Genomic DNA, 72,089 nt, shown 5'->3' on the forward strand with positions numbered 1-72,089 from the left:
GATGTCCCTACTGCAGAGGAACTAATAAAGAAACCTTAAAGCGACAGAGGTCAATATGAGAAAAGCATCAGGAACTAGTGAAAAGGTCAGTTAGAGATGAATCAACTTGGGATGTAACACATTTGTATATGGAAGCAATGCTAGGAATCTCTCTGTATAGCTACCCTTATCTCAACTAGCAAAAACTCTTTGTCTTTCTTATTATTCTTATGTATTCTCTTCAAAAAAATTAGAGATAAGGGCAGAACAGATTCTGCTTGGAATAGAGGGGGGGTGGGAGAGAGAGAGGGGGTGGGGGAGGAGAAATGGCCCAAACAATGTATACACATATGAATAAACAAATAAAAAAAACAAAATATGCAAGAAAATCATACAAAATGCCCTAAATGCATAAAGCACATACAATGAAAGAAATTTCTAATTAAACTGACTAATTTCATGGCTTATATTTAGTATTTTAGAACAAACTAATTTATAGCATCTTACTTTTGATGTTTTATTTATAGAACTGCAAGCTCATTTTGAACATAGAATTCATATGACTAGTCAGTTTGTTCAGTCAAACACTTTAGTAATAGCAACAGCAAAACAACTTTTTAAACCAAAATGAACTTTGAATCTAAAATTCTGTAAGAATTTAAATGGCTTCCTCTTTTTAAAAGTGCTAAAAGTGAAGTATAAATGTCAGCCTATACTTGCTAACTTATTATATAATATAGCATAATGCAGAGAATCTTCAATAATTTCATGAGGCATGAGAAAAATAGTAGAAAAGAGTCAATTTAGAGAAAAGAAAGATACATAAGATGATTATTTTGAATCATTGTTGTAGATTCCTCCCCAAAGTTAACAATGTGTATGTGTAGATGCAAAGAGGTCAGTAAGGATCAATATTAACATTCATTCAAAGTCAATATATTTGATCTACTACTAGAATTGTTTCTCTCTTCTCTCACAGCATTTATTATTTTCCATGTCTATATTACTGGGGATCATAAACAGGGTGTTTTGCATGCTACCAAAGTGATTTATTACTGAGCTAGACCCACAGCGCTCCCATGGAAATTTTCAGTTTCATTCACAGAAGTATGCAATTAACCTATACATATTAGTGATATCATAAAGGGCATTTCAGACACATATAAAAAAATCAATGTAGATTTCATAGAGTAAATCATAGATGGTTCTAATTATTGAAGACATGCTCTACAATTCAGAAAGTGAGCTAGGTGTGATCCTGAACATTCAGGCAAAACTTTATTTAATAACATTCTACATAAACTATCCTTTAGAAAATGGAGTAAGAATTTAGATATTTTCAACAAAGCAATAGGAATAGAGTCAGAGTTTCTGAAAATGTGAATGACATTTAAAAATATGAGAGACCTGATAATCTGTAGACATCTATTTCTTTAGATTTACAGGGTAATTATCTTTAAAGATGATTCCCATTTAGTCTTTAGTGGTAGTTCTAATATATATTTAGATATAAATTTAACATATTACTTACAAGTTTTCTGACATCATCTCTCTGTTTTCAGTCCAGAAAAGGACACATTTTAGGAAAATTGTTTTTTTTTTATTTCCTTTATTCATATGTGCATACAATGATTGGGTCATTACTGCCCCCTTCCCTCAGCCCTGTCCCTTTCCCCCAACCCCCTCCCACTGGCCCCCACCCCCTCACTTCCAAGCATATACTGTTTTGTCCTTATCTCTAATTTTGTTGAAGACAGAGTATAAACATTAATAAGGAGGACCAAGGGTTTGCTAGTTAAGGTGAGGATAGCTATATAGGGAGATTCCTAGTTTTTATTCCATGTACATATGTGTTACTTTTTAAATTGATTCTTCTCGAACTAACATTTTCTGTAGTTCCTAGTCCTCATCTCCTATTAGCCTCTGTTGCTTTAAAGTTTCTGCATTAGTTCCTTTGCATTGCAGACATCAAATGCTATCTTTTTTTTTCTTTTTTGGGGGTTACCTACCTATCCTAATACCTACCTTGTGTGCACTCACCTGAATATGTAATCAAAGTCCTATCCTTTTGTTGTGTTTGCCCTTGATCTGAAGTCCTCATATGAGGGAGAACATACGATTTTTGATCTTCTGGGCCTGGCTAACCTCACTCAGGATGATGTTCTCCAGTTCCATCCATTTACTTGTGAATGATAAGATTTCATTCTTCTTCATGGCTGTGTAAAATTCCATTGTATATAGATACCACATTTTCTTAATCCATTCATTAGTAGTGAGACATCTAGGCTGTTTCCATAACTTGGCTATTGTGAATAGTACTGCAATAAACATGGGTATGCAAGTACCTCTGGAGTAATCTGTGTCCCATTCCTTTGGGTATATCCCCAAGAGTGGTATTGCTGGATCATATGGTAGATCTATGTTTAGATTTTTAAGTAGCCTCCAAATTTTTTCCAGAGTGGTTGTACTAGTTTACATTCCCACCAGCAGTGTATAAGGGTTTCTTTTTCCTCACATCCTCACCAACACCTGTTGTTGGTGGTGTTCCTAATGATGGCTATTCTAACTGGGGTGAGGCGGAATCTTAGTGTAGTTTTGATTTGCATTTCCTTTATGGTTAGAGATGGTGAGCATTTTTTCATGTGTGTTTTGGCCATTTGAATTTCTTCTTTTGAGAAAGTTCTATTAATTTCACTTGCCCCTTTCTTTATTGGTTCATTAATTTTGGGAGAATTTAGTTTTTTTTAACCTATTATAAATGGAATTGTTTTCATATATTCTTTCTCATTTTGTTCATTATTAGTGTATAGAAAAGCTAATGATTTTTGTAAGTTGGTTTTGTATCCTGCCACCTTGCTATAGCTGTTAATGGTGTCTAGGAGTTTTTGGGTAGAGTTTTTTGGGTCTTTAAGGTATAGGATCTTATCATCTGGAAATAGGGATATTTTGACAGTTTCTTTACCTAGTTGTATTCCTTTTATTTCTTCTTCTTGCCTTATTGTTCTGACTAGGAATCCAGTACTATGTTGAATAAGAGTTGGGATAGTGGGCATCCTTGTCTCATTCCCGATTTTAGTGGGAATGATTTCAGTTTTTCCCCATTGAGTATAATGTTGGCTGTAGTTTTGTCATATATAGCTTTTATAATGTTTAAGTACATTCCTTCTATTCCTAGTTTTCTTAGAGCTTTTATCATGAAATGGTGTTGGATCTTATCAAAGGCCTTTCCTACATCTATTGAGATGATCAAGTGATTTTTGTCTTTGCTTCTGTTAATGTGGTGTATTACATTTGTTCATTTGCATATGTTGAACCACCCCTACATTCCTGGGATGAAGCCAAATTGGTCTTGGTGAATGATCTTTTTGATGTGTTGTTGGATTTGGCTTGTCATTATTTTATTGAGGATTTTTGCATCAATGTTCATTAAGGAGATTAGCCTATAGTTCTCCTTTTTGTAGGTGTCTTTGCCTGGTTTTGGGATGAGTGTAATACTGGCTTCTTAAAATGTATTAGGCAGTTTTCCTTCCCTTTCTATTTCATGGAACAGTTAAAGGAGGTTCGGTATTAGTTCTTCTTTAAATTTCTGATAGAATTCAGCAGTAAATCCATCAGATTCTGGACTTTTCTTTCTTGGGAGACTATTGCTGCTTCAATTTCATTTTGTGTTATAGATTTACTCATGTGATTAATGTCCTCTTGGTTCAATTTTGAATGATCATAAATATCTAGAAATCTGTCCATTTCTTCAAGATTTTAATATGTATTAGAATATAGGTTCTCAACATAGTCTGTGATGACTTCCTGTACTACCATGGTGTTTGTTGTTATCTCACCTTTTGCATCCCTAATTTTACTGATTGAGTTTTTTCTCTCCTCATTTTAGTTAGGTTTTTGAGGGTTCTGTCAGTCTTGTTTATTTTTTCAAAGAACCAACTTTTTGTTTCATTAACTCTTTGTATGGTTTTTTTGTTTCTATTTCATTTATTTCAGCTCTTATTTTTATTATTTATCTCCTTCTGTTTGTTTTGGGATTTGCTTGTTCTTGTTTTTCTAGGAGTTTGAGATGTAACATTAAGTCACTTATTTGAGATCTTTCTGTCTTTTTAATATATGCACTCATGGCTATAAACTTTCCTCTCAGGACTGCCTTTGCTGTGTCTCATAGGTTCTGGTAGGTTGTGTTTTCATTTTCATTAACTTCCAGGAACCTTTTAATGTCCTCCTTTATTTCATCGATGACCCATTGGTCTTTGAGCGATGTGTTGTTCAGTTTCCAGCCGCTTGCATGTTTTTTGTTAATATTTTTGTTGTGGAGTTCTAGTTTTAATGCATTGTGATCAGATAGAATGCATGGCATTATTTCTATTTTCTTATATTTGCTGAGGCTTGCTTTGTGCCCTAGGATATGATCTATTTTGGAGAAGGTTCTGTGGGCTGCTGAGAAAAATTTATATTTTGTAGAAGTTGGATGAAATGTTCTGAAGATATCAACTAGGTCCATTTGCTCTATGGTATGTTTTAGATCTAGGATTTCTTTATTGATTTTTTGTTTTAATGACCTATCTTTTGGTGATGGGGGATATTAAAGTCTCCCACTACCACTGTGTTGGAGTTTATATATGTTTTTAGGTTCTTCAGGCTATGTTTGATGAAATTGGGTGTGTTGATGGGTGCATATAGGTTAATAACTGTTATTTCCTTTTGATTTATTTCCCCTTTTATTAGTTTGGAATGTCCTTCTTTGTCTCATTTTATCAGTGTAAGTTTGAGGTCTATTTTGTCCAACATAAGTATTGCTACTCCTGCCTATTTTGGGGGACAATTGGCTTATTATATCTTCTTCCAGCCTTTCACCCTAAGCCTATGCTTATTTTTATGGATGAGATGGGCCTCCTGTAATCAACAAATTGTTGGATCTTCCTTTTTAATCCAGTTTGTCAAACGGTGTCTTTTAACGTTGAGTGTTAGTATTGATAGGTATGTGGTGATTCCTGTCATTTAGTTGTCTCAGTTGTTTAAGGGTCTGATTGCATGTAGCTTAATCAATGTAACTTTCTATTCTCTTGCCTTTTCTTCTCCTGTGGTTTGATACTGCCTGTCCTTTCATGGTTATGTTGGCTTTCACTTTCTGTGTATAGAATCCCTTGAAGAATCTTTTGAAGAGGTGGCTTTGTGGTCATATATTGTTTTAGTTTCTGCTCATCATGGAAGACTTTTATTGCTCCATCTATTTTGAATGATAATTTTGCTGGGTAGAGAATCCTAGGGTTGAAGTTATTTTCATCAATGCCTGGAAAACCTCACCCTATTCTCTTCTTGCTTTTAATGTTTCTGTTGAGAAAAATGCCATGATTTTGATGGGTTCACCTTTGTAAGTTACTTGTTTTTTCTCTCTTACAGCCCTCAGTATTCTTTCTCTATACTCTGTGCTTGCTGTTTTAATGATAATATGTCATGGAGTAGTTCTATTTTGGTCAAGTCTGTTTGGAGTCCTGGAGGCTTCCTGTACCTGAATGGGCATAGTTTTCTCTAGATTTAGGAAATTTTCTGTTATTATTTTGTTAAATATATTATGAATCCCTTTTGTTTGCTCCTCTTCTCCTTCTTCAATGCCTATGATTCTCAGGTTTGGACTTTTTATGGAGTTGTTGAATTCTTACATGTTCCTTTCACAGGTCTTGAGTTGTCTAACTAGTAGGTCTTCAGTTTTTCCTTAATTACCATTTCATCTTCGAGTTCTGAGATTCTTTCTTCTACTTGTTCTAGTCTGCTGGATTGGCCTTCCATTTGTTTTGCATTTCTGTTTCATTCTTTTTTCTGAGGTTTTCCATATTCTGGGTCACTTCCTCTTTAATATTGTCTATTTTTGTCCTGAGTTCATTTATCTCCCTATTTATGGTGTTCTTTGTTTCACTTTGGTGTTCATACAGAGCTTCTATAGTTCCTTTTATTTGTTCTTGTGTTTTCTCAAATTCTCTATTTTTGTTGTCTTGGAATTTCTTTAGTGTCTCCTGTACATTTTAGTGGACCATATCCAGTATCATCTCTATAAAGTTCTCATTGATTACTTGCAGGATTTCTTCTTCCCTGGTGTTCTTGTGGGCTTCATTGGATTCTTTGTCATAGTTTATCTTTGATTCATTGGAGTCTGGATCTGGGCTTCTGCTTTTTTCATTTCCCTCTGGTTCCTGTACTAATTTATTATTGGGGGGAAAATGGTTTCCATCTTTTTTCTGTCTTCCTATCATTCCACTTGCTGCTGTTACTGTCCTTGTACTGTGTGTAATTTAGTATTGTCTAGCCTGTAATAGTAGCAATGATGGTATCTAGAGTGGAAGAGTAAGAGGAGAAAGAAAGGAAAAAGATAAGGAAAAAAGAAAGGGGAAGGAAAAAAGATATAGAGCCAAAGAAATAAAAAAGGAGTGATAGTGTGTTAATCAGCAGTGAGCTAAACAGCCATTAAAGAGACAGAGAAAGAGGGAAAAAAAAAACTCGGGTTCAAATGCAATATAGTTTCAGCCTTAATAGTTCGGTATCTGGTGTTACTTCTTCAGCATCTAGTTGGTGTTTGAGTAGTAGTTCTGTCATTGTCTCATCAAAGGAAAAAAAAGAAGAAAAGGTATCTAAAACTATAAAAGAATAAAAGTTTAAGGTTCAAAAACCACACCAGTAGTTGTGGTGTTGTTCCTTCAGCATCCAGTGTTGGTGTAGGTATTTAATTGTTAACCTTGCCAGGTGATTGGATCTGGAGACAGCTTGGTGAACCTTTATCTGCTCTGTTTGAGGGTGTGGCTCACCTGGCACCTACTGTCAACTGGCTGCTGCTGTGGGCTTTATTTATTACAGTTCTCAGTAATGAGTCATCACACTCACCTAGTCCAGCTGGCTTTGTTTGTTGAAGATTCTGCTGGATGCCTGCCCCTTTTCTTTTCTCCAGTGTATGACCCTACTAGCCTGTTGCAATTGCAGTCCTTGTTTATTTACAGTTCATGTGGAAGTGCCTTTCCCCCACTCTCTTGTGGAGCACACTGGGGGGAGTTATGCCACATCTGCTTTCTCTGGCAGGCTTGTTTATTTAGAGTTCGTGTGGGGAAGTGCCCATCCCCCTCTCTCTGGCAGAGTGTGCTACTTGTCAGTTGGAAGCCTTCCCCTCTCCAAGCTCCCTGTGGGGGCCTCCACCCCTGCCTTCTTCTGCAGGTTTGTTTATTTAGAGTTTGTGTGGGGAAGTGCTCCTCCCCCATTCTCAGGCAGAGAGTGCCACATGGGGAAGTGCCTCTCACCCTTACTCCAGAGCTCAGGGCACCCACCATCTTTGTTATGTGTCCTTTTTTTTCAGTTGCTTATTATTCAGTTTTTTTTTTCAGGGCAGCAGTCAGTTTGTCCAGGGGGCTATGCTGATTTTTCTCCAAGGTGGCTGTGGGAGAACCATGTGCCACTTATTACTTACCTATGGGTCTGCCAAGCAGGTTAGGAGGCCGGTGCCTGGCAGTGCGGGAGCCTTCCTGGTTTCTCCATATTCCATGATGTGGGGGAGCTATGTGCTGTGCTGGGGGTGCAGAGGTGTTAAAGTTTTGCCTCTTCTTGGTGATTTTTCCTGTCTGGTGTGTCTCCAGCATCTTAGGAAAATTTTTCCTTTAAGGAACACATGCTATATGCTTCCTCCCTCTAGTTGCTATCTTGGAAAACCCCAGGAAAATTATTTTAGGTTTGCTTTAGGGACCTTAAAAATTTGGCACTGAAATTATTTGGAAACAATCAACCAAAGGGTAGTGTCCGAAATTTGTATAGTTCTCAAGTATAAGTGCATAAAATTATACTTTTTCTTCTTTAAGGATCCTCCTCAGAATTCTAAAATACATTGTTGTGAATATTGGAGGTCACAGCAGGAGGGCATAGGTGCTGAAACTTTAAGAAAAGAAACATATGAAAAAAGTATAAAGAGCTTCCTTAAACAGACAGGAAATTCTCAAAGGAGAATTTCTGTCTTTTATGAAAAGAAAAAATTAATAGAAAATATATGCTCTCAATTAACATCTTATATTTTACTAATACTTATCTCCACAGAAAAGCTAAGGATGACTGAGGACAACTATTCCTTGACACCTGAATTCATCCTCACAGGATTTACAGATCATCCAGAACTGAAGACCCTGCTGTTTGTGATCTTCTCTGCCATCTATCTGATCACCATGATGGGGAATCTTGGTTTGGTAGCCTTGATTTACAAGGAACATCATCTTCACACACCAATGTACATCTTTCTGGGAAACCTGGCTCTGATGGATGCCTGCTGTTCCTGTGCCATCACTCCCAAGATGTTAGAAAACTTCTTTTCTGAGGACAGAACAATTTCCCTCTATGAATGCATGGTACAATTTTATTTTCTCTGTCTTGCTGAAACTACAGCTGCTTTCTCCTGGCAGCAATGGCCTATGACCGCTATGTGGCCATATGCAGCCCACTGCAGTGCCGCACCATGATGTCCAAGAAACTCTGCATTCAGATGACCACAGGGGCTTACATAGCTGGAATCCTGCATTCCATTATTGGAGTTGGGTTGTTGCTTAGATTAACTTTCTGTGGGTTTCATCAAATCAATCCCTTCTTTTGTGATGTCCTTCTGTTATATAGACTATCTTGTGTTGATCCTTTTATCAATGAATTGATGTTATTCTTCACAGCAGGGTCAATTCAAATCTTTACTGTTACGATTGTCCTAATGTTGTATATCTATATCCTTTTCACTATATTTACAATGAAATCTAAAGAGGAAACATGCAAAGCCTTATATACCTATGCATCCCACTTTGTACTTGTGTCAATACTCTATGGTTCTGGTCTCCTCATGTATGCTCAACCAAGTTCAGTTAATGAAGGGGATAAAAATACATCCATTTCTACTTTTTATACTGTAGTAATTCCTTTATTAAATCCTTTTATTTATACACTAAGAAATCAGGAAGTAATAACTGTTGTGAAAAGATTAATGAAAATAAGAAAATTTTCTTACTTTCAGAAATAAGAATCACGTCTTTTGTGAAAAATGATTGCACCTTGATTTTATCTTTTTTGTAAATGTGCAGGTACAGAGAAAATGAGGAAATGCCACATGACAGTGTATGATGGCATGAGTCAAAACAGTTTTGAAAGGAGAGTTTCTACTATAACATACTTGAGAATCTATGGTAACAGGATTCATCAGAAAGAATTACACTGTCAGAATGTTAATTGGTCCCAATTTTTGACAAATTGAACAAATGCTAGGAATAAAAATTAGTGTAACTAAAACTCATCTTCCTTCCTTTAATATCATTGGCAAATTGCTATCTCAAGCTAACTCAAACCTTCTTAAGACCCTAAGTTCATTTAGTTTGTGCAGGTTATATTTGTATGGTGTGGTACTGCATCTTAGAGATTATAACTAAAAAATGAAAAGAATTAATATAAAAATAATAAATGCATTATATATTAACTAACATAACTATATTAAAACAGTTTGTAGGAGATATTCACCAAATACCTAAATATGATAACCATTGTTTGAGTGTTGATAATATAAAATCAAATGTGAGATGGTTGATAGTGGGACAAGATATGACTGCATTTTACTACCTACCAATTAAAAACTTATATTTTCCATTAGCATGTGCCACTCTCTTTTCTTCAGCTGTGCTTGAGGTGCTATCTTATCACTTCACATGTGAATTCTTGAAGTTTGTCTCATTCTAAGCATGTTCCAATGAGTGAATTATCAGATCAGTTTTCTGAAATACACAATCATGTTATTCTGCTGTCAGGAAGACTCCAGTGTCTGCTACGTCTAAATAAATTTAGATTCCTGAGTGTAGCACTGAAGTTTCCCAGTAGCCTGGTCCACTCACACCTCCCACACTCACCAAGACCTCTGCAACAGTTTGCCATCTTGTTCACCCCATATTTCTCACTCACAATGACACAGTTATTTCCATAAACATTGACTTCAGTCATGTTCATTTCTGTTTTGTTTCAAGTATCAAAAATTTTTTTCTATTTTAAAATCTTGTCACATACCAAGTCCTCAAAAATTAATCTTTTTTTTTTTTTTTTTTTTGAGGATAGTAGGGATAGGATTCAGCCTGCCACTTACTAGGCAAGCGCTCTGCCACTTGAGTTACTCCATTAGCCCTTGTTTTGTTTTGGATTTTTTTGAGATAGGGTCTCCTAAACTATTTGCCCTTTTTGGCTTTGAACCAGAATCCTCCTGATCTCTGCCTCCTAGGTAGCTAAGATTACAGGCATGAGCACTTGTGTCTGGCTTTAAACACATCTTAAGTAACACCATTAATTGAAGGTAAACTGTATGTTTGATTTGACTTGATTTTCAACTGAGTGTATTATACCACATGACTATACAATCAATTAAATTAATTTGATACTCTGTAAGAATTTTTACAAATGCCACAATGCACCTCAAAACACACCACACCTTCTAGTTTCCTCTACAAATACTAATTATTTTTTATAAACTACATTATTTCTACTTCTTTCAGTAAGGGATCAAACCACTCAGAGACTATTTTTTGTCTGCTTTACATAATAATAATATTATTATGTAATAATGAAGTGAATGATAAAAATGATAAAGTTAGCCAAAAAAAATCGACAACATCATCTTCAAACAGATTTAGTGAAGGTCATTGGCTCTAACCTCATTGTCTCACAGGACATCTTTAATGGATTTCAAGTGGTTTGAGTTTTTTAGGACTAAATGTCTCCACAGAAATACATTGATGTCAGTGCAGGGAATTCCCTTTAGGATTTCTGGGAACACTAACTTTGCAGTGTAAGAGACATAAATACTAACACTGACTTATAGGTAATCTCTGATATTTTCATTCTCAAATACTTTAGGAAACAAAGTACATGGATATTTTAAAATTCTGAGGCCTTCAATATCAAGCAAACCATGTACTTTCAAAAATCTCTTCATAGTGAAATCTAGGTAAAAGTAGTATTCTAGCTTATTTTTACTTTTAATTTTAACAAAGTTATTATTTATTCACTTAATTATTTTCTATTTTCAGGATTCCTAAATTTTAACTCTTATCTTTTAGCTCACAGCATACAAGATTGTTTGCTGTGTGGACATAGGATGAGTTGTCATGATGTAACTCACTTGATTTTCTGATTAAATATAAAATTTCAAAATATACAGGTACAGTAAGAAATACGTTCTGTTAAATAATACAAGTATACACATTGAAAACAGTTTTTAACTTAATTGACTTACTGTCTGGCTTATATTTAATATTTTAGAGTGAACAAGTTTCTACTGTCTTTTTTCTGATGTGTTATAGAAATACAAACCCATTTTGAACATAGAGTTAATATGATTAAACTTCTCAATCAATATGTCCCAAAGGATCACTTAATAATTAAAGGGAAACAATCTTTTAAAACAAAAAATATGAATTTAAAAATATTTTTAGGATTCAACTGTTTTTCTGATTCATAAGTGTTAAATACTGCAGTATAAAGGTCAAGTTGCTTTTCATAGCTTACCAACTAATATGGCATACTTCAGAAAATCTTATATAATTTTCTGAAGAAATAGGAAAATAGTAGAAAGGAGTAAATTTAAACTTTAAAAGATACCTAAATATTTGAAGATGATTATTTTAAAATTTTCCTTATGGCCTTTTATGCAGCATTAACAGTCTCAATGTTCAGATGCAAAGAGGTCACTAATGATCACTTCTAAAATACTGAAAACAAAGTCATCCATTCCAGGTCAATAGCATTGATGTTCTGTTAGAATTAATTCTGCCTTCTTCCACAGAACATATTATTATTTTATGTTTAATATTATCATCATTATTATTTCCTTGTGTGTGTGCATACATGTTACTCTGGGCTGAACCCAGAGTCTTGCTCATGCTACTGAACTACACCTATAGTCCTCCCATAGAATTTTACAGTTCCTTTCATGGAAGTATGTACCACATAACCTCAAATGTTTGCAATATGATAAGGAAATAGTTCAAGCACATGTTTAAAAAAATAAAGCAATGTAAATTTTACAGATGAAATTATAGATTGCCCTGGGTCAGAAGATATGCTCCATAGTTCATAAAATGAGATCAATGAGATCTGGAACATTCAGGTAAAACTTTATCAGGCAACATTGTATATAAACTACATATTACAAAAAGACAGATGATTTACATATTTTTTAAAAAATGGAAATTATGGCAGATTAGTGTTTGGGAAAATGGGTGCAATGCAGGGAAAGGGGATAAGACATGGGACAATCTGTGTGGTTATTTATGTCATAATCTTTCCTGTGTAATTTGCATTCAAGATGAGTAGCCCTGTCCTCAGTCCTTAGCTGTTGTTGTGCAATTTCTAAGATACAAGTTTAACATATCTGTACTATGCTTTATTAAACTATTCACACTTTAGGGAGAGTACAAAAAACTGTTCTCACAGTAGATTAAAAAATGAGAAAAATATTGATTTGAATATTTTAGGATTCTTAAAAAGAGATGCCAAAATTACTTAGGAACATTAAATCACATATGGATACCCTAAATGTGTATGGGGTCCTTGCATAATTACATAAAGTCATCCATTTCCACTTTAAGCATCCTCCCTGAAATGATCAAAATGCCATTGTGAATTCTGATAATAACAGCTCAAGATCAGAGACCCTGACAATTTAAGAAAATATATGCCCCTAAGAAGTTTGGAAATTGTATTTCACAGACATCATGGAATGTTTAAAGAACAAACTTGCTTAACACAAGAAACAATGATGGAAATAATGTATTCTCAATTAAAGTATTGTATCTCTCTGATTCTTGTCTCAACAGGTAAGGTAAGGATGACAGAGGACAACTACTCCCTGACCACTGAATTTGTCCTCATAGGATTTGCAGATCATCCAGACCTGAAAACCCTGCTGTTTGTGGTCTTCTCTGCCATCTATTTGATCACCATGGTGGGGAATCTTGGTTTGGTAGCCTTGATTTACAAGGAACATCATCTTCACACACCAATGTACATCTTTCTGGGAAACCTGGCTCTGATGGATGCCTGCTGTTCCTGTGCCATCACTCCCAAGATGTTAGAAAACTTCTTTTCTGAGGACAGAACAATTTCCCTCTATGAATGCATGGTACAATTTTATTTTCTCTGTCTTGCTGAAACTACAGACTGCTTTCTTCTGGCAGCAATGGCCTATGACCGCTATGTGGCCATATGCATCCCACTGCAGTACCACACCATGATGTCCAAGAAATTCTGCATTCAGATGACCACAGGAGCCTATGTAGCTGGAAACCTGCATCCCCTGATTGAAGTAGGGCTATTATTAAGGTTAACTTTCTGTGAGTCTCATCAAATCAATCACTTTTTCTGTGATGTACTTCCATTATATAGACTCTCCTGTGTTGACCCTTATATTAATGAATTGATATTACTAATCTTGGCAGGATCAATTCAAGTCTTTACAATTACTATAGTCTTGATATCATATTTCTATATCCTTTTCACCATATTCACTATGAAATCTAAAGAGGGAAGAGGTAAAGCCTTATCTACCTGTGCCTCCCACTTTCTCTCTGTGTCAATATTCTATGGATCTCTTCTCTTCATGTATGCTCAACCAAGTTCAGTGAATGAAGGGGATAAAGATATCCCTGTTGCTATTTTTTATACAGTAATAATTCCATTATTAAATCCTTTCATTTATAGTTTAAGAAATAAGGAAGTAATAAATGTTGTGAAAAGATTAATGATGAATAGAAAATTTTGTAACATTCTTAACCAAGTATCATCTCCTTTGGAAAAGTAATTTGAACTTGATAATATATTTTTTCTAAATATACAGGTGCAGAAAAAGTAGAAAAATGCTTCATTATAGTCAAAATATTAAATTTTCAATTATGGTGATATTTGACTCAAATTTGTTTTGATATGACTAGGATCCATTAGGAGTAAAGAATTATTTATTATTTATTAATTAATCACAATTTTCAACATATCCAACAAGTGCTAGGAATTGAAGTCATTGCAGATTATGCCATCACCCATTTAATATCATTGCCACATTTTTTGATCCCACAGAAAAATTTTAAAAATCTCAGACACATTCCATGTTCTCAATTACTAATCTTTTCTGAAGCAAATGACATGTATTAGTTGGATTTTCTGCTTGATTTCAGTTCTGTCAGGAGATTATGTTTGAATATGTATTCATCCAGAATATATATTCTCTAAGAATATTTTTATATTGGTTGTTAGTTGTTTTCCTCAAATTCTCTTGAAATGAAGTTTCTGTATTGGTGTTTTCAGTTTGTAGTTTATCATTATGTTCTTCATAATGAAATCCTTGAGAACTTAAATATTTCACATAGTTTGCTTATCTGTCCATCACTTATCACTCTGCAGTTATGGACTATTCCCATTAAAACACATCTGTGGTTTTTTTCTTTGTTGGTATCATTACTTGTTTTGTTGTTCATTAGGAGTAATAAAAACTGCACTGATTCCAATGAAAAGTATTGATATTTTCATAGTGTTAACAAAAGATGGAGATGTTTATACAAAAATGAGGTAGAAAAGAATGAAAATTCTAAATATCAATGTAAAAATATTTATTCACCAAATAAATGTACAAATGTAAAGTAAAAATAATTCATTGAAAATTTGCTAGATTCTAAGCTAGACTTTTCAGACATATTATCTACAATTAATGCTATTTTGTGTTTTTCTTGAATAAAAACCTCATATATTGATACATTGAGTGGCTTACCCAAGATCATCACAGTAAGTCCAACTGATCTGGAGTTTGAATCAGAATGGCTTTTCTTACACTTGCTTGAGGATTCAGAAAATGGAGGTTGTAATGTTTCTGCAATTTAGTTTTTAAATAATATTGGAAGTAAACTGGACACAAAAAGTTGGAAAAGCTGATAGTTGAATCAAAACAGAAATAAGCAGTGGGTGCGCAAAGTAGGAGTGAACAACGTAGCAGAGGGAATAAGATGGCAAACTGTTTCATGGATCTTGATGACTGTGAGAAGTACAGAGCATCATATTACTAAAACCTTAAATACAGTCCTCAGAAATCTGGATTTATTTAGAGGCATCAGACATTGGAATTCTCTTGCAGCAGGGTAATATTTTTTATATTTTAGAAAACTGATCTGGCAATTAATTGATTGAAAAGAACATGGAATGGGACAAACTTCAATAATTCAGATATTAGGTGATTAGAGTAGAACTTGAGAACAGTTAAAGAAAGGAGAGGGGTACACATATATAAAGAAAAAGTAGTAAATTATAATTGGTACATTATAAAAACTAAGTCCTATCTTCCTCCCATATCAGCCATTTCACATCTGATTATATTTTTCTTTTTGGAATCCAATGATTATTTCCTTCAAAGTGCTTTTAATATAATTATGTTAAGTTAACATATAATGTGTTCAATATTTTCACTTTTAAACTATCAAGTATTTTAAATATTACAGTTTTAATCCATACTATGGTAAATAGTGATAGATAATACCTCCATAAACAAAAAATACTTAAGGTCTTAACTATGTTTTAAGATTACAATACATCAAGGGACCAAAACTTGTGAGAAGCTCTAAATCACATGGCTAGTACACACCCTCTATTGACATTTTTATTTGTCTTAACTGCATTCATTGATTATCTTTCATTTTCTAATAATACTGTGATTTTTGTTATTAGTATTGCATCACCCACCCCAAATCTTAGCAGCACTGATTCCCAGATATCTTCAGGTAAGAGAGTATATAAATTTTTAGAGGTACTGAAACAATAGTGGTGAATCATTAGGTGATTAATAATTTTGTTTGTTTAGAATTCTGGACTTGAAATGAACCTTTTTGTTGAACTCTTTAAAGCCATCCTTCCATTACATGCTATTAAGCTTTATCACTTTTGAAAAGTTGCATGTTTTTCCTGGACCCCATTCTATTATTGTTTCTCTGAAAACTGTCAGGAGCTTTTCTCAGTCCTATGACTTATTGAATTACAGAAAGAAAATTTTGGGTATATTTTTCATTTATTCTTCTGGTCAGTGGTGGATACTTTCTTACTTTCCTCCATCCCTGCTCAGCACTTTGACCTTTACTTTTCCATTTATTTCACTTTCCTGCCCTTTGTTTTCTTTCTATTCCTTCTCTTCCCTTTTCATTCCTTCCCTTTTCTTCTCTTATTCATCTCCCTTCCATTCCCTTTCACTTTCCTTCTACATTCTCTAAATCCTTCTTTCCTTTACTTCCTCCCTTCTTGCTCTCTTCCCAAATTCCCTCCTTTCCTTTCTTACTTCTCATTAAATATTTAAACTTTTACTTCTTTGGTAAGATAAAACTTTAGAGTACAAAATAAATGCAACTCCCAGAAAAAAATGCAGATCTAATTAGCAATTTGTGGAAAAATTAGTAGTTTTTACTAATATAGAAACATCATTAATGTTTTTAATTATCATTGAAACTCATAGATTTTAGAATATTTTCTCAGCTTAAGAAAGATATAATTATTATCTCTTAACTAGCAGGAACTCAATTCAAGAGCTTCAATTTGTTCCTGAGCATTTTTCATAAAATCCCATCAGTTTCTCACAGATTTCCTTATCGCACTTATGAAATCTACACAACTGTTTTTGCAATTCCTGCTTCAGAATGAAAATTATACATTTTCCCAAGAGGTCCCTTAAGTAATCATTTTGAGTAGATTCCAACCTATATTTTATTTATTTTAATAATACAAACATAAGTAAATTATGCACAAACTATACACATTTCTTATTTCTTCATTTTTTTCTTACTCATAAGGTCATGAGCCTTAATATTTTTTAACTTTACATCATAACCACTTATCTTTCCTTAGCAGTATGTAGTAATGTTTCATTCACTTTTTGTTTTTTATATACTATCTTATAAATTTATTTAGCTTGTCTGTTATAAATAATTATTTGCATTCTTGACAGTATAATATCTGATGCATCCTTATTGATCTCTTTATTTGTAAGCATTTCTAATTACTATTTTAGCTACATATCTTCTATCAACTATAAAGCTAGATTTTCTTATATAAACAAACTTAAAGATCTTGTAATACATAAGTTAACAAAATTTACAATAATTTCTTAGATTTTTTTTCTGGTCTATATCCTACTATTTGATTTGAAATTTAACAACCATATCATGTTATATATACTTATTGTTTATTTAACATGCTCTATTACATACTTTTAAAAATTGTTCAGGAATTTTGGATGGTTTGTTCTTTCACTTTAGTTGCTCTATTTATATCAATATCTTGATTGTACACTCAGTCTCCCTTATCTGCATTTAGGCTGCTATTTTGGGTTTGTCTGCTTTAAATAATATTATTTGACTGGTAGTAATGCTTATTTGAAAGTCATGGCACTTCATCTGCTTCAGCTCTCTCATCTCTGTTGTGTCTTCCTGTTTCTATTGCTTTTTATTAGATTTAGTGTATTTAATGACATTAGCTATTGTGGAGTTACAAAGATAACGGCATTTCATGTACACTTTATCCAAGTAGCCCTAATGTGAATGTCTTACATAATGATGGTCCACATACCAAAATTAAGAAGTCAGCATTGATGCAATATTATTAACTAAACTACAGACTTTATTCTTTATTTCAGCAGTTTCATAATTAATGTGATATTACAATTTCCTGATCAAATTCAATGTACCAATTTGCATTAAGTTGTCCACTCTCCTTAGTATCCTCTAATGTTTGACAGTTTATTGGTCTTTCCTTGTCATTCAGGACCTTGACACTTCAGAAGATGTCTGTCCAGATAGTTTTTATAATATTCTTCAATTTTAATTCATCTGACATTTACTCATGATTACAGTTTTCTTAGGGAATTTAGGGAGGAAGGCTACAGAATTATGGTGTCCTCTCATGGCACATCATGACTTAATACTGGTGATGTTAAGGTTGGTCACTTGACTAAGTTGAGACGTGCTAGGTTTCACTACTGAGAAGTTTGCTATTTTCCCCTTCCCACTGATATTCATTAGAAACAAGGTATTAAGTCTAGATAGCACATGAGGGGAGAGTACTTAAGCACTAACTCATAAAGGAAGCAATATCAAAGGTTTTTTCAAACAATTTTAATATCACACCAGCAATATTAAATCCTTTGGAGACATTATTAGACTATACAAACTATTAGTTTTTTGGAAAATTTGGATGTTATCTTGCCTACATCAATTATTACTGTTGTGTTCAAATGGTGATGGTCCCTGCGCTATGTAATAATTGGTAAGTACCACTTAGTAGGTATAAAATCCTTGCTTCATACTTTTTTTCCTTGAGTTTATTGAAAATATTGCTTCCTGTGTTGCTGTTGAGAAGCCAAGTGCCATACTGATTTCAAATTAGGTTGTCCTTCTACAGGAAGGTGTAGCTAATATTTCTATTCTAAAATCTAATACTTTAAGGAAAATAAACCTGAGATCACTTTTTACAACAGTTATTCATGTTTTTCTCTGATATTGCTTCTACATCTGCTAAGTTAGCATTTCATCTTGTCTACCACTGTTCTAACATATGAATTTTTATACATTTGTGGTATATGGAAATTCTTTTTTCAATATAAAGCCTTCAGCTAATGTGTTGTATTGGAATAACTGTCTCTTTCCTTGTCTATGAAGAATTTTTACTAAGTGAAATGTTTGATTCTCATTTCTATTTTGTTTTATTCATTTTGATGGATATAGTTTATCATGTTCCTGTTTATTTTGAAATGTCTTTTTATCAACCATGATACGAGTTTCTACTAGGCAAAATGAAAAAATATCAGAGTTTACTAAATTATTAGTTTAGAATCTGTTGGTACATTGATTTGCTCTTTATTTAGTAGGTAGTTTAGTGTGAAGAATGGTAGTTGTGTATTCTGATCATGTGGTTTTCTTTTGTTTTTGCAGCAACTTCTTTAACTAAGGTCTCTGGAAAGCAGACTCTGTGACACAGATGTATGTATAATTGTATTGGAGAACACCTTCATGCTCAATAATTATCAAGAAAATGAAGAAAGTATCACTGATCAGGATAATTTGAATATAGTTACCAGACAGAGTTTAGCCATTCCTGTGAGAAAGTCATGATTCTGAACACTGTTTCAGAACTGTATTAAGACAAGGGAGCATTGAATTTATTAATCTTGTAGAGTAGTTATTGTTTGAAGGTTATTGAAGATGACCATAAGACAGTTCTATTCAACTCACACAATTTTCTGGACAGGGATTAATTTATACCTGTCACCTGCCAGTACACTAACCACTTAAGGAATAAGGTGTTACCTCAGCTGTAAGTAAAATATCCATAATCATTTTGTTCATAAGTTGAGATCTTTGAAATCTGTAAGTTATGGGAATAGACACTCCAGGACTATGGAATCTTTTCCTCAAGAATCTTACAAGATGAAAGTTAGTCTTCACAGCTGAGCTGGAGTCAAAATCACTATAGTAGGGATCTCCTGACATCTCTTCCTTTCCTTCATATTTTCCAAACACTTCTTCTGCACATGTATTAGGTGAGTAACATAGTGAAATGATCCAGAAGACTATTCATGAGGAATCTTAGTATGTGAATTTTCAGCCATGAGTTTTGAACTTGTCAAATTCAAGAAGGGAGTATCAGATGATGCCTATATGTCTAATGATGCAGAAAATAATCTTTATTGTCCCCATTGTATAAGAGTAGTTCATCTATGATAGACAATCAAAGTCAGTACCTTCATTAAGCCTGTGACTCTTCCTAGTCTGGTGTTCTCTATGCAATAGGAGTCCAAATTGATTATGTGGGTGGTATAGATTTCAGCTTAATGAGAATCTTTCCGCATGCTTTGGAAAGATCATTTCTTTCTGAAAAGCAAGACCTCTAAACACCGATACAGTATAAGTGTTGGAACACAGAGTGCAAGAACCCCAAATGGAACCAAAATACATCTTATTCAAGATATAACCATGCAATTGTCATTGATATTTGGGACACATTACACCTTGAAAAATGGAGTGTGGACAAGATAATTATCCATTGAAAAGGTTATTTCCACACCCAATTAAAGCAGCGGTTTCTATAGAAAGTGTAAATTCTGAAAGAATCAGTGAGTTGGTCATTGTCCATCTCATAGCTAATTTGTTGTAAATTTGGTGCTTTGAACCAATGTAATAATATGACTCTCTGTGTCAGTCATGTAGCTTGTTGCTTCCTGAAGCTTTGAAATAGAAAGATAGCACATTATGAGTTGTGGATTACTTTATCTTCTCATCATATAAACTTTTCCCCCCCTAAGCACAGAAAGTATTTTGGTTTTTGTTTTATAGGAACCAACTTTCTTCCTAATGGATGACTGATTTCCTTGAGGGCTGTTTCCATTTTTGGCCTTCTTGAATGATATTGTTCTTATAAAATTTGATACTTTGGAAGAACATTATCTATATCACATTTGAGATGTAGGAAACTGTGATAATAAACACACACATTCCTCAATCTACTACTGTGTATTTTGTTCATGTGCACATTGTGCCAATATTGGTGAGGAAGATTTAAAAAATATTTGATTTCAGTTAGTTCAATTTGTGCCTATTTGGTCATCTTGTACTTTTTTCATGCTACATACTCTCTAGTAAGTATTTGCATGTAATGTATTTTTAATATCTCAATTCTTCATATCCAGTCCAATAGATCTATGCAATGCCTCTTCAAAGATCACCTCATCCATAATATTTAAAACTATCTCCCTACAGGAACATAGAAGTCTTTAGCCTCAATCATAGATCTAAATTTTCTTGCCTCAGACTACTTCTACTTTTACAGGCTGGAAATGCATATTCTGCTGCCTATAGGAAGATTTTTCCTTATATTTATAACAGAATGCGAGGTGAAACTATGATGAACTTATCAGAAATACAATTTGTTTGCCACATCATAACAAACTGACCCATGACCTTTGGAGATTGGACACATGAACTGAAAGAGATTTCCATTCAATGACAGTGGATGACATGAGGGTCTGTGTCACCCTCAGGGACAGTTTACTTTGCCTTCTAGTACTGCTCATGTCTGTTCAAGAGTTATATCACTGTTATCTTGTAATGGACTGTTCCTGGGATGGCCCAACATTGTAACTTGTTGCTATGAAAATTTTTATGTCATAAAGGGAACTTTTTGTTTCATTGACACTTGATAACCCACAGTTGGAACCTCTGTCTTCAGCAGGGTTCAGAGCATAGCAGATATTACTTTTTAATATGCTAAAATTCTCTAGTGCAGAGAGTAAAGTGATTCTCCAAAACCATAGATGTTATGTCAGGGTTGTCCTATTAGCATATTCCATAAACTTTATATTAATTTTATATATCTAATTTCATATATCTAATTCCATAGTTTTTCTAAGCCATAGGGCTATAAAATAAAATGAATTGTTAACCATCTTTAGATATGAAGAGCTATTTTCTGACTTGTGAACCACCTAAAACTAGTATTTTCTCATATTTTGACAGAAATATCTGAATAAGCTCAGTTTAAATTGTGTTAAATTCTTAAGAACATTTCAAAATATATAGTTCAATAAGAAAATGATGTACTAGAGGTCCTAGCTGTGGTTTGGGTATGAAATGTCCCACAAAGGCTCACATACTGAGGCTTGGTCTTGGAGAAATCTGCATTCAGTGGGGGATTTTAGGCAGTGCATTGACTGTGATACCTCTGACTTAATAAATGGTTGATACAATTATTGATTCATACTTGGAAGATATTACTAAGTGTTGGTGGAACAAAGAGGTGGGGCCTAGTAGGAAGAAACAGGTCACTGGACATGTGGCCTTAAATGGTTCACTTGTCAATAGTCTTTTCTATTTGGCTTCCTGGCTACAATAAGATGAGCAACTTTCTTCTGCCATGCTCTGATGCCATGATGTTTTGACTCTCTTCCTCAGGAAAGATTTGTCTCAGGAATTTGTCACCACAATGAAAACTTATGGATACAACCTGCAATTTTTCCCTTCACTGAAATGGACCAAAACAAAACAAATTTGCTATTACACCAAAGTGAAATCAGGGTGACAAAATCTACAAAGGCTATTTTAGAGGTATTATAGAGCAAGGAGATTCACAATGGCCTTAGGAGAAGAGAAGTAACCACACAGCATTTTACATTTCATCTCTCCTGTCAAGATCATCCCTGAACCAAGAATGACTTCCCATGGTGAGGTAATGGTGACCAGGACTTCTAATTACTCCACTCAAGTCATGGATAGCTGAAATATTTGGAACTGGAGAAAACTTAAGCCCATATAGACCCTGAGCCAGGTAGGGAGTTACTTAGGCTACTTGAAATGTACACTGCATTGCCCTAAAAGATCTCAGACTGCATGATATGCCCCCATGCAGTATGCTGCTGCATAATGCTAGGTAGTTGTCCCTCCCTTCTGGAGTCCTATCAACCATCCAGAAGTTCATACCAAATGATTTATCATTCTCAGCCATCCAACCCAATGAAGAAATTGATGGTTCCTCTTACTCTCTTGTGATCCTGAGAAGCACGTTAGTATATTTTCCTTAACAGATTGGTCTTCTAAGGCTGGACAAAGGCACCACAGAATCCTTGAGGACAGACAGTCTCTCTTCTTAGAACAATGGGAAAAACGACACTTCTATGCAGCCTTAGACACCTACTGGTAATTCTTCCTTACTAATTTGTACTGCAATGCAACTGCCTGGGTCTTTCAAAGTAGAACAGCACCTCTGAAACCCTCAGAAACTTACAGATGCCACATGCAATACCATGTCACCTTGCCTTGTTGCTTGGGCACACCAGAGTGACCTCACACAAAACACAAAATGTAAGGTTGGTGTGCAAATGCAGTCATGTATCCATTGCCCCGAATCATGATTGAACATGTCAGACCTAAGAGATGCTCTGCACCTCAGATTGCAGAGCAATTCCACTGATCCCTCAAAAGAAGCCCCCAAAACACCTGCAGACATAAATAACACTGATTATAACTAAAGAAGCTACACAAAAACAGTATTACCACATACATATAAATCAACAATCAACATAGCCTACCCAACTGGCACCCCAGAACATTCCTCCAAGAGAAATTTACATAAAAAACCACCTCATAAAATTAATAGAGGCAGTGAGTGCAATAACACAAACCTGTAGTCCAAGCTACTTGGAAGGCTGAGGTAGCAGGATCATTTCAGTCCAGGGCTTTGGAACTACACTGGGCAACATAGCAAGAGCCAGGCACACACACAAAATAAATAAAAGTGCCGTTCTACAGTGTTTTCAAATATAATTGAAAGGAAATAAGAATCTTTAAAAAGCAAGGTAACATGATAAAAGGAACCGACCTCTCTATTCCAAAGAATAAGACATCAATGAATGGCTCGAAAATAAATTCAAAACAATGATTTTAATGAAATTCAGTGAGATATAAAAGAATAGGTAGATGATTCAAAAATAACAGTGAAATGGTATTATCTGAATGAGAAAATGACAGAAATCATGAAAAAAAAGCCCAAACAGAAATCTTGCAGCTAAACAACTCAATATAAAGGAAACAAAAAATATAATTAAAAGTCTTAATAGCAAACTGAATCAAGAGGAAAAGCATTTTTTAAGTTTGAAATAACTGAATCACAGAAAGGAAAAATTAAAAATAAGGAAAAATACAAGGCTGAAAAGACACCATTAAAATGAATATATATATATATATATATATATATATATATATATATATATGCTTCTTAGATATTCCAGATGAAGAAAAAGCAAAGCCATAGAAAACTTATTTTATAAATAATATCTGCAAATGTTCCAAATCTTGGGATAGACAGTTATTCAGGTCCAGCTCAAATGAGCTCAAATAAATATAACAAGAAAAGGTCTTCATAGAGGATTTTACCTATCAAATATAAAGGTGATTGTTTGTTATCTACATGTTCTTTATCATGTTGAGGCATGTTCCTTCTATATTAATTATTGAGGGATTTTATCATAAAAGAATGTTAAACGTCATTGAATACATAACCATCATATATATGTTTTATCTTTCATTCTCTTGATATGATATGTTGCATTTATTTTTTTGCATATGATGAATTATCCTTCCATAGCTGGAATAAATCCCAAAGGTTGTGATATATAGCATTTTTGATATGATTTTTATTTAATTTGAGAATTTTATTGAGAATTTTTGCATCTTTGTCCATCATGAATATTAGGCTGTAGTTTGTAAGTTTTTCCTTATATCATTGTCTGACTTTGGTATCAGGGTCATATTGGCCTTACAATATGACCTTGGAAGTATTCTCTGGCTTTAAGATTTTTATATGGATTAAAAATTATTGTAATCCCTTCTGTGAATTTTGGTAAAATTGAGCTATAAAGCTAAATACTGTGGTATCAGTTGTAATGTTTCTTTTAAAAAGAAAACACTTTATAAGTGTATTTTAATTGCATAGAATGAGTTTCATAATGACATTTTGACATGGTGACGTATAATTTCTCATCTTTGATTTTGTTTCTTTGAATATCTCTGTTTCTTTTCCTTCTGGAAGAAAGCTTGTTGATTTTGTCTGTATTTTGAAAGTTAAGAAATTTATTATAGAGATCACAGTAGAAACAAATTTAATAGAGATTAAAATCACAAATATTCATGAATAAAAGTTTGTTTCTTTCAAAATGTTTTTGAAAAAAAACATTACAACTGATACCACAGAAACATAAAGGATTTTATAAGACTGTTTTAAATAAAGGTATGCCATAAGATTGGAAATACTAGACAAAAATGGATAAATTTCAGGGCAAATAAAACATGCCAATATTGAAACATGAAGATGTAGAAAATAAGAACAGACCATAATGAGAAAAAAGATTGAATCAGTGATAAAACATCTCCCAACAAAGAAAACCCCAAGACCAGGTGGCTTTGCAACCAAATTTTACCAACACTCACAAAACAGCTGATGATAATTTTTCTTAATGTATTTTTAAAAGTTCAAGTCAGGGAACATTTCCAAGGTCATACTTTGATGCCAAATATGATCTTGATACCAAACCCTGATAAACATAGAAGGAGAATCTTACCATGGTGAACATAGATGCAAAACTTCTCAATGTAATTGTAGCTAATTGAATCAAAGATCATAACAAAAGACCCACTAATATTTATTCAATAAATCCCAGTGGGATTTATTCAAGCTATGGAGGGATGGTTCATCATATGCAAAAAATAAATGTAACATATCACCTCAAGAGAAGGAAAGACAAAAACAATATGTATGATCATTACAATTTATGCAAAACAGTATTTGATGAAGTTTAACAGTCTTTATGACAAAAAACTTCAAAAATTTAGTACAGGAGGAACATATCTCAACACAATAAAGAATGTAGATAGATGATAGATAGATAGATAGATAGATACACACACACACATATGCACATTTGTACTTAATGGGGAAGAGCTGAAAACATTTTCTTTGAGACCTAGAACTAAAATAAGATGTCCATTTCCACTGCTGTTAATCAATCAACATAGAACTAGATGTTTTAGCCAGAGTGATTATGCAAGAGAAACAAATAAAGTTCACGTGAAGAAAAGATGAAATCAAATTTCCCTAATTTGCAATTGACAGAATTTTATACAAATAGAAACCCAATGACTCCACCATAAATCTACTCAAATTTGTGAGTGACTTCAATAATACTAAATGGTACCAAATCAACATGTAAATATAGGTAGTATTTTTGTATACCAATAATAAACTTTCTTAGAATCCAATCAAGAAAATAATTCTATTGACAATAGTTACCAAAAAATTAAACACTTCAGATTAAATTTAACCAAGGGTATGAAACAACTCTATAATTAAAATTTCAAGTCACTGATGAAGGAAATTGAAGAAGATGGAAAAAAGATAGTTCATGTTCCTGGTTTAGGAAAATTAATATTGTTCAAATATGCATATCCTCACATAATCTTCAGATTTAGATAATTCCCATCAAAATGCCTATGGTACTATCAGAGAATAGAAAAAAATCCTAAAATTTATATAAAACCACTAAAGACCCTAAATAGCCAAAATGATCCTTAACAAAATTAGTAAAACTAGAGGTCAGGATATCCAAACTGTACTTTAAACCACTAGTAACATGATACTGACATAAACAGACACATATGTCAGTGGAACAGAATTGAGAACCTAGATTTTTGTCCATGTAAGTACAGACAACACTTCTTTGAAAATGGCACCAGAAATATACATTGAAGAACAGACTGTCTCATCAATGAATGGTAGTGTGGAACCTGAATCTCCATCTGCAGAATAAATTAGAGTCCTCTCACATTATATACTAAGATCAATTCAAAATAGGTCAACAACCTAAACGTGTGATCTAAACTATTTTATTATAGTATGTTAATTGCACAAAATAAGGGATTTTATTACAACATTTTATACTTGTATGTAATGTACTTTGATCACATTCATCTCATTTTTGCCCTGTTTAGTATATATTAATTGTACTAAGTAAAGCAGTTCATTGTGGTATTTCCACACATCCATATAAGGTGGTTTGATCATAATCACCCAATCTATTACCCTACCCTTTTTTATTTACAGTACTTTAATGGGTTCTCTATTATCTGCTCTTTTCCTGTTCTTTTCTAAGTCCATAATAGTTCCCATTTTATTTTCATGTCCTCTTGTCCTTTTTAAATTTCAAATGTGAGAGAAAACATGAGAGACTGGCTTATTTCACTTAACATGGTGATACTCATTTCTACATTTTTCCTGCAAATTATATATTTTCCATCATTTTTAATAAGACCTAAAGCTGAAACTACTAGAAGGGAAAAAAAGCAGGAGAAACACTTTATGACATTTAAAACAGGCAATATTTTTGTTGTTAAGATTTGAAAAGAACAAGAAACAGCAAAAATATACAAGCCAGATAATATCAAACTAAGAAGCTTCTTCACTGCCAGACAACCAAAAGCAAAGAGACAACTTACAGAGCTGGAGAAAATATTTACAAACAACTCATCTGAAAAGTGATTGATAGTCAAAAAAACTAGAACAGGCCAGGCATCATTGGCTCACTCCTGTAATACAGGCTACTTGGGAGACTGAAATATAGGGAGCTATAGTTCAGAGTAAACCTGGGCAAAAAGTTTGTGAAAGCCCTGTCTCAATAGAAAAAAATCTGGGTTTGGTGATACTCACTTAGCATCCCAGTGACAGTCTAAAATAAGAGAACTGAAATCCATGCTGGCCTGGGCAAAATGTGAAACCCTATTTCCAAAATAATGAGAGCAAACTACAGCAAAAAGGTTGAGGCTTGACTCAAGTTGTAGAGCACCTACTTAATAAACATGAAGCCCTGAGTTCAAAACCCAGTACAGTAGAAAATAAAAAAGAACAGAACAAGACAAGGAAAAGAAAAAAACAAAACAGAAAAATTACAAATAATGTAATTCTCAAATGTGGCTGGGGCATGGCTAAAGTGATAGAGTGCCTGCCTATTAAGCACAAGACCTGGTGTTCAAACCCCAGTACTGCCAAAAAAATTAAAAATTACAAAATGGACAATTGATTTTAATAGGCATTTGTCAAAGAAAGACACGTGACTTAAAATATGGAAAAACAAAAATGCTAAGCACTAGTGATCATAAGGAAATGCAACAAAATAGATTAAACTGAAGGACATGTTAAATCAAATAAGAGAGGCCCCAAATGAAAAATATGTTTTCTGTCATATGTGAAAGTTAAAAAAAGTGTGGTCTCATAAAAGGGAGTAGATAGAATAGTGAAAAACAGTGCCTAGGAAGCATAGGGGAGAGAAGATAAGGGAAGGATGGGTAAAACAAGTAGTGAAATACAGTTAGTTAAGGAGAATAAATTCTAGGGGTCTATGGCACAGTGAGTGACTATCATTTACAACTGAAGATATATTTGCTGAGCTATGATAGAGAAGTTCTAAGCACAAGACACAAAACACAAGGAAATGACAAATGCTTGAGAAGATGAAAACATTATTTACCCTGATTTGAATAATAAACATTGCATGCACATATCAAATTATTCCAATAAACACATACCATTGCTACTTGACAGTTAATAAATTTTTAAAAAGAAGAATTTGGAAATAAAAACAAATATGTCTTTGAACTGATGTATCACACTGCCAAGCTATATTTCAAAATTATAAGCCATATATATTTTTGCTGACTTTCACATTACTATTATTTCATTTAATAATAATCTATGACTGATTAATATGATTTTAATTTTTTAATCACTTGTGAATACAATGAAATTTTTATAGCATTTTGCCATTCAATCTTATACTTTTTATTTCTATTTTTATGTTTATAACATAAATAAGATCTTATTCTCTTACATATTTCTAATTTATGGGGGAAGAGACATTTTAAAAATATTTTCCAAAGAGTTTTACTGATCTCAATGTACAAGCAAAATGGTTACAACGTATCTTCTACTGAAGCCAAAAGGAGATAGATCACAGTTGCAACTAAAGAGAAGATGAGATGGATAATTAAGGGAATGTTGTACAATGCATGAAGATGGAAGAAAAGGTCAGAACCTAGGGAGCCACAGGCATCATTAAAGGCAAAAAGAGTAATATAACCTAGCACAAAAGACAGAGTTGGAACAAATAGGAAAGTAGGAGCAGTGACTATTGTCAGAGGCTGGAGATGTTACCAAATAACTCAGGATGGTGAAGCAATTCATTAGGATGTCTTTGTAATGCATTTATAGTTGCTTGTGATCTTATCAGAGAGACATTTCAGTGAAACGAAAGGGGCAGAAAAGATAAATGAGGAAAACAAATAGAACTGTTCTCAAATTTAACTATGTTCCCCAATTTCATGTGTGTTCCCTTATATTGTGTGTGTAAGCTTTAGCAATCTACTTTACTAACCAATTATTAGTATGTTTTGCTGTTTCAAATTTCCAGACTTTTTTCATGAAGATCCCTCATATACTTTTCCTCATGTTCCCTGAAAATTATTACCTAACTTTTTGTCCCACAAGGTTCATCTGAAAAATCTCTGCCATGAGAAATCTTTCCATATTCTTCTAGGACTCCATTACTCCAGGTTTTCCTTCTCTATGTTTATACAAAAAGTTTAATCCTTTGTATATCACAGCCTGAATGATACTCTAGTTAACAATCTATGTCCTTGGGACTAGTTTATGACCTCCTTAGCAGGAGTCATTTCTCCCTGCTCACACCCTGTACTCTGTCTATCAATTGTTTTTCCAGTGTCCTGAACATATTTTAACAATCAAGGCAATGAATATTTGTTGAGTACTTAATTCAGTTTGATGCAAAGATCCAAAAAGAGCTATGAACTGACCCCTAGTTTAAATCTATTTAATACTGAATTACTCAGCCTAGAAACATGCAAGACACACCTGATTAAGTGTTAAATGTGTTATAAAGTCAGGTAAATATCAGGTAAAGAAGAGAAAAAATCAATTTAATTACAAACACCTGAGAACTTCTCATAGCTGAGTTCATATTTGAGTTCAAGAAAAGACCAGATTGAGATGGAAAAAAAAGGAAAAAGTTATATTAGATGAGGGAATCATTGCTACAAACTTAATTGAACCATGTGCACAAGGAACAATGATGTTAGGTATATGACCTGATTCTGAGATGGGTAGAGAAGAAAGGTGACAATATGAAGACTGTGGGGTGCACAAAATAAGGAAAATGAATCTGGTTTGAAAAGTAATGAGGTAATGTTATGAAAACTTATTCGGAGAATACTGTGTGTTTTGCATTCGTTTGATGAATATTGAACACTACGTTTTTCTAGACACTACTCACAGTTAAAAATAAAGAAATGAAAATATCAATGAAATCCCTTCTCTAATGCTGGATGAGGAAAGAGGACCAATTATGCATATACTAGCAAATAGTTTCCTAAGGAAGAGTCATTAGCAGAATGAGATTAAAAAAATAGGATATGAAGGTAAAGGGGAGGTGGTATGATCACAAACGAACAGGTGAATGACAGTTGTATACAGGACAACAATATCAAATTTCTACATAGTACATTGTAAACATACCCAGCCACACTCTGAATCTATCCCACTTTCTAGTTTCCTCTACAAATATTAAGTACTCTTCATTAACTATACTAATTCCACTTCCTTCAGGGAGGGGTCAAACTAGTCAAGGACTGTTTTCTGCCTGTTGTATATTTTATGAAGAAAATGGGAAGAGAACCATAAAAAATTAAGTAGCAAATCACAAATCAGCACAATGATCTTCAAACAGAGTAGTGGAAGTCATTTGCATTAACCTCATTATCTCACAGGACATCTTTAATTAATTTCAAGCTGTTTTTAATTTTTAGGACTTAATATCTCCACATAAATACACTGATGTCAGTGCAGGGAGTTCCCTGGAGGATTTGATGGAACACTTTAACTACGCAGTGTAAGGGACATAATTACTAAGACTGATATGGAGGAAGTCTCTGAGATTTTAATTTCCATATCCCAAATGCATTAGAGAGAAAGATATATAAAAGCTTTAAAATTCTAAGACTTTCATCATCGAGCAAACAATGCATTTTCCAAAAGATCTTCTTAGTGAAATCTAGGTAAGAAAACTATTCTCATTTTTATTTTTAATTTCATAAATATTTGCTTCACAGAATAATTTTTCATTTTTTACTGTTCCTAAATTTTAACCTCTTTCTTATTTTCTTAACTCTTCTCAAAATAGAATTCAATGTCAGTCTAAAGGAGGTACAATACTATAATTCATCTTTCTGATTTTTTTCTGAGAAGATTAATTTTCAAAATCTACAAGTAAAAGCACAAAAATTCTGATAAGGAATTCAGGCATGGTTGTTGGAGGCAATTTCTAATTCAACCGATCAATTTCATGGCTTACAGTTAATATTTTAGGGTAAACTAATTTCTACTGCCTTTTAAATAAAGTTTTCATTGAGGAAATTTAAGAAATTATAACTACAGAATACATACTATTAGATTTTTTCGTCAATATATCCCAATGGATCACTTAAGTAACGATTGGAAACATCCTTTTAAAGCAAAAACAAATTTTAATTTCAGAATTCTATTAATACTTTAATGTTTTTCTCTTTTGGTATTAAAAACTAAAGTATGAAGGTTAGTATGTTTTTATTAGTGTTTTAACTACTATGATAGATATCACAGAATCTTATTTAATTTTCTGATGAAAAAGAAAAGTAGTATAAAATATTCAATTTATATTAAAGAAAGATATCAAAATTTTTAATGATTATTTTGAAATTTTTTTCATTTAAACGCTTCTCCAACAATAATAGTCTTAATGTATAGATGCAAAAAGGTCATGAAGGATCATTAGTAAAATACTGAAAACAAGGTCACCTATCTTAGGTCCATGGTGTGGATCTAGTATTGGAATTAATTCTTCCTCCCACAGCATTTACTACAACTACTACTCTACCACTGTTGGTGTGTGTGTTTGTGTGTATATGAGAGAGAGAGAGAGAGAGAGAGAGAGAGAGAGAGAGAGAAAGAGAGAGAGAGAGACAATGTTTCCAGGAATTATACCCAGAGTCTTATGCATGCCACCCAAATTCCCTACCATGGTGCAAACCCATAGCTCTCCCATAGTATGTTACAGCTGCTTTCACAGAAATACGTAAAACCTAATTTGAAAGTGTATGAAAAATGAAGAAATTCAGATTTAACAGAAGAAATGTAGGTTGTTCTAGGATAGAAAATGTGCCACAATTCAGAAAATGAGATTCAGGGACTATTTTAGTTGCATGAACTATGGCATACAAAAGAGAGGAAGGATTTAGATATTTAGGGGAAAATGAGCAGGGATAGTGTTTTGTACTGAGTCAGTGTTTATGAAAATGTGTGTGATGTAGGGAAAAGTAATGAGAAATGTAATAATCATTGGATATTTATTTCTTTACCTTTCCAAAGTAACTTTCATAAAAGATGAATAGCCCTCTCATGAGCTCTAAGTTATGTTTCTGCAATCTCAAAGATATAAATTTAGCATAGATTTTATAAGCCACTTAAAAAATATTCCCTCCACTAGAAAAATATGACAAATACACATTAACTTGTAAATTGATTTTAAATTTGTTTTAGGAATTTTTAAAATACTGATGTTGAAATATTGAACCAAATGTATTATAAATCTTTATGGTGTCCTAGTATAAGTATATATAGCTACACTTCTTCCACATTAGTCATGCTCCCTGAAATTATCAAAAAAATTCTTGTGAATTTTGAGGGCTGGGGGTCACAGGTCCTGATAATTTAAAAAAACAAATGTCTCCAAGAAGTAATAAGGAGCTGTATTCCACAGACATTGGAGCTGCTTGAAGAAGAAACTCCTCTATCAGTTTTATAAAAAGAAAAAGAATGGGCAGGACTCAGTGATTCATTACTGTAATCCTAACTACTTTAGGGGGGAGCAAAGATCAGGAGGATCATAGTTGGAGGCTAACCCCAGGCAAAAAGTTAGATCCTATCTCAAACAATGTCTGAGTGTGGTGGCATGTACCTATCATCCTAGCTATGCAAGAAACATAAATAGGAGAATAATGGTTTAGAATGGCCTGGGAATAAATGTGTGACCTTATCTCAAAAATAACTAAAGCCAAAAAGGACTTGGAGCAAGGCTCAAGTGATGGTAGCATGCCTGCCAATCAGTGTATGGTCCTGAGTTCAATCTCCAGTAGCATAAAACAATATGGAATATTGTTCTTATTCTTTCAATAAGAATCATATGTCTTTATAATTCCTATCTCAACTGACTTAGAAATGATGACTGAGGACAACTACTCCATGACAACTGAATTCATCCTCACAGGATTTACAGATCATCCAGACCTGAAAGCTCTGCTTTTTGTTGTCTTCTCTTCTGTCTATCTGATCACCATGGTGGGGAATCTTGGTTTGGTAGCCTTGATTTCCACGGAACGTCGTCTTCACACATCAATGTACATCTTTCTGGGAAACCTGGCTTTGATGGATGCCTGCTGTTCCTGTGCCATCACTCCCAAGATGTTAGAGAACTTCTTTTCTGAAGAAAAGAGGATTTCCCTCTATGAATGCATGGCACAGTTTTATTTTTTCTGTTTTGCTGATACTGCAAGACTGCTTTCTTCTGGCAGCAATGGCCTATGACCACTATGTGGCCATATGCATCCCACTGCAGTACCACACCAGGATGTCCAAGAAACTCTGCATTCAGATGACCACAGGAGCCTACATCATTGGAAATCTACATCCCCTGATTGAAGTAGGGGTATTATTTAGGTTAACTTTCTGTGGGTCTCATCAAATCAATCACTTTTTTTGTAATGTCCTTCCACTATACAGACTATCTTGCATTGACCCTTATATCAATGAATTATTTATATTTATCCTGGCAGGTTCAATTCAAATCTTTACTATAACTGCAGCCCTAATATCATATTTTTATATCCTTTTCACTATATTCACAATGAAATCCAAAGAGGGAAGAGGCAAAGCCTTGTCTACATGTGCGTCCCACTTTCTTTCTGTGTCAATATTCTATGGTTCTCTTCTATTTATGTATCTTCAACCATGTTCAGTTAATGAAGAGAATGAAGATACATCAATTGCTATTTTTTATACTCTGGTAATACCTTTATTAAACCCTTTTATTTATAGTCTAAGAAATAAGGAAGTCATAAATGTTATGAAAAAAATCATGAAGGGAAATTTTGTAACTTTCTAACATAATTATCATCTCTCTTTGAAAAATTATTTCAACCTGATATCACTAGCTAAATCTAGAGGCAATAAGAAAATAGAAAATATCACCATCTAAACAAAATACTTATTATTAAGACATGATGGTATTTGAGTCAAATTCATTTGGAAAGAAGAGATTCTGCTAAAAGTTCCTCAAAATGTAATATACTGGGATCCATTAGTAGTGAGCTTAATTATACATGACTGTCAGAGTGTATTTAGGAAGAATGTTGACAAACCCAAAATGCTAGAAATAAAAGTAATACATAAATTCATTGTTTATATAAACGTAGCCTTCATTTAGTATTCTAGGCAGATTTCTTCATCCCAAAACATCCTTTTAAAATCTCAGACATATTCCAAGTTCTCAATTACCAATCCTGTGTGAAGCAATGCCATTGGTGGGAGATAAACTACATGTTTGAATTTGATTTTCAACTTGACCTTAGTTCTTTCAAGAGATTATGTTCACTTATGTATTCGTTCATAATATTTATTCTCTAATCAAGAATGTTTCATATTCACTGTTAGTCATTTTAGTCTCAATTTCTAGGAAATAATATATCTGTATTAGTGATTCATCAATCTGTAGATAAAACAATTCTTTTCATAATGATATACACTATGAATTTTAATTTTGTCATGTTTGATTATTTGGTCACAAAATATGATAATGTAAGTACCGAATTTATCAATTTTATCAAATATAGCTTCCTCTGTCATTACTTGTTTTGTTGGTCATTAGAAGCACCAAAAACCTGCAATGATCCAGTGAAAAGTATTGATATGTTCACAGCATTAAAACAGATGGAGATTTTCAAGTATAAATGAAACCTATAAAATACTGAAAATCCTAAACATCTAAACAAAAATATTTATTCAAAAAATAGATTTACAAAAGTGAAAATTACAAATTCACTATTTACAAATTTACAAATGTGAAAGACAAATAATTTACTGAAGATGTATTTTCTGTTAGGCACTAAGCTCTCTCTCTATATATATCCTACGACATAAAAAGGCACTTTCTTTTCTTATTAAGATCTTGACTACAACCTCATATGTTGAAATATTGAACAACTTGTCAAGGTCATCACAGAAACACCAATGAAGCAATGAAGTTAGGGTATAAATCGATATTGTCTTTTCTCTATAAGCTTGGGAATTCAGAAAACAGAAGTAATAATGTCTCTTGTATTTACCTATTATGCAATATTGGAAGTAAACTGCTCCTTACAGATGGAAAAATTTTTGGTAGCTACAGGAAAACAGAAAGGAGCATGATCAGAGTAAATGATTATGGAAATGACATGTCACTGGAGTGGGAAGTGGGGGTGCACAATAGAGCAGAACCAACGACAATGTAACAAGGTGTTGGAGATGGGTCTTGATGAGGGTGGGAGGAGTGGGTGGAAACTTTAATAAGAATTATCAGTGCCAGCCCCAGGAATTGGAATTTGCTTAGAGGCCATCAGAGATTGAATCCTCCTGGCAGCACAATAAAATATTATTGTGTGTTTCAGAAAACTAATCTGAAATTTGATTGATTGGGAAGAGCCTGGAGTAAGACAAACTTCAATAATTTATATATTCTCTGATGAGAGTGGAAATTGAGACAATCAAAGAAAGGAGAGACATACACACACATAAATGACATTAGAAAGAAAAACAAATTGTAAATTATAATTTTGAGGTAATAAAATGAAGTCCTAACTTCTTCCTAGAATCCTAAACAAACCTAATTATTAATTACTTAATAAGTGCATCCATCTAATTCAGATCTTTTCAAACTTTGTCTCCTATTTGTTTATACTCTTGAACATACTTAACATATTTAAGAATTTTAGGGGCTTTTAAATATTGTTATATAGAAGATATACTATTTTTGAAATTAAAACAGAAAATACAAATTTATTAATAACTCAAATGTAAAACCAAGGTATTCATAAGATATTAACTAACATAATTGTACTGAAAACACTTTGAAGGAAATATTCAATGAATTCTAAATATATTAGCCACTCCTTGAGTACTAAAACCACAGGTGACATGGTTGATACAGAAAGAAGCACTAATTCATTTAGTGAACTCTTCAAAGACATCCTTCCTTTATAGTCTACCAAGTTGAGTTATTGTTAAGAAATTGTATGTTTTCTCTTGTTCCCATTCATTTTACCTCTTAATAGTGTTGGGAACTTTTCTTTATACTATGCTTTATTAAATCAGAATACATTGGTTTTTGTTATTTTTCAAGATAGTGTTGGATTCTGTCTTCCTTCCTGATTGGCACATTTTTTCTTTCCATGTTTTCTTTTTTCTTTCCTTCCCTTCTTTTTATCCCTTCACTTCCTTTTGCTTTCCTCCCTCCCACCCTCTGTCCCTCTTTCTTCCCTCACCTCCCTTCTTTTCTTTCTTCTTTCCTTCCTTCTCTTGAAATATTTAAGCCCTTACTTTCTTAATTATGAAAAGTTTGACAATGCAAAATAAATACAACTCATCTAAAAAGTCAACAATATAAATCTAATTCCCAATACTCAGAATATGTTGTTTTATTCATATTCTACGAATATCATTAACATTTTAAATTATCCTCATAAATTCATAAATTGTAACCTATTTTCTCAGCTTAAGTAAGATGTAATTATTATTATTTGACTAGTTGAACTCAAGAACATCATTTGTTTCTGACTCTTTCTGATAAAATCCCTGTACTTTTCTCACACATTTCCTATTCTGAAGCATGAAATCTATCTTAATGTTTTAATGTTTCCTGCTTCGGAATTAGAAGTAGACATTTTCCCAAAGAGGCCCTTTGAGTAACAGTTTTCTGTAGTTACTACTCCGTATATTCTGTTTGTATTAAAAACATAACTGCAAAATGCATAAAATATACACATTCTCATTTCCTCTTCTTTCTCACTCAAATGGTCATATGCTTTGTTTTTTTAAATGTTATAATATATCTTCAAATATTTTCAAATCAGTATAGAATAATATTTGGCCTTTATTCTTTATTATGTATAGCCATATAGTACTATATTTTATACTGAGCTGGATTCTTATGAATGGGTATTGATATTCTTGCCAGCATCTTAACTAATACATATCTACTGATCCCTTAATCTGTAACCATCTTCAATCACAATTTTGGCTATATATCCTGTATCAACTATAGAGATAAATGTTCTTATTTGAATAAACCTGAATATCCTTTAATAGGTAAGTTAATGGCATTCACATTACTTCTATGAGTGATGTGGTTGATTTCAACCACAGGCATTATTTCACTTAAAATTTATCAACTTTCTGTATTATGCAATATTTACAATTTCTTATTTAATACACTCTTTTCATTCACTGTTTTTTAAATCTGGAATTTTGGATGTTCATGCCTTTTTTTTGGTTTTCCCTTTATGTAATACATCAATTACACATTCAGTCTTCTTTATCTCCATTCATTGTGTTACTTTTGGTTTGTCTTCCTACAATAAAATTATTTGACTACTACTAGCACTAATGTGAAAATCAAGTGTCATACTCTACTTTATCCCTCTCCAGTCTGTTCTATTTCTTTGTTTTTCAATAGCTTCATTATTATTAATGACATCAGGTTTACAGAAGAGTTATAAAAATAGTACCAAGTACTATGTACAGTTTTCTCATGTTCCACTAATGTGAATATGTTATATAATCATAGCAATTATCAAATTAAGATGGTAACATTGATGGAATACTATTGGCTATATACTTTACTTTGTATTTCAGATGTCTTATCACTGTTCCATGACCTAATTCAGAATGCAAATTTACACTTAGTTGGCAACTCTCCTTAGATTCCTCCGGTCTTATAGGTTCATCGCCTCTCTTTTTCATTCACAACCTTGACACTCAGAAGAGGTCTGTCCAGATATTTTGCATACTGTTTTCAGTTTCGGTCTAACATATGCTCATGATTAGACTTTTCATAGGGAATTTGGGGAGGGGCATCATAGAATTGAGGTGCTCTTCTCATTAAATCATAACAGGGGGAACTTGATATGAACATGACATATTACAAAAGATAACCTTAGTCACTTCCTTAAGGTAGAGTATGCTAATTTCACTACTGTAAAATTAACAACTTTTCCCTTTCCAAGTGCCATTCATTAGTGTAAAAAAAACAAGACAGTAAGGCAAGGTAGCATAAGAAGAAAGGAAACTTGTGCTGTTCTATCTCATGGAACAAAGATTATCAAAGAATTTTTTAATATTTCAACATCACACCAATAATTAAAAATAATTTACAAGATACATGATGATGCTAAATTAATAATTTGTTTCTCCTTAAAGTTTTGCACACCTGCGTATCTTGTCTACACCCATTATTACAGTATTGTACTAATGGTAACTTCAGTTCTCCATGTATTTATAATAGCCAGGAAAAAAATCTTTCGCTCATGTTTTTTCCCTTGAGTTTATTGAAAATAATACTTTATATGTTGCTGTTGAGAAGCCAGGTGCCTATCCAAATTCAAGTGAGGTTGACTTTCTACATGAATTGTAGGTAATTTTTCTGCAACATATAATTTCATTAGAACACACCCTGAAGTTCACTTTTCTGAATTAATTATTACAAGCAGCTTTCAATATGAACATTGATGTAATCTGTTGTTCCTTAAGTATTTACAGATTGGAATTTTAAATATGTCTCCTTTGTTATTCTTAAGGATTACAATTTATGTGCATTGAATCACACTCAAATTTTCCATACCCATCATATAATCATTTTTACCCCTTGCTTTGTTTCATTATCTTATGCATTTTATTTTGTCTTCAATGACACTTATGCAGATAGTGGTAAGTCTTACTACTAAATTAAGAACACTAAAATTAGTTTTAATTTTGAATGTGATAACTCACGTTCTGTGCTCCAATTTCTTTCTTTTTTTTTTTTTTTCAGTAGTCAGGTTTAAACTCAGGGCCTTGTACTTTCTAGGCAAGCACAAGCCCTCTTTGTTGTAAGTCATTTTCAGATGGGGGGGGTCTCACTTTTTGCCACAATCCTTCTACATATGCCTGCCACATAGCAGGGATTACAGTCATTTACCACTATCATGCCCTGTTTGTTTGTTGAGATTTTATCTTGCTATCATTGGCCTTCCCTGACCTGGTACCGTGGTCCTATGGGGATTACAGGCACTAGTCACCACTCCTGGTCTTCTTATTTTCCACTTCCTTTTCTAAATCGATTAAGTTCTATTCCTTATATTTCACTTTGTCTACCTATTTTCTGGCATATGAATTTTTCATAAAACATGATTGTAGATATATGGAAATTCTTTGTTCGATATAATAAATTCAGGTTAATGTGTCATGTTAAATAAATTCTCTACTTGTCCATGAAGAATTTTTATTAAATGGAATGCTTGGTTGTCATTTCTTGTTTTTTTCCTATTCATTGAGGATATGATTAATCATATTTTCATTTACTTTGAAATGCCTTTTTATGCATGATAAATGATTCTATTACCCAAGATGAGTGGATACTAGAGTTTATTAACTTATTAGTTTTGCATTATGGCAGGAAGGCAGGGAGGTAGAAGAGAGATTAATGAGTGCTACAGTAAAACAAAGGAAAACTGGAGTTGGGGAAAGTTACCTGGAGACTAGAAGAGGGTTACCTCACTCCAGAGGTTAAAACAGCCAATGAAATAACATGTGATTATGTATGGAACAAGTTGTAGCTCCCCCATTTCTTTAACCTGCTCTAAGTGGTATATAAGAAAAGTCCCCTTTGTTCTTGGTCTCAGTGTTTGGACATGAATCCACTGAGTTGTTGCCGACTTGCTTAGTAAACTTGCTTCCTGAAAGCTTTGATGAGTTCTCAGTCACTGTCTGAGCCCTCCTGAAACATTCTGGGGGCTCCCCTGAGATTCAGATGGTGGTGTTTTCACCTCCTGGTCAAAGGCTCAATGTACCCAGCCCACTGGGAGGGCTGTCCCTGCCAGGTGCCACTGGACAGTGTTGATCCAGGGGAGGGAGCCTCTCTCCCAGTGAGCCAAGGAAGCGAGTTCTGGTTGCACAGAGGAACCTGAAAAGGCTTGGGAATAAATCTGGGAGGCCCACTCATCAGACTGGTAAGAACCCAGGTTCAAATTCAGCCCTGTTTCAGGAGGCAGAAGAGGAGTCTGATCAACTCTCAAAAGGCACCCAAATAATGTCCTTTTTGCAGGGGAAACCATGTGAGGTTCAGGGAATGGGGTGGAAGTACTGTGATGTGTTAGAGTGTGTGAACGTGTGAGCCTCAGACATAGTCTGGTTCTGAAGCAAGTGTAGAGTCCAAATCCACGGGTCCATGGTGAACTCATATGGTCTAAGGTGAGCCCTAATGGCCTCTGGTCTGGAACTCACATGGATTTACTATGGCCAAGAGATGCCTAAATCTCCACAAGGGGAGCAGCCAGAGATGGACAAAGCAAGTGATGGCATTTATTTTCCCCTGTGTGCCAGAGAGGAGGACCCCTTAACCACCTCTCCACAGCTCCCATCCCTTCTGTCTTTGTCTCTGTCCAGATGTCTGGCAAATGGGAAGAATGGGAGGAGGTCAGATTAAGAACACTACCCCACAACTTTGAGAGGGGATTTAATGGAGATTATGGGATCAAACTGACCCCTGACAATCTTAGGACCTTCTGTGAAATAAACTGGCTTGCTTTCAGTGTAGGATGGCCCTCAAAGAGGTCATCAGATGAAGTCATAGTCAATAAAGTTTTTAAAGTGGTTGCTGGGGAGCCTGAAATACCCAGATGGTTCTTATATTGACTGCTGGCAGGATGCAGTCCTCAGTCAGCTGACATGGCTAAAGCCCCACCTAGAGAAAGCATGTAAAGTTATTGTAGCCAGCGTGGCAGCAGCTTCCAAGGGAAAAATGCAAAAAAAAAATAACTAAATAAAACATATTGATGTGGGACTCCAAGGAGTCCCTGCCCCCCTTTTGTACCACTACAAATTAGAGAATTTCATTAGGAGCTGTAGGTTTCTGCCAAATCTGGATCCCCAATTATTCTTTCTTGGCAAAACCCCTTTTATGAAGCCACAAAGTGGGGAAATCAGGACCCATGATATGGGGAGAAAAACAGAAAAAGAGGCCTATGAAAAAATTAAGAGGGCACTCACAAACACCCCTGCTCTGGGCCTGCTAGTATAATAAAGTCCTTCTTCCTATGTGTACATGAAAGACTGGGAGCTATAGGAGTCTTGACCCAGCTACTAGGTTCCTGGCACTGCCCAATTGGCCTATTTATCAAAGCAACTTGATGCAGTTTCCCCAGGCTGGCCACCCTGCCTGTGTGCCCTGACAGCTACTGCCATTTTGGTAGCTGAATCAGACAAACGTACTTTGAGACAAAAACTCACAGTCTGAGTTCCCCACTCTGTTTTGACTCTCATGGAATATAAGGGATATTATTGGTCAACAAATTCCAAAATGGTAGACTATCAAAGGATGTTATATAAAAACCCATGTCTCCAGCTAGAGGTTGTTAAAACTCTAAACCCAGCAACCCTGTTTTGGGTTAATTCAGGCCCACCAGAGCATGACTGTTTAGAGATTATGGATGAGGTGTTCTCCAGCCAGCCAGTCTTGACCAACCACCCTATTAGTCATCCAGACATTGAGTATTTCACAGATGACAACAGCTTTGTCTGAAAAGACACACATTTTGACAGATATGCAATAGTGACTCTGGACGCTGTCATTAAAAAACACAACCACTGCCTGTAGGGACTTTTAACTAAGGAAAAAAAAGTGTTAAGTATGGATAAAAATTCTAAAATTACTAAATGCTGTATAGGCCCCTAAGTGAGTAGCAGTCATGCACTGCTGAGGGCACCAGAAAGGGGGAGACCACAGCTGTTCAGGGAAATTGAAAGGCTGATCAGAAAGCCAAGACAGCAGACCTCAGAGGAGGACAAAGCTCAGCCTCACTGGCAGCTGCCTTGTTTCCATGTCCCTTATCTGAATTGGATTCATGGTGTACTTCACAAAAACAGGCTTAGTTTAAGACTTAAGGAGAAAATTTCTACCAGACAGGTGGTGTAAGTTTACTGATGGCTGCATTGCCATGCCTGAGCCACTGGCTCCCACATTGTCAAACAGTTCTGTGAAGGAATTCACTCAGGACAAATAGCTCTTGGGACCACCTCAGCTTGCCATTTTAATGTCATCGAGCTCTCCAGTATAAGTAAGACAGTATGTGAAAGGTGTAGTCTGTGTGCCAGAAATAATCCCCGATTTTTGCTGGTGTTTGTCTACACCTTCTCAGGATGGATAAAAGCCTTCCCCACTCAGACAAAGAAAGCCTAAAAAGGGGCCAGGAGCCTGTTAAAGAAAATCATCCCTTGATTCAGAATACCTGTGTCTATTGGGTCAAACAATGGGCTGGCTTTTTTGACTGAGGTGGATTAAAAATAGCTTAAAAGCTACAAATGGCTTACCACCCCCAGAGTTCCAGAAAAATAAAATGTATAAACAGGACTCTAAAAATTAAAATTAAAAAAAACTATTCCAGTAGGCTCACCTACTATGGGATCAATTATTTCCCATAGCCTTGGTCAGGATTAGGTCAAGCCTCACCAAACAGATGGGTCTCTCCTCTTTTGAAATGCTTTTCTGGCATCCCCCTCCTTTAGTCAAGGGCTTTACTAGGGGACATTAAGAAAATAGGTGACCTCACCCTGAGACAACAGATACAGGCCCTTAATTTGACTCTCTCAAAAATCAATAACTGAGTAAGAGAGAGACTCCTTGTTAGTTTGACAACTCCCATGCACCCTTATAAACCAGGGGATGCTGTTTGGGTAAAGAAATGGAATGTTCAACAATAAAGTCCCACTGGATGGGCCCTCTTGTTGTTGTTTGTCCACCCCATAGCATTTAAGGTAGCAGAGATCATTCCTTGAATACATCACAGCCAAGTGAAGCCAGCTTCCCTAGAATAGGAGTGCATCCCCTACCCAGTCTCACCATACAAGATCACCTTCAAAACACTAGTACCCTTCCCCAACAGGACATTGCTTCCCAGGAGACAACAGAAAACCTCAGACCATGAGACATCAGCCCTGCCCTAGTCACTCTGGAAGCTGACTGGTCTACGCACAGCATAAGCTTGAGGAGTTGCCCATCTCACCTTTGAGGATATGTCCATTCTGTGTAATTCTTCTTGATAATCTTGGTCAGCTCTCTACCTGGGAACCCCCAGGCTTTAGACTGTGACTCATGTATGCATACTACCCAAGCAGGGAGTACTGTTACCAAAATTCTGGTTTTCCATACTTGTTATTCTTGTACAGTGACCATTGTTGGATTATGCACCCAAGCCATACCACCTACTCAGTGAGCTTTCATGATGGTCAGTATATCTGTTTTAACCTCATCAATCACCCTTGAGAGCAATGGCTAGAGGTCCAAAGCTTCACCAGTGGGCTTGTTAACCACACCCAGGTTAATGACCCCAACAAACCTGTGTCCATATACTTTGATGTGTGTGCTGCAATAGCTAAAAACACTGGGCCTTAGGGCAACTATGGGGGGCTAGCTTGGGAAAGGACCTACAGGTTAAATGACAAGCCCAAAAGATAACAGTGGAACATCCAGTTGTGTGTCCTATGAACTACTGCCCTTATTGGAGTTGTAAAAGGTGGGAAACATGGCTAAAAATGGAGGTCCATACCTCACAAGGAACTGCTGCTCTTTTACAAAAAAGAAAGCAACCCATGACTGTACTGTTGGTGGCTGTAACACTATAAACTTCACTATTTTCAACCTCAATGAAACAGGCTTGGAAGTTGTGGAAAAATGTTGACATTTTAATCTATAAAAAGGAAACAGACCCTGGTACTTTGCTACATTTTAAACTCATCATGATCACTCATGAGAGCTCCTCATACCAGACTTTTCACTCCTTTTACAAGGAGACAAAAAGGGAGTTTCCCATCTCAGTTACAACCAAAAACCTGTTCCTCTCACTGACTGAGTCCACAGCACAAACTCGAATGTAACTTCGTGTTATGTTTGTGGAGGAACAAATATGAGAAACCACTGACTATGGAAGGTGACAAAGCTAAACTCACAAGAGCCCTTTAATAAAACAACTCTCCCAGCCATGGGGAGAATGTTTGGCTTCTAAAAACTGCTATTATTGGGAATTACTGTATCTCCCATCCAAAAGGCCAATTCTCCATCCTGGTAGGGGACTTGATCTGCTTGGGACAAAAGTTTTACTATGATGCTACTCAGGATATGCAGTGGTGGGGGGCTCCCAATCACACAGAGCCCCAACCTCACCTGCTGGCTACAATAGCCTGGAATAATCTCAATCTGAGTAATTGCTGTTTACAGATTGATAGTGAGGAAAAGGTAATTAAAGACATTACTGACAAGATAAAAAAGATTGCCTATGTCTCTGTGCAAACTTGAAAGGGATAAAGTCCCAATGACCTATTGGGGGACTGGTTCTCAACCCCAGGAGAGTTGAACCTTAATAGGGACAATGTTCCTTGTCTTAAGAGCATGCCTGATGTTACCCTGCCTAATCCCCTGGTACTGTGATCTTTATCAAGATGATGCTCTTTGACCCAGAAGTGGGTCCAAGCATCAAAGTGGAGGAATGTAGCAGGAAGGCAGGGAGGCAGAAAAAGAGATTAATGAGTGCTACAGTAAAAACAAAGGAAAACTGGAGTTGGGGAATGTTATCTGGAGATCATAGGAGGGTCATCTTGCCCCAGAGGTTAAAGAACCCAATGAAATTACATATGATTATGTGTGGGACAAGCTGTACCCCCCACTTCTGTAACCTGCTCTAAATGGTATACAAGGAAATCCCCCTTTGTTCTTGGTGCTCAGCCTTTGGACATGAGTCCACTGAGTCACTGCTGGCTTACTTAATAAACTTGCTTCCCGAAAGCTTTGGTGACCTCTCAGTCTCTGTCTGAGCCCTCCTGCAACAGCATGACCTCCTATGTTGGTATACTAGTTTCCTTTTTATTTAAAAAGTGGTTTAAATCTGAACAATGGGGTAGTTGTGCTTTCTCAAATTGTGATTTTCTTTTTTTTCATAAAAAATGTTTTTAATTTGAGTTCTAGACTCTGCAGTAATTATTAAGAAGTGGAAGGAGAAGCACTGAACAGAGGATAATTTCAGTAGAAATAGGTGATCATTTTGAGATCCAGATGTACATACTTCAGAGATTGGAGAATAACTTCAGACTCAAAAATTAAGAAAGTGAAAGTGAAAGAATTAGCACCAGCAGAAAGATAATTTCAATTTTTATTTTCTTCTGTTTAATTTGGTGAATATGTTTATATTTCCATTTATTTTGGAATGCCTTTTTATCTATGGTTCTCTTAAAATATATGCATTATAGTTTTAAATATTTTTATTTAAATATTTTTGTTTTGTTATGACAAAGATTTTAACCATTCCTGTGTGTTAATAAGGACTCGGAATGCCCTTTCACAGTTGTAATATGTTAAGATCAGGGAGCCAAGAATTTATAAATCCTGTGGAGTAGTCATTGGGTGCAGGCTGCTCTAAACAATGGATGTAATTTGATAAAACTGTTGTATTTAGCTTAGATCATTTCCTGAGCAGGAACCAATTTGAAACCTGTCACCTGCTAGCACATTCACAGTTCTGGGTATAAGGTGGTATCTGGGGTATGACTTCCAGATTCATTACTATTTTTCCCTTAATTGGTAGGGCCTTTAGATATTTATAACTTCTGGAAAAAGCACATTGAGGACTGTGGAGTCCTCATTTGGAGAATTTTCCAAGATGAATGCTTGGACACCCTGCAGTCCTCCCTACTGAGATGGTCCCAAAGCCACAAGAATAGTAATCACCTACCACCTGTGCTGACATTTGTTCTTTTCCAACACCTCTGTTGGTCACATATTAGGTATCTAACATGGTGGGAAGACCCAGAAGACAAACTCATAAGAAATCTATTATCTGCCCTCAACGCAGAGAAACTAAAGCAGATACCTGAAAAGCAACTGAGGCCAATAGGAAAAGGGGACCAGGAACTAGAGAAAAGGTTAGATCAAAAAGAATTAACCTAGAAGGTAACACCCACGCACAGGAAATCAATGTGAGTCAACTCCCTGTATAGCTATCCTTATCTTAGCTAGCAAAAACCCTTGTTCCTTCCTATTATTGCTTATACTCTCTCTTCAACAAAATTAGAGATAAGGGCAAAATAGTTTCTGCCGGGTAACGAGGGGGTGAAGGGGAGAGGGAGGAAGTGGAGTGGGTGGTAAGGGAGGGGGTAGGGGCATGGGGGAGAAATGACCCAAGCATTCTATGCACATATGAATAATAAAAAAAAATTTTTTTTAAAAGAAATCTAATTATCTTATTAACCATAACTTGTTCAGCCATGATTTTGGCATTTGTCTGTTTATTGTCAAATTCAAGAAATGAAGTACCATTTGACGTTTATGGGACATATGATGCCAAAAATAATCTTGATTACCCCCATTTTATAAATGCAGGCCTACCTCTTCCTTATATTCAAGGTCAGTAATATCAGTAAGCCCTATGACTCACTGACTTAGTCTCTTGGCAATAGGAGCCCAAAGAGAATGGTTGGTTGGTAGAGATTTAATTTCAGTATGTTCCTGCAGCTTGCCTTGGTGAGAATAGCAAGATCTCTAAACCACTATACTTTAGTAATATGAGAGTAATGAGTGAAAATACCTGAAATGGATCACTTGAAGAATTCCTGAACACTGTTTTCAAACTATTGAAGATATATCACCTTAAAATGATCATTAACGTTAGGGTAAACTACACCTCAAATAGTATAGTTTAGTCACCTCAATTGTACATTAGAAAGGTCATTTCATCAATTAATTAAGCCAGCAGTATCTAGGGAATGTGAAATATGACAGTAGTCATTACCCAATGCCACACCTATTTTTCTGTAATCTACGTGTTTTGAACAAATACAATATGATGCATGACTGTGGAAGCCTCAGAGATTGTTTATTCCTAAAGTCTTGAAGACGTAAATATAGCCTGTTATGGTTTATGGTTTATTTTATGTTATAGTCAACATAAATATCTGCTTCCTTCAGCATAAAAACAATTTATCAGGGTAAAGTTGTTACCTAATGGCTGATTCATATCCTTGAAGGTCATTGCCATATTGGGTCTCCACAATGGTATTTGCTTTGGCAAGTTGAATACTTGGGAGGAACAGGAACTGGATAAGCTTTGAAAAGTTGAAGTCCATACTGCTAAACATACTCATGCCTTTTTCTATTATTGTAGCTCTTTTCTTTATGTGTCTATTATGCCAACACTGTGTTGGCAAGTAAAGAATGCTGCATGGCCTCAACTAACTGACATTCTGTCTATTTATTAAGTAGCTTTTCCATGATAGATAATTCTATTGAGCATTCCTGTGTAATGTAAATACCTCAACATTTTATATCCACTCCAGTAAATCCATTTAAAATCACTTTCCTAAGATCTTCTCATCCTTAATCTTTAAATCTGTGTCCCACCAAACAACATACAAGGTCTTACCTCTATCATGTAGTTCTTACCTTGAACTACTTCTGTTTCTACAGTATGGAAATATACAATAATTCTTCTGCTTTATGGGAAGATTTCTCCTTATAAATAAGATAATACTATGAGGAGCTATAGTTAAGCAACAATATAATTTGTCTACTACATCATGCCAAAAGACCACCCAAAAATCAATCATGACCTATTGATGTCAGAAATATGAAGTGAGGAAGAGATTTCCATTCAATAATAGTGGATGACATAGGGTTCTGAGTCATCTTCAAGAACAGTTTATTTTGTTCTCTATCTCTGTTCATGCCTGAAAATTGGGGTCATTGCTGTCAACTCCTAATGGATTGTTCTTTGGATGGTCCAACCTTGTACTCTTTTAGCCTGTCAACTTCCAGTTTGTGAAGGAAAGTTCATATGCCACTGTCATTTGATGTCCCAAAGTCAGGACCTCTGTCTCCTACAGAATTAGAGCATACAGGGAGTTGTTTTTGTTAAGTTATAATTCTCTGATGCACAGAATACAACTTGTTCCAAAAACATAGGTGTTGACCTGAGGCCAGAAGTGGAGCTATCTGGGTTACTTGGTAATGTATATTACTGTATTGCCCTGAAATAGCCCAGCCTACATTACACCCCACCATGCAGGGCACTACTCATAGAGCTATGCTATGCTGATACCCCTTCAATTTGGTCCAATAAAGCAACCAGGTGGCCATCTCAAATCAGTCCTCATTTCTAGCCATCCAACCCTGTGACCAGATGGGTGATTCTACTACTACCTAAGAAACAGGTTAACAGTTTTCCCCTAACTTCTTAATTTCCCAAGACCAGTCAACAGCACCAGACAAGCCTTGCACATGGATAGACACCTTCCCTGACCAACCAATGAAACATTACTTACATGTATCCTTCAGAAATGGGTGCCCATCTTGCTACTGGACACACTGTAATGCATGCTCAGACACTGATAAAACCATACTTCCACTACCATGTCACCTATGCTTTACAAGACTGGGCAAAATAGAACAGAGGTAATACAAGAGAAATTGTAGGATTCCTGGTACCTGCAGTCTTGTATACTTCACTCAGAGATACTGGTCAATGTGTCACGTCTAAGAGAGAACCTTGACATATGTCAAAGTAATCCCACAAAGTCCTCCATCCAAGGTTACTGAAACACCTGCAAGCATGACTAATATTGATTATAACTGAAGAAGCTTCACAGACACTATACTCCTAAACCCACCTAGGTCAACAGCCAATATAGTCTACCTAAGTGGCATCCTAGTACACATTTCTAGTATTTCTCTCTGACTAGATTATATGAACTCCTTGTCAGGAGCCATTTCTAAAATCTAGGAGGCTCTTACCCACACCTGATATACTCTGTGCTCCCTCTACCCATTATCTTTTCCAGATTCCACCATATAAGTTAATAATCAAGACAAAGAATATATATATATAATATTTAGCCCAATTTGCTACAAAGATCCCAAAAGAACTGTGAATTGATCCATAACTTTAAGTTTCTTCATACAGAATTCCATAACACCAAGGGGCATACAAAATCTTTACTATGAAGTTAACTGAAGAAAGTATACAAAGGATGTGAAGTTAAGCATATGGCCATGTTCCCTGAAAAGCACAGAAGAAAGCAATGTGACAAGATACAGTTGAACTGTATAGAATCCTCAATTCTAAAAGAAGGAACCTAATTCTAGTTTGAAACTAACTAGGTATTTTTATGAATTCCGGGATAGTATTTTAAGAATTACCTTTTTTAAAAATTATGAAGGGGTGATTTCAACTACAATATACTGTTAAGAACTTTTGTAAATGTAACAATGTACCACCAGTATAAAAATGAAATAAAATAAATGGAAGGTATAAAAAATAATTACCTCTTTTCACTTATTCAATAAATATTAGATACTGCGCACTTCCAGACACTATTCAGAGAGTTAAAAGAACAGGATTGGACATACCAAAGAAATTCCTTTTCTCTAAGTCAACCTGGTGGTAGGGATAGGGAAGAGGGACCAATTATAGAGGTAATAAAAAATAAATACATAGTTTAAAAGAGAGATTAGTGTTATAAAGAAGAAAAAAACAATAGAGTTAAAAAGGTAAATAGAAGAATGCTGCATGAACACAAGAGACAGAAGAACTACTGCAGTAATTTGTATATGGGAAAATTAACATCAAATTTCCAGAGTGTTGTAGGACAGATAGAGATAAACTCACATAGTAAAAAAAGTAGTGAACGTCATTCAACTTAACACACTTTTTTGTTTCCTCTCCAAATACAAATTATCTTTCGTAGACTATATTAATTCTACTTCCTCCAGTTAGAGGTCCAACCAGTCAGAAACTTTTTATACCTGTTTTACATTTTATGCACAGAATAATGAAGAAAATTGTGAGAATTAAGTAGTTACACAAATGTCACAAGATGGTATTCAGTCAGACTTCAGTGAAGATCACTTGCTTTAGCCTCATTGTGTCACAGGGCATCTTCAATTATTTCAAGTAATTTGTTACTTTTTAGGAGTTAATGTCTCCCCAGAAATACAGTGACGTCAGTATAGGAAATTCCCTTCAGGATTTGATGGAACGCTTTTAACTCTGCAGTTTAAAGGACATAATTACTAACAGTGATCTATAGTTTTTGAGATTTTCATTCTCTTTATCTCAAATGCTTTAGAGAACAATATCCATGAATAATTTTTAAATTCTGGCACCTTCACATTAAAAGCAAACATTGGGCTTTAAAAAATTCTTCTCCAAAATGTAGGTAAGAGAAATATACTAACTTTATTTTAGCAACCATGAATATTTACTTCCCTGAATCATTTACCATTTTGATGTTCCTAAACTTCAACTTCTTTTTTTACCTTTCTAGTTCTTCTCATAAATCAGTAGTATGTGAAATTAGAATGATGTGCAATATTGAAATTTTTATGGATTTCTGAATACAAGATAAAATTTCAAAATCTAGAGGTAAAAATCACACAAAAATCTACTGAATACATAGTCTACTGTATACATAATCTACTGTATTCATAATCTATTGAAAGCAATATCTAACTTAACTGACTAATTGCATGGCTTATATTTAATATATTAGAACAAACAATTTTCTACTGTCTTCCTATTGTTTTCATTATAGAAATGCAAAATTATTTTGACTGTAGAATTTATATGATTACATTTCCAGTCAGTGTATTCTAATCAAACACTTTAGCAATAATAGGAAACAACTTTTTAAACCAAAACAAAATGTGAATCTAAACTTCTAAATGGTTTTTTCTCTTTATAAGTGTTAAAACTGAAGTAAAAATATCAGCCTGCATTTTTTAACTTTTTAACTATTATTGGCATAATACAGAGAATCCTATATAATTTTATGAGGAATGAGAAAAATAATAGGAAAGAGTCAATTTAGATAAAAGGAAGATACATAATATGATAAGATGGTTAATTTGAAAATTATCATTGTAGACTCCTTTCCAAATTTATCAATGTCTATGTGCAGACCCAAAAAGGTTAGTAAGGATTGTTTTTAGTACTCATTCCAGGTCAATAGTATTGATCTACTATTAGGGTTATTTATGTCTTCTCCTCACAACATTTATTATTGTATGATAATTTTTCCTTATTATTAATTGTGTAGGGGATCATAAACAGATCATTAGGCATGCTACCAAATTGGTTTACCACTGAGCAAGATACACACGGCCCTCCCATAGTAATTTTCGGTTCCATTCAGAAAAGTATGCAATATTAACATCAAAATGTTTATAATATCACAAGGAAAATTCTACACACATAAAAAATAAATCAATGCAGATTTTATAGAAGCAATTGTAGATGATACTGAGCATAAACGACATCTCAGAAAGTGAGGTCAGTGCACTTTAGAACATTCAGGCAAAACTATTTAGTAGTACTATATTTAAACTATACCTTATAAAACAGAGAATTAAGTTACTTTGGATAGAATAAACAGGGATATTGGTATGGAAATAGTAAGAATTTCTGAAAATGTTGATGACATTCAAAAAAAGATGAGGTGATTATCTAGAGACTTTTATATCTTTAGATTTTCAAGGTAATTTTCTTTAAAAATAAATATTATCATTTAGTCCTTGGTGGTTTTTGTAAAATATCTAACATATTTAGATATTTTAATATCTTATAATGTAGCAGGGAGGAGGATCAGAAGAAAACAGTCTAGGCCTCAGTCCTAAAAAAGTAGCAGGGAGGTAGGGATGGCATAGCAGAGAGAAAACCTGAGAAATCTAAACATGAAGAAGGTCATGTAGCACCAGAGAGGAGGGAGTCACATAGCACTAGGGTAAAGTAGCCAATAAAATTAAATATAACCATATATGGATTAGACCTTGCTTTTTGCTTCTGTAACCTGCTTGCAAGGGTATATAAGGTGAGACCCTTTTGTTTTCAGGAATCAGTCTTTGGACATGAGTCTGCTGAGTGTGTGCTGGCACAATAAAACATTGCTTCCTGCTAATTGCCTCAGAGTCCTGTATCTCAGCTAGCAAACTCCCACAACAATAATATTATAATATTACATTCAAAATAGTATGTTTTCTAAAATCACCTCTCCTTTAGTACAATATATAAAAACACTCTTGTAAGTACAAAAAGACACATTTTTAGGAAAACAGCTTTCATTTTGTTTTAGAGATCTTAAAAAAGTGGTAGTGAAATTATTTGGAAACAATGAAGCAAATAGTAGTACCCTAAGTTTTTATACTTTCCATGCATAAGTACATAAAGTTGTGCTTTTTTCTCTTTAAGTATCCTCCCTGGAATTATCAATTCAAAAATTGATCTTCATCAATTTGGAGAGTCACAGCACGAAGACAGAAATACTGGAACTTTAAGAAAACAAATGTGTGAAAGAAATATAGGGAGCTTCATTCCACAGACAGCAGGAAATGCTTGAAGGAGAAACTCCTCTACCTCTATTATAAAAAGAAAAATTTAATAGACAATTGTATGCTTTGAATTAAAATCTTACGTCTTACTAATATCTTTCTCAACAGAAAAACTAAGAATGACTGAGGACAACTATTCCTTGACACCTGAATTCATCCTCACAGGATTTACAGATCATCCAGACCTGAAAACCCTGCTGTTTGTGGTCTTCTCTGCCGTCTATCTGATCACCATGGTGGAGAATCTTGGTTTGGTAGCCTTGATTTCCACGGAATGTCGTCTTCACACACCAATGTACATCTTGCTGGGAAACCTGGCTCTGATGGATGCCTGCTGTTCCTGTGCCATCACTCCCAAGATGTTAGAAAACTTCTTTTCTGAAGAAAAGAGGATTTCCCTCTATGAATGCATGGCACAGTTTTATTTTTTCTGTTTTGCTGATACTGCAGACTGCTTTCTTCTGGTAGCAATGGCCTATGACCGCTATGTGGCCATATGCATCCCACTGCAATACCACACCAGGGTGTCCAAGAAACTCTGCATTCAGATGATCACAGGATCCTACATCACTGGAAATCTACATCCCCTGATTGAAGTAGGGCTATTATTTAGGTTAACTTTCTCCAGGTCTCATCAAATCAATCACATGTTTTGTGATGTCCTTCCACTATATAGACTCTCTTGTGTTGACCCTTATGTCAATGAATTGATGTTATTCATTATGGCAGGGTTAATTCAAACCTTTACTGACACCATAGTCCTAATATCGTATTTCTATATCCTTTTTACTATATTCACAATGAAATCCAAAGAGGGAAGAGGCAAAGCCTTATCTACCTGTGCCTCCCACTTTCTCTCTGTGTCAATACACTATGGTTCTGGGATCTTCATGTAAGCTTGGCCAAGTTCAGTTAATGAAGGGGATAAAAATATACCCATTGCTACTTTTTATACTGCAGTGATTCCTTTATTAAATCATTTTATCTATAGTCTAAGAAATTAGGAATTAATAAATGTTATGAAAAGATTAATGAAGATGAGACAATTTTGTTACTTTCAGAACAAGTATCACCCCTTTGCAAAAAATGGTTGCAACTTAATTATGCATGTACAGCGAGAATTAAAAAATGCCACATTGTTGTCAACTATTAAATTATTAAAATATGATATTTGAGTCAAAACAGTTTGGAAAGGTGAGATTCTGGTAGAACATACTTGAAAATATAAGGTACTAAAGTCTTTCAGGAGAATTATTCATGACTATCAGTGTGATACACAATGTCTGACAAATCCAACAATTGCTATGAAGAAAAGTAGTGCAACTAAAGCCTGCTTTCCTTTAATATCATTGGCAAATTTCTATTTCATGCTCAATTTTAAAGTCTCAACACATATCACCTTTTCAGACACTAATCCTAAGTAGCAACATTGATTTGAGGTAAACTGAATATTTGATATGATTTGCAACTTGACTTTAGCTCTTTTATTTTTGAATATGTGCTAATCCAAAATATTTATTGTCTAATCAAGAATATTGTATATTAATATTAGCATTAATAATTTTTACTCTAAAATTCTCTGAAATAGAGTATCTGTATATTGGTACTTTATGATTCTGTGGTTTAAAATGATGCACTTCATAATGAAATTCTCTATGATTTTGATTTTTATGCAGTTTGCTTGTTTATCTATTGAAAATGTATTTACTGACTATATCCATTAAATCAAGTATTTTCCCTCATATCATGCTTCTTTTGTTGGTCATTAGGAATATCAACAACTTTCATTGATTCTATGAGAACTATTGATATGCTCATGGCATTAATGAAAGATGAAAATGTTGCTCCATCACAAATCAGGCAGCAGCATAGAGAAAATCTAAAATGAAATATTTGTTCATAAAATAAATGCACAAAGGAAAAGAAATATAACTTAATGAAGGCATACCATCTGCTAACACTAGACTTTTCATATATATTTCTACCAACTAATTAGGAATTGGCTTTTCAAGTTTTTCTTTAATACAAACACAGATACTGAGTAGCTTGACCAAGCTCATTGTGGTAAGATGGGTGAAGTGTGACTTTGAATCTATATGTCTTTTCTCCACATACTTCAGTATTCAGAAAATAGAGGTTATATTTATTTATTTATGGTATTTATTTCTTATGTAACATAAGAATTAAATTATACTTGAAAGGATAGAAAAAAATTTGATACATACAGAAAATGAAATGAGCATAACCAATGCTAATCAATGTTTATGGAAAAGAGTGTGTCACTGAGAATGGAAAGTGGGGGTGAGCCAAAAGGTGGAAAATTGTTGCAGACAGGTCTTGGTGAATGTGGGAGGGGTGGTGGATGAAGTTACTGGGAACCTTCAGTGCCAACCCCAGCAATATGAATTTATTTAAAGGCAGCAGATATTGGAGTCCTCCTGGCAGCAGAATAACATGATTGTGTAAATTAAGTAAACTTATTTGGGCAATTGATTGATTAGAAAGTGCTGGGAATGAGATAAACTTCAAAAATTTACATATCAGCAGATGAGAGTGGATGTTGAACACAGCTGAAGGAATGACAGTGGTACACACTAACAGACATTTTTAAAGGAAAAACAAAGTAGTTTGTAACTGCTGGATTAAAAAAGTCCTAACTTGTTCCTGCATCAACCATCTCACATCTGAGTTTATATTACCACTACTCATACAATGCCTGACCTATTTGGGCATTCTGTAAGTGTGTCCTACAAAGTATTTCTAATATAATTATGTTACTTATGTCAGTTAATGTATGATAGACTTATTGTTTTTATTTCTGAATATTAATATTTTTAATTTTTAGTTTTAATCTCTAATATGGTAAATGTTCATAGCCATAACCTACACAAACAAAAGCAGTGTAATATGCTTTAAGAGTATGAGTGAATCAAGAGACCGAAAATTTGAGCAACTCTGAATTAATTGGAAGGCATACACTCTCAATTTTAGTGAATGTTTCTAGCCATAATTACTTCCACTGATTTCCTTGACCTTTACTAACAATACCACGATTTCAGTTAGTATTTCTGCATCACCCACTCCATCCTTAGCAACACTGAGTCCCAAACATCTGTTGTTGATGTAAGAACATATGACTTATTTGGAGAAAGTAAGACAAGGTGATTATTCTGGAAGTTTCTGGAAAAAAGTTTCTTTTTTTTTTTTTAAGAAATCCAGAAGAAAATAATATTGCTCTCTCTAAATATCATGGTGTTTGGTTTTGGATTCTCTCACTACTTCAGTTTAGCCATCAAAACAAAAACCAGCCTAAAGAGTGAACACTCAAACAGAGCATAATAGAGAGAACTACAGAATAAAAAAACAAAATTTCTGGAATGAAATATCTCTTCTCATCATGATCATCTTAGACTTTAAGCTTTTATCATAAAAGTGCCTTATTTACAACTGATAAAAACAAATGGCTATGTTCATGTTTCTTCCAAACTCTTGTATTCATTCTTTTATATTCTAACTTATTCCTTACACACTCTTATATTTCAAATAATTATTCAGTGGCAGCCATTTCACTATTACACTCTATTAACTCTTTTATCCACATTCCTATATTTTACTTTTCAATAAATATATTTTAAAAAAATTGAGCGACAGAGATATTTCATAACTTGTACACAAAGATAAAATGGTAGAACTCAGAATCAAACTCAGGCTGTGTGGCTCCGGAATCAGTCATCCTAACCACGGTATCATGCTGTACGCTGCAGAAGCAAAGAGTAGCATGATGAAACAAGGATCTAAACTATGGAGTGGTGGAGACACAGGGCAGAGATTCAAGAGAAAAGCAGATCAATTACATTTTACCTGGAATTAACTCAAGCCTACAAAAAGTGTACAGAATCAGATAACTATATCCATTTTCATTTTGAACCACTTAAACTTTGAAACAATTGTTAAGCATTTGTTACACTGAAAATTTTTAACAATTTGCCTATCTCCAAATGTTAATCCACATGTATTAAGATATACACACATATATGTATTTACATATATGCAATAAAAACATAGTTGATGATATTGTGATACTTTAACAATAAAAACTTCAACATATATCTCAAAGGAACAAATCTTTTCATTAGCAATCAAAGTATTTTTCCAAGAATTTAACATAACTTCATATACACTTGATATACAAATATTCCAATGACACAGAAAATGACCCCATAGTGATTTATTTTTTCCATCTAGTATTCAGTCAAAGATCCCTATTTACTTTCAGTTATATAATGTTTTTACCCACTTTCAATCTAAATTAATCTCTTGTTTGCTTACATTACATGTTCAAGTATTATGGCCAAACATTTCACAAAATACTCTGTGAAATATACATTTTTCTGATGTTTCCTCATGACTAAATTCAAGTTAAATAACTATACCAGTAATAATTATGCTAGGTCTTTAGGTCTAAGAGAACCAAAATATCATTTCATATTGTTACCAGCCATGCTACATTTGGTAACTTGGCTAGGCAGTGCCCATCAAATTTTTCCATGGTAAATATAACTTAATTCCTTATTAACTAAAATCTAATCTGTACATAAGTAAAATTTAATCTGTATGTATTACTGAGTGAATTTTCTGATTCCCAGTAGTTTTTGAAGGGTCTATCCTTTTATCTTTTTTTTTTTAGTGTTGGCTAGGCAATCACTTTACCATTTCATCAAATCCACAGCCCTGTTGACAGTCCTTGCTTAAATCAAATATAACATTTGAATTTAATGTTACATTTAGAGGTGAAATGGTGATTTTCATGCTGAGTATAAGCATTTTGGGAAATTCAAGTGAATTTTTAAAAATGTATAGCACTTTCAGATTTATAAACATACATACACAATAAATCTGCAGTGTCCCCATATATCACACACCACACTCATTACTATATTTTATTGACATCTTGCGGTAGTGTGGCACTTTTGTGATAATTAATTAGCCAATAATGATACACCATCATGTACTGAGGATCATACTTCATTCAGATTTCTATAGTTTATCCCTAATGTTCTTCAGTTACAGGATTCTATCCAGGAGGCCACACTATAGCTCATAATATCTCTTAAGATTCCTCTTGACTGTGATGGTTTCTCAGCAATTCTATATTTCAGAAGCCCTGCACATTTTGTGCAGTACTTCTCAAGTGTTTTGTAGAATGTCCCTCAGTTAGTATTTCTATGATATTTGTTCTCATTAAACAACGTTATAGTTTTAGAAATGAAGACAACAGAGATAAATTGCCATTTCATCAGATTGCATCAATGACAGATTTTAGCATTACTTATACCTGCTGGTGTTGACCTTGACCACCTGGCTGAGAGCGCATTTGCTAGCTTTCTCCTGTAGGTATGAAGTCACTGTACACAACCACAGTTAAAGAGTGGAGGAGCATCAACTCCTTGGAGGCAAAGTAGTTTATAAATTACTTGGAATTATACACAGGAATAATTTTATTTTCTTCACTTATTTTCTTTTTTCTCTCTTTTTTCCATCAATATGTACTAATAGATATTTACTTAATGTCTTAGATTAGAATCACATATTAAATTATTAATCTGGATGATCAAATCATTCCATTTTTGGACACTGGAATCTGTTTCCATTGGTTCCTGTGTCTCTGTGCATACATATACCACTGTGCATATAGGATGACATATTTTGCTTGCTTTGGGGAAGTTTTTAACATTGTTTTTATATTCTGGCACTACAAGATGACCAGCTTCATATTGTACATGCCTTCTCCCATTCCTAAAAGTCAACCATTTTGTCAGGGAGCCCTAGTAACTTTTATTGGAGAATGGTATTAGAAACCAAGATCTAAGTGACAGGTGTGCTTATTGTTTTTCCAATGAATTGCTTCTAGGCCATTTCAGGATACAAACTATGAATGCATGTTTCTCTTGCTCCAAGTCTTGACTAGCATGTTTTATTTTATCTAGTTTTATAACTTAGGTATTATTCCAGAAATCTCTTTATTGTCTTAATTTGTAATTTATAACCTAACAATGCATTCCAGGAACAAATTCTATTTGATTGTGATGCACAATCCTTTTTGTATGTTATTGTGTTAGTTAACTATTTTTGAGCATTTCATATCTATATTCATAACACATAATTGGTCTTGTTATACCAATGATATAATTGATATTACTTTGATATCAGTGATACTTAATGAATGAGTTGGAAATTTTACTCCCTCTACAACTTTTTGAAAGGGTTAATCTAAAACTCTGTGTTAAATCTAAAAGTTGTTGGTAGAATTCACTTGTAAAATGTTCTTGGCCTGGGTAGTTTTTAAAACTACAAAGACAGTTTCCTTACTTGTTTTGATTTTATTTAGATTTTCTATTTCTTCTGGAATCTGTTTTGGTAATTTGTGTTTTTGTGGGAATTTGTCTATTTCAGATCTTTTCTAATTTTTTGGCACACAATTGTTCAAAATATTATTATACGCTAATTTATTTCTGAAATATTAGTAGTAATGTTACCCCTTTCATTCTTGCATTTAATAATTTTCCTTCTCTTTTTATTAGCTTACATTAATTATACAAAGGACTTTTGTGGTATTTCCATATATATAGAGAGAGCGAGAAAGAGAGAGACAGAGAGAGAGACAGTACTTTGATCAAATTCAATCCCCGTTACTCTTTCTTATCTTCCCCCCACCATGTTTTTAAATAATTTAAATGGGTTTCATATGCCTGTATAAATTACTAAAATTATAATCTCCTCCCAATGACACTTTTCTTTCATCCTCCCCCTGAATCTCTTACTTAAACAGTCCTTATTTTTACAATCAGGCGATTTTTTTGGTTGAGAGTCTGCATATGAGAGAAAGCATGTGACGCTGTCTTTCTCAGTCTGTGTTATTTCTCTTAATATCATCACTTCCAATTACCACCATATTCCTGCCCGTTTATCAGTTGAAGGCACCTAAGCTGATTCCAGTTTGGCTTTCTTGAGTAATGCTGCTATAAACATAGGTATACAAGTTTCTCTATTGTATGTTGACCTACATTCCTTCAGATACATGCTTAGTACTGTTATAGCAGGAGTAAATTGGGTTAAATCTTAACACAAAATAAAAATTAAGACCCAACATTGAAATCATTCAAATAACAACTTAGTATGTCACTAAGATCATGGTCATTGTCCATGTCAGGGCTGATCAGCAAAACTTTCACTTAAATAAAGTAGCATCACATAAAACATTTATAGTCACTCACAATGATAGCTTAGAGCATAAGCATTCCAGAAAACCTGAAGTGGTATAGGATCTGTGAAACTTCATCCACTTACAGCCAAGAATTACGGCACATGATTTTGAGTAAACAGTTTTCTTATCATTAGGGGGACACTACAGTAATTAGATTAGAGGTGGTGCAGAAAAGAAGGCATATAATAACAATTTTATAGCTCCAAATTGAAGTTGTGGCCTCTAATGAAATCCCCCCATCAAAATACCTATGGTCTTCTTCATAGAAATAGAAAAATCATACCTAAAATTTATATGAAATCATAAAAGACCTCAAATAGCCAAAGCAATCCTGGAAAAACTATCAAAGCTACAGTCATCACCATACCCGAACTAAAAATATACTACAAAGCTTCAGCAACCAAACCAACATGATATTAGAATAAAACAAAGATATAGTCAAGTGAAACAGAATTAAGAACCCCAATATTCATCATATGTACAGCCAACTCATCTTTGATATTGGCACCAAAACAACATATATTGAAAAAAGGATTGTTTCTTCAACTAATGATGATACCGAAACTGGTTGTCCATATGTAGAATAAAACCAGACCCTTATCTCTCACCAAGTATTCGAATCAACTCCAAATTGGTCAAAGACCTAAACAAAATATCTAAAACTTTTAATTAGCATATATTAACTGTATAAGTAAAGGGAGTTATGATGACATTTCCATACCAGCATATCCACATCTATTTTCCTGTTATATCCCTCCCTAGTCCTCCTTTCTTTTAGATTTATTGTGTATATTCACCACCTTTATTATCCACTTATTCTTTTCCTTTCATTCTTTTTCCCTTCTATGTCCCTAATAGTTATCCTCTTATCTTCACATTCTTTTCCCCCTCATTCCACGTATGAGAGAAAACACACAATACTTGTCTTTGTAGACTGGCTTATGTCACTTAACATAAGTAAGTGGTTCCACTCATTACTTGCTATTCTAGTCTCTTCTATGGTTCCACCCATTTTCTCACAAATGACATAATTCCTTTTTTATAAAACCTGAAACTGTGAGACTACTAGGAGAGACACGAAACAATTCAAGATAATAGGCAATATTTATTTTTAGTCAAGTCCTGAAAAAAAAACAAAAGCAAAATTAGACAAAATACATATTATCAAACTAAGAAGCATCTGTGCAGGAAAGGAAACAATCAAAAGACTTGAGAGACACTTGCAGAGCAGCAGAAATGATTTACAAACTATTTATCTGAAAAGAGATTGATTTCCATAATACACAGGAACTATGAAAAACTCACAGAGCAAAATCGTAAATTATATTATTTAAAAATAGTCAAATTATTTGCATAGGCATTTCTCAAAGAGTGATATACCAATAGCCAAGAATGTTTTTTTAAATGCCAAACATCACTAATGATCAGGGAAATGTAAAAAAATAGATGGAACTGAAGGATATTATTAAGTGAAATAGGCACAGAATGACAAATAGTATACATTCTCATTCATATGGGGAAGTCAAAAAAGATTGATCTCATAGAAGAAAGAAGAATAGCAATGACTAGGGGCTCAGAAAAACAGGGGGGGAAGAGTAAGGAAATATTGGATGCCAAGTGTCAAAACATAGGTAGACAGGAGAAAAAGCCGGTGGGCATGGGGAGGAAGCCCAAACAATGTATACACAAGTGAGTAAATGTAAGAATGATAAAATAAAAAAAGAAATGTATAAATTAGAACAAAATACCTTTAAAAAAATTCTAGGGTTCATTGACAAGGGGAATAACTATAGTTTACAACAACTTATGACATGTTTTCTAAAGAAGTAGCAGAGAGGACAAGAAAATGATAAACACTTAATATGGTAGAAGTAGTATTTACAATGATCCTATACACATTTCAAATTATCTCACTGCACACATAAATATGTACAATTACTACTTGATAGTTAAAAATATTTAAAAAAAAATAAATAGTACCATATCTTTGAATTGATATATCACACCACCCAAATAATATTTGAAAACTAGTAATGCATAAATTATCACTTTCACTGAATTTTGCTATTATTTGAATTAACAATAGTATATTAGTAGTAAACAATACTTTTGAAACATTTAAAGAAAAAAAACTTTATACCATTTCTTTCATTCAATCTTTTACTATGTCAATTTCCATTTTTATGTCTAGCAATAAACATAATATCTTGGTGTACCATCACATCCATATAATTTACAGGAGAATATGTATGTATTTAAAACATTTTCTGTGTGTTTGAGTGAACAAACAAAATGGTTGTGATTTCTCTTCTACTGAAGCTATAAGGAAACAGATGACAGTTGAATCTCAAGGTTGGATGAGGTGGATAATCAAGGAAGAATATATAATGAAAGAAGATGGGGGACAAGGACAGAACCCAGGGAAACAAAAGTATCATTAAAGAAAAGGAGAAATAGGACCTATCACAAAAGACAGAGATGGACAATTAGGAAGATAAATACAGTTAACTATTATCACAGAGGCTAAAAGTAAGGAGAATTTGTGTTTTACCAAACCCTACATTTTGAGAAAGAAATTAATTAGATATTCTTTGGATGATACATGGAGTTTGTTGTGACCTTAACAGAGAGAAGATTCATTGAAACAGTGGAAACAGAAAAGGTAAATATGAGGAAACAAAGTAGATTTTCCAATCTAATTCTCCATCCCCTATTTCACTTTTAAGTGTCCCCTATTGTGTGTGTAAGCTTCAGCCAATCCACTTTAATATCCAATTTTTTATTTTGTCTTGCTTTTCCAACTTTCTACATTTCTGTCATGAAGTTCCCTAGGCCACTTTTCCTCATGATCTCAGAGAATTATAACCATACTTATCCTTGCAACAGTTATCTGAAATGACACTATCACTGAGAAATCTTTTTTTTATTTCTACAGGTCTGCCAGGTTTTATTTCTCTCTGTTTGTATAAAATAATGATCCTTTTATATATCACAGCCTGAATTGTACCCTGGTTAGCAATATATGTCTTTCTTTCTGAATAGATTATGAGCTCCTTTTCAGGAGCCATTTCTAAAATCTAAGATGTTCTTGGTCTCTTCTGGCACACATCTTAATTTTTCTCTTTCCTTTGTCTTTTCCAGTCCCTATGTATATTCCAGCAACCAATGCAATGAGTATGTGCTGTGTATTAAGATTGATTTTCTGCAAACAGCTATGAGCTGATCCATACTTTAAAGCTACTAAATATAAAATTACACAATCTAAGAACATACAAGTCATACCTGATAAAGTAAAAATTGTTTTTTTAATGTCAGGTAAGTACCATTTAGGTCAAGAAGGGGAAAATTCAATTTAATTACAAACAATTGAAAAGCTTCTCATGGAGGTGTTTGTGCTTAGGTTCAAAATGAGCAGGATTGAAATAGAGAAAGAAGTTATATTGGATAAGGGAAACATGACTATCAAGTTAATTGAACTAACTGCATAAAGAAGAGTGAAAATGCCCATGTGCCCTGAGGGTCACAGGATAAAGCAAGGTGACAAGATGTAGACTGTAGAGTAGATAGATGTCAAAATAAGGAAAATGAATCTAGTTTGAAAAGTAATGATGTGGTGCTATGAAATCTTCACAAAGAATTATCATTTTCATGTAGAATTATCATTTTTCATGTATTAAATGAGTGACAAGCACTGCAAACTGCCAGACACTAAAAGTTTAAATCACAGAGATTGACATATCAAATAAATTCCTCGGAATTCCAAGATGGCGATTAGAGGTAGGAAGCAGAAAGCGAGCCTCCTATAGTGAAATCTTGGAGAGACACTGGAGACACACTTTGCAGGCATAATCACCGAGAAAAGGCATAACTTTGACTCCTCCACATCTCCAGCCGGCGCAGAGAATCTCCACTTCACGTTAAACAGAGAAACGAGGAGGGCCCCCGGGGCCGCCAGTGGCCGGCGCCCATAGGGCTTGGGAAGACGCGGACCAGGTGAGCTTCGCGGTACCGCGGTAGCCCCACAGACAAGCCTGGCCAGAGCAGCATAGCCCCCTGGACAGACTGACCTCCACCCGGGAAAAAAAGAGAAACTGAGTACTAAGCAATAAGAACAGTTAAGACACGCTGGAAAGAGGGTGGGGGAAGGGAACCCTTCCCGGGACTGTAAATAAACGAGCCGGGCGGGCCGGAGAGGCTCTGGCGGGAGCGGGGCGCGTGCCCAGCAACCAGGAGCAGGGAAGCTTGTGAGAGGAGGGAAGACCCACTTCCCACGTGAACTGTAAATAAACACGCAGGCCTGACAACACGGGGCAGTGTCACCTTTCCCAGTGCTTGGAAAGGGGAAAGCCTGTGGCAGAGGCCGCCGCACAGGACAACTCTGAGAAAACAAAGCCTGTGGGACCAGGTGAGTGCTAGCTCACCCCAGAGATCTGCATAAATAACACCGCCAGCTACAGGCTGAGAGCAGCAGGCAGGCAAGCCACAGTTGCAGATACCACTCTCAGAACTGCCTCCAGACGCTTTTTTTTCTTTTTCTCCCTACCTTTGATGAGAGAACAACCGAATTACACCTGCAAGCCGAAAAACTTACTGAAACTGTATTGCATTTGAACTGGGGACACTTGGTGGGGCTTTTTTTTTTTTTCTTCTGTGTGTGTGTGAGTGTAGTTTTGTTCTACTTTATGCATCCCCTTTGATGAGACAACTACAGAACAACATCTGAGGCACCAACTCCAGGACTGGAGATTGAGACGGACATCCAAATTATTAAGACTGAAATTGCATTGCATATAAACTTGGAAGTTTTTTGGTTTTTTGGTTTTTTTTGTTTTTTTTAATTTTCTATTTTCCATTTTATTTTAATTCATTTTTATAAATAGATATTACTTTCATATACTTAGTTTTTATTTTTTTTATCTTTGATTTTCAATCCTCTCTCTGTCACTCTATTGTCTGTTCAGCTTACTGTCGATTAGTACACTAACACTCCCTGTTCATACCTTTGAAACTCTCTTGTCTGATACCTTGTTCTGCTTTCTCCCTCTTGTCTGTATATTTGTTTTCCCCTTTTCTTTAACTCCTTGCTTTCCATCTCAGCTCACTCTTCCATTCTCAATATTACCATTGTTATTATTACAAGCTAGAAAATACTTAATTACACACAGTACAGGGACAGTAACAACACCAAGGACAATGACAGGAAGACAGAAAAAACAAGGAAACCAGTTTCCCCACAGCAAAAAATTAGTACAGGAACCAGAGGGGAATGAAGAGAACAGAAACTCAGAGCCAGACTCCAACAAAATGAAGATAAACTATGCCAAAGGACCCAATGAAGCCTACAAGAATAATTTAAAAGAAGACATACTACAAGTACTCAATGAGAATTTTATAGAGATGATACTGGATAGGGTCAACCAAAATGTACAGGAGACACTCAAGAAATTCCAAGACAATAAAAATAGAGAATTTGAAAAAGCAAAAGAATAAATAAAGGAAACCATAGAAGCACTGTATAAACACCAAAGTGAAAGAGAGAACACAATGAATAAGTGGATAAATGAACTCAGGACAAAAATAGACAACAATAAAGAAGAAAACAGCCAGGATATGGAAAACCTCAGAAAAAAGAACGAAACAGAACTGCAAAACAAAACGGAAGGCCAATCCAGCAGAATAGAACAAACAGAAGACAGAATCTCAGAACTTGAAGATGAAATGGTAATTAAAGGAAAAACTGAAGAACTATTAATTAAACAACTCAAGACCTGTGAAAAGAAAATGCAAGAACTCACCGACTCCATCAAAAGACCAAACTTGAGAATCATGGGCATCAAAGAAGGAGAAGAGGTGCAAGCGAAGGGAATGCGTAATATATTCAACAAAATAATAACGGAAAATTTCCCAAATCTAGAGAAAGATATTCCCATACAAATGCAAGAGGCCTCCAGGACACCAAACAGACCAGATCAAAATAGAACTACTCCACGACATATCATCATTAAAACAACAAGTTCAGAAACTAAGGAAAGAATATTGAAGGCTGCAAGAGAGAAAAAACAAGTAACATACAAAGGTAAACCCATCAAAATCACAGCAGACTTCTCAACAGAAACATTAAAAGCAAGAAGAGCGTGAGGGTGAGATCTTCCGGGCACTGAATGAAAATAACTTCAACCCCAGGATACTCTACCCAGCAAAGCTATCATTCAAAATAGATGGAGCAATAAAAGTCTTCCATGATAAGCAGAAACTAAAACAATATGTGACCACAAAGCCACCATTACAAAAGATTCTGCAAGGGATCCTGCACACAGAAAGTGACACCCAACTTAACCATGAAAAGGCAGGCAGCACCAAACCACAGGATAAGAAAAAGCAAGACAGTAGAGAGTAACATCAAGTTAGGTACACACAATCAAACCTTCAAACAACAAAGATAACTAAATGGCAGGAATCACCACATAAATATCAGTACTAACACTTAATGTTAATGGACTTAATTCACCCATCAAAAGACACCGTTTGACAAAATGGATTAAAAAAAAAGCTCCAACAATTTGTTGCTTACAGGAGACTCATCTCACCGACAGAAATAAGCATATGCTTAGGATGAAAGGCTGGAAGAAGATTTACCAAGCCAATGGCCCCCGAAAACAAGCAGGAGTAGCAATACTTATCTCTGACAAAGTAGACTTCAAACCTACATTGATCAAACGAGATAAAGAAGGACATTCCATACTAATAAAAGGGGAAATAGACCAAAAGGAAATAATAATCATCAATCTGTACGCACCCAATGTCAACGCACCCAATTTCATCAAACATACCCTAAAAGACCTAAAAGCATATATAAACGCCAACACAGTGGTTGTGGGAGACTTTAACACTCCATTATCATCAATAGATAGGTCATCCAAACAAAAACTCCATAAAGAAATCCAAGATCTAAAATATGCAATAGATCAAGTGGACCTAGTAGATGTCTACAGAACATTTCATCCAACCTCTACACAATATACATTCTTCTCAGCAGCCCATGGAACCTTCTCCAAAATAGATCATATCCTAGGGCACAAAGCAAGCCTCAGCAAATATAAGAAAATAGAAATAATACCATGCATACTATCTGACCACAATGCAGTAAAAGTAGAACTCAACAACAAAAGTAAAGACAAAAAACATGCAAACAGCTGGAAACTAAATAACTCATTACTTAATGAAGAATGGATCATCGATGCAATAAAAGAGGAAATTAAAAAGTTCCTAGAAGTCAATGAAAATGAAAACACAACCTACCGGAACCTATGGGACACAGCTAAGGCAGTCTTGAGAGGAAAGTTTATAGCCATGAGTGCATATATTAAAAAGATTGAAAGATCCCAAATCAATGACCTAATGATACATCTCAAACTCTTAGAAAAACAAGAACAAGCAAATCCCAAAACAAATAGAAGGAGAGAAATAATAAAAATAAGAGCTGAAATCAACGAAATAGAAACCAAAAAAACCATACAAAGAATTAATGAAACAAAAAGTTGGTTCTTTGAAAAAATAAACAAGATCGATAGACCCCTGGCAAACCTGACTAAAATGAGGAGAGAAAAAACCCAAATTAGTAGAATCAGGAATGCAAAAGGGGAGATAACAACAAACACCATGGAAGTCCAGGAAATCATCAGAGACTACTTTGAGAACCTATATTCAAATAAATTTGAAAATATAAAAGAAATGGACAGATTTCTAGATACATATGATCATCCAAAACTGAACCAAGAGGAAATTAATCACCTGAATAAACCGATAACACAAAATGAAATTGAAGCAGCAATCAAGAGTCTCCCCAAAAAGAAAAGTCCAGGACCTGATGGATTCTCTGCTGAATTCTATCAGACCTTTAAAGAAGAACTGATACCAACCCTCCTTAAACTGTTCCACGAAATAGAATGGGAAGGAAAACTGCCTAACACATTTTATGAAGCCAGTATTACACTTATCCCAAAACCAGGCAAAGACACCTCCAAAAAGGAGAACTATAGGCCAATCTCCTTAATGAACATTGATGCAAAAATCCTCAACAAAATAATGGCAAATCGAATTCAGCAACACATCAAAAAGATTATCCACCACGACCAGGTAGGCTTCATCCCAGGGATGCTGGGGTGGTTCAACATACGAAAATCAATAAACGTAATAAACCACATTAACAGTAGCAAAGACAAAAACCACTTGATCATCTCAATAGATGCAGAAAAAGCCTTTGATAAGATCCAACATCATTTCATGATAAAAGCTCTAAGAAAACTAGGAATAGAAGGAAAGTTCCTCAACATTATAAAAGCTATGTATGACAAACCTACAGCCAACATTATACTTAACGGAGAAAAATTAAAACCATTCCCTCTAAAATCAGGAACCAGACAAGGATGCCCACTATCTCCACTCCTATTCAACATAGTACTGGAATTCCTAGCCAGAGCAATTAGGCAAGAAGAAGGAATAAAAGGAATACAAATAGGTAAAGAAACTGTCAAAATATCCCTATTTGCAGACGACATGATCCTATACCTTAAAGACCCAAAAAACTCTACTCAGAAGCTTCTAGACATCATCAATAGCTATAGCAAAGTAGCAGGATATAAAATCAACATAGAAAAATCATTAGCATTTCTATACACTAACAATGAGCAAACTGAAAAAGAATGTATGAAAACAATTCCATTTACAATAGCCTCAAAAAAAATCAAATACCTAGGTGTAAACCTAACAAAAGATGTGAAAGACCTCTACAAGGAAAACTATACACTTCTGAAGAAAGAGATTGAGGAGGACTATAGAAAGTGGAGAGATCTCCCATGCTCATGGATTGGTAGAATCAACATAGTAAAAATGTCGATACTCCCCAAAGTAATCTACATGTTTAATGCAATTCCCATCAAAATTCCAATGACATTCATTAAAGAGATTGAAAAATCTACTGTGAAATTTATATGGAAACATAAGAGGCCACGAATAGCCAAGGCAATACTCAGTCAAAAGAACAATGCAGGAGGTATCACAATACCTGACTTCAAACTATATTACAAAGCAATAACAATAAAAACAGCATGGTACTGGCACAAAAACAGACATGAAGACCAATGGAACAGAATAGAGGATCCAGATATGAAGCCACACAACTATGAACAACTTATCTTTGACAAAGGAGCTAAAAATATAGGATGGAGAAATAGCAGCCTCTTCAACAAAAACTGCTGGGAAAACTGGTTAGCAGTCTGCAAAAAACTGAAACTAGATCCATGTATATCACCCTATACCAAGATTAACTCAAAATGGATCAAGGATCTTAATATCAGGCCCCAAACTCTTAAGTTGATACAAGAAAGAGTAGGAAATACTCTGGAGTCAGTAGGTATAGGTAAGAACTTTCTCAATGAAACCCCAGCAGCACAGCAACTAAGAGATAGCATAGATAAATGGGACCTCATAAAACTAAAAAGCTTCTGTTCATCAAAAGAAATGGTCTCTAAACTGAAGAGAACACCCACAGAGTGGGAGAAAATATTTGCCAATTATACATCAGACAAAGGACTGATAACCAGAATATACAGGGAACTTAAAAAACTAAATTCTCCCAAAACTAATGAACCAATAAAGAAATGGGCAAGTGAACTAAACAGAACTTTCTCAAAAGAAGAAATTCAAATGGCCAGAAAACACATGAAAAAATGCTCACCATCTCTAGCAATAAAGGAAATGCAAATTAAAACCACACTAAGATTCCACCTCACCCTTGTTAGAATAGCCATCATCAGCAACACCACCAACAACAGGTGTTGGCGAGGATGCGGGGAAAAAGGAACCCTCTTACACTGTTGGTGGAAATGTAGACTAGTACAACCACTCTGGAAAAAAATTTGGAGGCTACTTAAAAAGCTGGACATCGATCTACCATTTGATCCAGCAATACCACTCTTGGGGATATACCCAAAAGACTGTTACTCCAGAGGCACCTGCACATCCATGTTTATTGCGGCACTATTCACAATAGCCAAGTTATGGAAACAGCCAAGATGTCCCAGCACTGACGAATGGATTAAGAAAATGTGGTATCTATACACAATGGAATTTTATGCAGCCATGAAGAAGAACGAAATGTTATCATTCGCTGGTAAATGGATGGAATTGGAGAACATCATTCTGAGTGAGGTTAGCCTGGCTCAAAAGACCAAAAATTGTATGTTCTCCCTTATGCGGACATTAGATCAAGGGCAAACACAACAAGGGGATTGGACTATGAGCACATGATAAAAGCGAGAGCACACAAGGGAGGGGTGAGGATAGGTAAGACACCTAAAAAACTAGTTAGCATTTGTTGCCCTTAATGCAGAGAAACTAAAGCAGATACCTTAAAGCAACTGAGGCCAATAGGAAAAGGGGACCAGGAACTAGAGAAAAGGTGAGATCAAAAAGAATTAACCTAGAAGGTAACACCCACGCACAGGAAATCAATGTGAGTCAATGCCCTGTATAGCTATCCTTATCTCAACCAGCAAAACCCCTTGTTCCTTCCTATTATTGCTTATACTCTCTCTACAACAAAATTTGAGATAAGGGCAAAATAGTTTCTGCTGGGTATTGAGGGGGGGAGCGGGAGGGGGTGGAGTGGGTGGTAAGGGAGGGGGTGGGGGCAGGGGGGAGAAATGAACCAAGCCTTGTATGCACATATGAATAATAAAAGAAAAATGAAAAAAAAATAAATAAAAAATAAATTCCTCTCTGTAAATCGGTAAGCTAATAATGGGGAAGTACTGAACAATTATATCTGTACTAACAAATACATAGTCTCGTGAAGAGGTACTTAGTGGTATGTAGAAAAAAATTCAACAGACTGAAAAAGGCAAAGGGCAGCTGGCATGATCTGAAGAGACAGTCTCTTCAGAATGAATGCAGGAAGAATAACATCAAATTTCCACAGAGCGTGATGTGGGACAGGATAAATTCAACTCCCATAGTAAAGATGTTGATGAACTTGGTTAATCTACCACACCTCTAATTTCCTCTCCTCTCCAAATGCTATTTTCGTAAACTACACTAATTGTAATATCTTCCAGTATGGAGCAAAACTAGTCAGACTGTTTTGTGTTTTTTATTTTATGCACAAAATGATGGAACAGGCTTGTAAAAATTAAATAGTTACATATGAATCAGCAAGATGATCTTTAAACAGACTTTAGTGAAAGTTGTTTGCTTTAACCTCATTGTCTCAAAAGGCATCTTTAATTAATATCAAGTGGTTTGTTTTTTGGGGGGCATAGTATCTCCACAGAAATACTGATGTCAGTGCAGGGAAATCCCCTTAGGATTTGATGGAACAGTATAAGATTGCATCTAACTAACACTGGCCTGTAGGAAATCTCTGAGATTTTTAGTTCCTTAATTCTGAATGCCTTAAGAGAACAGCATGCACATACATTTTAAAATTTTCAAATCTTCACCATAAAGCAAACAATGCACTCTCAAGATGTTCTTCTCACTGAAGTCTAGGTAAGAAAAGTATTCTAGCTAATTTTTACCTTGAACTTTAGCAACTCATAAATACTTACTTCTGTGAATTATTTACCATATTTTGCTGTTCCTAAATTTCAAATCCATTTTTATAATTCTATCTATTGTCAAAATAAGTCTTATATTAATATAGTATGAGGCACAATACTAATTCATCTGATTTTATGATTATAAGAAATTTTCAAAGTATACAGATAAAATTACAAAAATCAGTTAAATAAGTCAATTGTGATATTTTAAAGTTTTCTAATATAAGTGACTAATTTCATAGATTATATTTAAAACTTAAAAACAAACAAATTTCTACTGTTTTTCTTTTAATGTTTTGATTATGAAAATATAAAACCTTTTTAATGATATAATTTATATAACTAGATTTATCAGTCAACATATGCCAATGGATTACTGAGATGATAAGAGGGAACAAACTTTTGAAGTAAAACAAAATTTCAATTGAAGTTGAATTTTTAAGAGTTGATAAGTGAATTTCAAAGTTTTTCACTTTCTGTGTCAAAAACTAAAGAATAAAATTAAGTTTGTGTAAGCTTTTTAACTACTGTGGTAGAGACCAGAAAAATCTTATATAAATTCTGATAAGACAGAAAATAGTAGAAAAGATTCAATTTAAAGAACAGGTACCAAACTTTAAAGTGGTTATTTTGAAAACTTTTCATTGTAGACTCTTTTCCAAAGTTAACGGTCACAATGTGTGGATGCAAAGAGGTCACTAATGATCATTACTAGAATACTGAAAACAAAGTCACTCATCCAAGACTATCAGGATGTATCTAGGATTGGGATTCATTCTGCTTTCTCCCCAGAGCATTTTATTATTAGTGGAGTGTGTATGTGTGTGTATGTGTGTGTATG

The 72,089-nt window shown here is 34.5% G+C and overlaps 1 protein-coding gene and 3 pseudogenes across 1 annotated transcript; all 4 read left to right on the forward strand.

The window, feature by feature from the left end:
• The first annotated feature begins 8,057 nt into the window (after positions 1-8,057).
• LOC109680365 (olfactory receptor 5K3-like) lies at positions 8,058-9,004 on the forward strand (annotated as a pseudogene).
• A 3,840-nt stretch (positions 9,005-12,844) lies between these two features.
• LOC109680364 (olfactory receptor 5K3-like) lies at positions 12,845-13,816 on the forward strand. Its single transcript, XM_020155241.2, has one exon. The coding sequence runs from the start codon at positions 12,845-12,847 to the stop codon at positions 13,814-13,816; it is 972 nt and encodes a 323-aa protein (XP_020010830.2).
• Positions 13,817-32,901: 19,085 nt separating this feature from the next.
• LOC109680363 (olfactory receptor 5K3-like) lies at positions 32,902-33,841 on the forward strand (annotated as a pseudogene).
• Positions 33,842-52,506: 18,665 nt separating this feature from the next.
• Positions 52,507-53,562, forward strand: LOC109680366 (olfactory receptor 5K3-like; annotated as a pseudogene).
• The last annotated feature ends 18,527 nt before the right edge of the window (positions 53,563-72,089 follow it).

The sequence above is a fragment of the Castor canadensis genome, chromosome 5 (genome assembly GCF_047511655.1).
Source record: "Castor canadensis chromosome 5, mCasCan1.hap1v2, whole genome shotgun sequence".
Classification (NCBI taxonomy): domain Eukaryota; kingdom Metazoa; phylum Chordata; class Mammalia; order Rodentia; family Castoridae; genus Castor; species Castor canadensis.

What these genes read in the sequence shown, in the direction of transcription:
- LOC109680364 (XM_020155241.2), top strand. Translation starts at nt 12,845, where the DNA reads ATGACAGAGGACAACTACTCCCTGACCACTGAATTTGTCCTCATAGGA.